The 59210-nt window shown below is 47.6% G+C and overlaps 1 protein-coding gene across 1 annotated transcript; it reads right to left on the bottom strand.

The window, feature by feature from the left end:
* Positions 1-3069: 3069 nt before the first annotated feature.
* Positions 3070-51875, bottom strand: INSR (insulin receptor). Its single transcript, XM_041414816.1, has 20 exons — positions 51326-51875; positions 27654-27969; positions 25667-25812; positions 24706-24850; positions 24251-24465; positions 21894-22020; positions 21019-21269; positions 20469-20636; positions 19596-19797; positions 14517-14785; positions 14182-14324; positions 12943-13102; positions 12538-12637; positions 12217-12284; positions 11793-12022; positions 11433-11543; positions 10979-11138; positions 10043-10172; positions 9678-9812; positions 3070-8632 (listed from the first exon to the last, which is right to left on the bottom strand). The coding sequence occupies exons 1-20, from the start codon at positions 51864-51866 to the stop codon at positions 8278-8280; spliced, it is 3972 nt and encodes a 1323-aa protein (XP_041270750.1). The 5' UTR covers positions 51867-51875; the 3' UTR covers positions 3070-8277.
* Positions 51876-59210: the final 7335 nt, after the last annotated feature.

Raw genomic sequence — 59210 nt, 5'->3', positions numbered from 1 at the left:
CGGAGCCTCACGGGGGAAGCAGCGGCCATGAGGGCGGTTTGCTCACGGGGGCCGCTGGCTCAGCCCTCTCACCGCTTCCCCTTTCCGACAGCACAAACAAACCCACCTCTCCCATGCTGCAGTCCCCACCGCCGTGCCCCAGTGCCGCTCGCTCCCACCCTCGCTGGAGTCTGGGCTCTGGAAGGGTCCAGCAAAGCCACCAGGAGGGCTGTGGACCCTGAGGCAGCCAGTGCAGGGGCCCTGGCAGCCCTGAAGTCACGATGACTGCAAAGAGCAGCTACTGAGGCAATAGCTTCCTGTTCCCTTCGGGGAAAAACCGCTGTGTGTGCCCTGAGAACCCCGCACACCCAGCCCAGCCCAGCCCAGCCCGTGGGCTCCTTTCACCATGGCTCATTAGCCTCTTACACATGGCTCCTCTTAACGAGTCCCTGGTCTTCGCTCTAATGGTTTGACCTTGTGGAACAACAGGGACCACAAAGCCCAGCAGGTCTGTCTTATGCAGGGTGAAGTGATAGCACAGCACAGAAATGCCTGTACTGACCATATTCACCTGTACAGGAGAGAGACAAAAGCTTCAGCTCCAAGGCAGTGCCCCTGCCCTGCTCTTGGCCAGCAGACAGAGCCCTGGCATGTCCAGGCTCGGGTTTATTGGCACAGCCATTCCCTCCTTCCCTACAAGCCCCGTGGGCTGAGGCACACACGCTCCTCATCCCAGAGCCCCGAGCACTCATCAGCCCCAGCCAAACCCTAATCAGAACAAGAACCACTCACACTCCAATTACTCAGAGACCGCAGCTTTGGCAGCATTTAGAATAGCAATTACCCTGTGCTCCAGGAAACCACAAGAGCAAAGAGGAATTAAGGTTTAATTTCTCTGAAGTCCACAAGAGCTCGATGAGCATCAGAGATCAGGGCAGCTCCTAAACACCACCAGGCAGCTGCTCCGGCTGATGGGATGGTGAGTTGTCCTTGGCTCAAACAAGAACGAGCTCTTTCCCTCCTGCCACGTGTCTGACACAGCTTGGGGGGTGCTGAAGCTGAGCTGTGCAGGCAGCCTGGAAGAGTGACAAGGGATAATGGCACAAGGACAGCCCGAGCTTCAGCTGCCTCCCCACAGCATCCCAGAGAACCCAGTGGGAAGCAAATCTCCTGGGACAGTAAGTTCAAGTTTTATGGCTTTGTTTATTTTTTCATTTTAGGATCCCCAGAGAACAAGCCTTTGCCAGAAGAAACAACTCTGAAAGATCTTAAAATACCAGTTTGTTTATGATCATTCTCACAGTGAGAGAATTCTGGATAGGCTTAGGGAAAAAATGGCACTGGTGGGGCCTTGAGTGCTGTGTCCAGTTCTGGGCCTCTCACTAGAGAAAGACATGGAGGGGCTGGAGGGTGTCCAGAGAAGGGAGCGGAGCTGGGGAAGGGGCTGGAGAGTCAGTCCTGTGAAGGAGCTGGGAAGGGGGCTCAGCCTGGAGAAAAAGAGGCTCAGGGGGATCTTCGGCCTCTGCCCAACTCCCTGACAGGAGGGGGCAGCCCTCACCTCGCTGGTGCAGCCCATCAGGAGGGAAATCTTGGCTCTGGTGAAACAAAACCAGGCTTAAGTTAGAAACACCTCCAGAGGAGCCTGGGCGGGACAGGAGGCTCCTGGGGCACACCCAGTTACAGCAGCTCCACCACAGGACAGGGGAGGGGCTGATCCTCTGCCTTTGATGTTTTTAAAACCGGCACTGAGGAGTCTGTCCCCTCCGAGGAGAAACACCTGCTCCATGCACAGGAAATAACAAATTACATCGCAGAGCCACAGCTCCCCATGCTCCAGAAGGATCAAGATCACCCGATGGCATCAGTGACATCAACCAGAGCCCCGAGGTGAGGACAGAGATCACCTCAGCCATCAGGCAGAGGAGTTCCACTGGCTTCACACTACAAGCCTAAAGTTGGTTGAGCTGTGGGTTTTGGTTTTTTCCTTAACACCATTTATTTTGCAACTTATTCCAAGGTGCGAATTTACTGCTTTCTCCACGGCAAAGCAGCCTTCAGTGCTGCACAGACAGCAGACACAAAATGAACAGTTATTCTTGGATAATTTATTCAGAATTTTAATATAAACAGTTAATTGTTCAATATTCCGACACACAGCAAGGATTTTTTTTTTACTATTCAAAGATTTTCTGTACATGTCACTGCTTGGCTCTTAGATATGAAAACACTGAAAAAATAAATCAAGGGGAAAGGTTTTTCTCTTTTTTCTTCCTTTTTAAAAAAAAATCATGGCACATTTGATCCTTTATTTCAAACAAGAGGTATCTGCAGTACTATTTGTATTCTGGAACCTTATATGCACAGAGGGAAAGGTGGGAGCAGCAAGAATGAACTAGGAAAAAAAAATAAAAACCCCAAGACTTCACAGAACATCACCTAACATGTAACTGAAACTATCTGTAGTTTATCTAAGTGAAGCAGAGAGCATTTGCTTTGGGATGTGTTGGATGAAGCTGATGTCCAGTTCCCCCATCCATGAGAGTCCTCAAATACAAACCAGTTTTGATACTCCAAGAATAAAACCATTCCCCTAACTAAAGCAAAAGGTAATGCTTTTCTTGCTCAAGTAACACTCTACCTCTCCAGATTTAGAAGTGGCCTTTCCAAAATTCTCCATCAGTTTTCATGGGACTCGGTTACAGGAAAAGACTTGGAAGTGGGGGATGGTGGAAGCGTTGGAATGCTGCTGGGAGAGTCTGGAGTACAGAGCTTTGGTGTGGAGTCCAGCTCAGAGCTCTCAGGTAAAGAGCCCTCAGCTCAGGATTTACTGGTGCTGCTGGGACTGAGCAGGGGCTGGGGCTCAGCTAACTAAGAGCCCACATTTAACCTCCACTGATGGCTCCTCTTTACCTGCCAGGACTATTCCAGGTCCTCCCAGCCACCAGACCCTGCTCCCAAGGGATCCTTCTGGACTGAGAAAGGAGACTATTTAACACCACCAGCTGGAACACTGGAGTGGGAACAAAACCACTACCAGGAACAGAATTTCTGGCTGATTACAAATCTGTTGGCAAAAAAGTAACAACACCATAGGAGTTAATACTAACTTTATTATACAATATTTAAAAAGTCATTTCTCTACCTGTCCCCTTACAGCTTGCATTGTGCTGCAGTGAATTTGCCCAAACTGCAAGAATAAGTGCTTCCTTCCGAGAAGGACAAGCAAATTCATTTTAAAAAGAAATACACATTTAATGACAGCAGATTTGCTAAAAATGGTTAACTTTAGAGTTGCTTTTCAACAGTCAGGTTCCTCCAAAAGTCAGCTGGATGACTGGCTTCACTCTTGTGATGCTCCTAACAAGGCTGAACACGTCAAGGCTTTACACTGACACTCACAGACAGAATCCAAGCAGAGGGAACACAGAGCCAAGCAGAAGGTAATAAAAAGGCCAAATTCCATTAAGTTCATACAAATACCAAACTAATCTTACGTTGAATTTCACAAAGTAACTATTTCTTGATTCCAACCCATTCAGCAGTTCCTTTCCCTGGACCACAGGACACTCCGAGGGCGGCGGCTCTTTGGGCAGGGCCGGGGTTCCTGCGAGCCCCCGGCTCCGAGAGGATCACAGGGTTCATCTGCAGTTCTGAGCTCCCTCCAGGCTCTGAGCCCATCCCACACGGATCACGGGAGCACCTGGCACAGCCTTGACAGTAAGGTTTTATGGCACAAAGATATTTCACGTTCTGGCTTGTAAAACAAGGTTCCAGTCTTGGTAGCAGGAAGGGCCCGAGACACCTCAGGGTCCGTCTTCGTGTCACAGTGGCTTTGAGAGGGAATTCTGCCTCCCTCCCTCCCTCCTCTAAAGCAGAGGCTCAGCACCCTTCTCACTTGTGTAATTTCCTATTTGCCTTCAGCACAGTCAGCTCAGTAACACAAGAAGCGACTTTTGAGATTTTTTTTTTTCCAAAGAGATACCAACACTATAACCAACAGACTAAAATTAAGCAAAGTGTCCCATCGCTATAATACAAATTTAGGAGGAAAGAGATAAACTACCCATAAATTAAGAGTACCCTTTAGCAACCTAAAAGCAGCCTCTTCATACCCACACAGCTGCTTTACCATCATCGCTGCAGCATGGTCTAGTTCCCGTCACCTTTCCCAACCCAGTGCTGGCACAGAGTTTATGTCCGAGCTCTTCTATTTTACAACACAATAGAGTATTTACAAGCAGCCAAGACAGACACGTTCCTAACCCAGCAGCCAAGCTTTGCAGTGCTGTGCTGGCCTGCCAGAGAAGTTCCAGATTGGCAAGAGCCATTCAGGAAGTGGCAATTGAGTTTAATGTGGAAACCTTTCTGAGAAACCTCTCCAGCCTTGCACTTCAGACATTTTCTCAGTGAAAGCTCAGCAGAGCTCAACTTCTTGCTCCTCCTGATTCACCAGAGTGAATTTCTGGCTACGTGGTGGTGCCAGACTGTGCCCAGGAGGCTCCAGCTACTCCCGGACAGGCTGAGGGGTCTGTCCTGCTGCCCCATGCTGCGAGCAGGGCATTCTCTGCCCACAAAGGGCAGGAGCCAACCCAGCAAGTATTAATGCAAGGAAAGAGCGAGCTTCCCACTGCTGGCTGCCCTCCTCCAGCCATCTGACCTGCTCTCCTGCACCAGTGTTTGGTTCCTCCTAAGCAGCAGCAGGAGCAGCAAGTGTGGTGCTTCCACTGCAGCGGGGCCATTCTGCCCCACAGGGATGTGGCCGGAGCAAAGAGCAGCAGCTCCCCCAAGGCAGGGTCAGCACAGCAGCCCTGCCCAGGCTGGGGTCCCTGGCACCACCCCAGAGGTCTCAATAGCACTTGAATCTCCACTTGCAGGAATTCTCTGAGCAGGAATCAGCGAGATCCGAGTGAGGCATGTGGGCATCCCTGGGGCGAGGATCTTCCAGCAGCAGAGACCAAGTGTCGGCTGTGAGCCAAGGAAGGATTTTCCAGCAGTGAGAGCTGGGCTTTGCGGGTGATGTTCATTTATTCTTCCTAATTCTACAGCTGAATGTGATCTGTAACAGCCACGAGCAGCAACCACTAGTGTTATTTGTTTTACAGAGGAGAAACACAATACCCTCCCCACTGGTACCACACGCCTTCCCTCGCCCTGGGCAAAAGGTAGGAAGGATGAGTAACCTTCACACAGTGCTGGGTACAAACAACTGCTCTGTTTGGTGCAGGGTGAAGGTGACACTGAGCCATGGGAGGGGACTGCCTGTCCATGGAGCAGCACACACTCCCTGGCTCAGCCATCCAAGTGTTCAAACCATGTGTACTCACAGGGCCAACCAGTATCAACCACGGGGAAAAGCCAGACCCAATACAAGGTTCCAATGTTCCTTCAGTAGAAGTTCTTCTATTCCCACAGCTATGATCACTGCCTTTGGAAATGGTATCAAAGCAAGGGTGTGCTGGAAAGGTTTGTTTCAGGAGGTCACTGGCAGGACCTTGGGTCACCTGTGCACAGTGAGAAGAGCAGTGACCAAACCACCCCAATGCAACCCCAACAGCAAGGATTGGTCCCAGTCCCTGCTCCACACTGGCACATGCTGATCCAGGAGGAAGCAGCCTGCTCCTTTTAGGTCATGAGTTCAGTAAAGTCCAAACATTTAAATGGATCTTTTGGGTTTTTTTTTTTTTGTTTTTTTTTTTTTAATCACAGCAGAACTAAGGGATGAGATCAGATCCAAATTTGTAAATGGGTTCATTGGCCACTACTGTTCAGATTAGGGATCAACAGTGATGGGCCATTCTCCTTCCCATTCCCTTCATGAATGGTCCCTGGTATTGGAATCAGCTGATACTGATTTTCCCTGATCCACAATAGGTCCAGACCAGAATATTTAAACAGGTTTAGAGGTGTGTAGTATTAAAAAATATCCTTAAGAAACACTGAGGTAGACTGCACCAGAACAGGACAAAAATAATCCCACCACATCCACCTGCCAAGATTTTGTGGATACAAATTTACATGTTCCGTGTGTTTAAGAAAACTAATTGTTTGTTGCTTTTTTTTACAGTGTTTTATATATTAAAATAAATAAAAAATTCTAATAAGAAAAACTTCTCTTCCTTAGAAAAGTGTGAGAATATGTCTTCTTTCCTGCAGTGTAGTATAGAGCTGCTAAACAGTTACAACTTTGTAAAGCAGAAGAAATGTAAACGAGGCCTTTTGAAATCCAAAGGTTCTCACCCATGTCTGGACTGTGTTTTCCACCCAAATTTGTGGAGCAACCTGTACCCTCCACCTGGGCCAAACCCATCAGCCTCCAGCAGCAAAGGGCCCAACGGTTCCTGGTGCTGCCCAGAGTCTGTTGTCCCCCCTTTTATGACTCTGAAGTGCTGTTTTGGCCAGAAGCAGCTGGGGGCAGAGGTTCCCAGCACCAGCTGCATCCCCGGTGTGGGCTCAGAGAGCTCCTCCCTACAGACTGCAGCCCCTCTGCCTCGCTCACAGCAGCAGCACTGCCTGGGGCACAGCCCAGCCCAGCACTCTGCCCTCCCCAGCCAGGGCACCTCGCTTTGTCCTGGCAGAGAGCACAAAACACATCCTGGACTTCTCCAGGAGGAGAAGTGAAGGACTGAGGATCTCTCCCTGCTGTTCAAGTACTTCCTGCATGCCACGGGCCTGTGACATCCATCATCGTCCTTCCCTGCTCCCACCAGCTCCGTGCTACCAGCCCTGGTTGAGTTTCACCATTATTCTTCAACACCAGCTCCGTCTTTGCAAACAGCAGCACGACAAAGCACAGTCCCGACGGCGAGTGCTGACATCCCAGGAGTTCTGCAGTGGGAGTCTTGGGGAACACAAGGCTGGAGGCCTGGGAGCAGCAGAGAGGCAGCAAACCACGGTCACCTCCGGCGTGCAGAGCCCAGAGCTTTGTGCTTCTCCCTTTCAGTGTCCCTTCCTCAGCTCCAGCTTGTGCTCATCCTCTCTCACTGGCTGCATCTGCGGCACGGAAGGCAAAGCGAGGGACACGAGGGCAGAGGAGGAGCAGGACTCAAGGCCAGGATGTTCTGTGTCCTTCAGCTCCCAACACCCAAGATGGGGCTTCGACTGGAGCCAGCTGACTGTGTTGTATAAATCATGAAACTATTACAAAGCCTTGTCAAGTATGAACTGAACATGTGCTTCATCGCTCCTGCAAGGCTAAAATTAGTTCATTCTGAAATCTTTGGACCACTTTAAGACCAAACAATCCCCCAAAACTCTCCCCGCCCCAAAACGATCATAAACAGTCAATAATTTATATGAAGTTAAAATTTAAACTAAAGACATCTTTAAATATGTTACAACAAACAATATATATACTCAATGCTGTAAGGACAGAAAACTCCGTGTCTCAGGTCAGGGGACTCCTACGTCGTTTGGTCTTGAAAGTACCCACAAATCTCAGAGTTCTGCTCATTTAGCTCCCAGCACGTTTTCCTCATTTGTTAATGAGAGAAAACCTGCTCTCAAGAGTCCTCAGTATAAAAATAATCTGTTTAGGATTCAGTCCCTCCGGGGAAATGGGGAAAAAAGATAAGTACACACTTCCAAGAAGAGGAAAGCTCCTGTGAGAACAGAGAATCATAGAGTATGCTGAGTTGGAAAGGACCCACCAGGATCACCTAATCCAACTCCTGGCCCTGTGCAGGACACCCCGAGAATCCCACCATGTGCCTGAAAGCGTTGTAAGTTGTGTACAAAACCAGAAGTGTCTCTTTTGCTATAGGGTACACCCCACATGTTGATATTGCACACACGCACACACACGCCCACACACGCACCCCGGGGTTTCACCCCTTGAAAACAAAGTATGAAAGCAGCAGCTATTGGTCAATCTGAGGATCTGACTGATGTGCTGAATCCTTCAGCTGTAGTGGAGAGGCTGCCTGAAAGCCTGGAATTCTACTGGAAATCTCTTGTTCCGCGTTGCTGGGCTGGAGCTCAGGCACCAGAGAACTTCACGTCTTCTGCTGGCAAACGCGGATGCTTCTCCTTCAGTTGAACTCACACGGTCGCTTCCTGTTGTGAAACCATGGTTACAGAAGGGACAGCAGCCATGGAAACCTCTTCCATTTATGTTCACAGATAAGTCCACTGACAACCAGTCAACTTGGCAAAAAAAAAAAAAAAAATTAATCGTAAGATGATTAAAAATCTGAAGAGTTTGTAGATGTGTGTCATACACTGTGGCAGCAATAACAAGAGTCCTGAGATTTGTGGAGGGGGGAAAAAAGCAGACACAACCCTTGGGCCAAACAGGAAGTGTTAGGAAGGACTTGACCTGGGCATGGAGAGAATCCGCCCGTTTTTCTTGCCACCGTTCATGTGAGTGTAAGGGATGTGCTCCTCGTAGTTGCCCTTGAGGGCCATGGAGGGTCCATTGTCCCTCCCCAGTGCTTTGTCCCTCTGGGAGTACGAGGAGGGGTCGAGGGGAATGCTCTCCATGTTCTCGAAGTCCATCTCGTACTCCTCTGTCTCCAGAGGTTTGTTCTCCTCGCTGTAGAAGAAGGAGACCTCGTGGAAGCTGGGGTGCAAGTCCTCCTTCAGCATCTCGATGATCTCAATGAAGGTGGGGCGCATCTTCGGGTTGTACTGCCAGCACATCTGCATCAGGCTGTGCCTGCAGCAGCACAGAGCACAGTCAGGGGCAGCAGAAACAATCCCAGGTGCAGAGCAAGGCTGGCACCCATGGCACACCCCCCACCACCCACACTACACCACTGCCACCCCAGGTTGTTTGTTCTCTTTCCAGCCTCCCCATCTGCCTCTAGATCCTGACACTCCTTTTTCTCTGTCTAGATTAAAAATTCCTTCCGATTCCTTCAATTGTTCTTAACTTGGCTGCTGAAGGAAACAGGGCTGTGGTTCACAGACTCTGTGTGTGTGCACACACACTTACAGCCAGGTCATCCTTTTTTAATTAATTCCCTTTTAATTTTAACTGAGCCTGAAAGATAACAAAGCTCCCAAAACTTCAAGGAAAATGGGAGGCTGGGCAGAGGACAGAGGTCCTGTAAACATCCCACCCAAAAGAAAGGCTGCAGCAAGAGGTCACGTTAGCAGACACCATGGAGAAAGAACTTCCAAATACAAATAGAGTCTCAAACTGGAGTTTGTAACTGGCCATCAGACAAATGTCCAGCACAGCAGGCTTTTTTCATATGGATACTCACAAAACATGTTTATTTTATGACTCTGGAAGTGCTGTTTTGGCCAGAAGCAGCTGGGGGAAGAGGCTACCAGAACCAGAGAGTTACCATCTGTGCTCCCTTTTCCAGCCAGAGCTGCTTTCCCTCACAATTGCTCCAGTGTGACTCCTCACACAGAATCCCAGGAACATTGAGGTTGGAAAAGACCTCCCAAGATCATCAAGTCCAACCCTTGACCCACTCCCACCTTGTCCCCAGCCCAGAGCACTGAGTGCCACGTCCAGGCCTTCCTTGGACACCTCCAGGGATGGGGCCTCCAAACCTCCCTGGGCAGCCCCTTCCTTGGATCACTAAGGATACTCTGGTGGAATTTCTGTGGGAGGTACCTCACTAAACTCTGTTTTTGTCCTCCCCAGTTGAGGAGGGTGAAGAGGTGCCCCAGGTCAGGCCATCTTTGTGGGCCACACTTCAGGCAAAGAGTGCAGCTGGGCTGGTTGTCCCTGCTTGCCCACTTACAGCCTCTCCGGGCAGTTGTCCGGCTGATCCAGGTATCCTCCATCCATGACAAACTTTAGCACCTGCTCGTTGGAGAGTCCCTGGTAAGGCTGCTCTGCCAAGCTGCTTATTTCCCAAAGGACAACACCAAATGACCTAAGGGAGAGAGAAAGCTCCTGGTGAGAACAAAACATCCTGGAGCCCTCCCAGTGACAGAGTTGTTTTGGAAAATGAACTTCTAAAGAGCACAACTATATTTTTATGGAAGTGTTTCAAAACAACGGCTTTGTTTTGTCTGTGCTCTGAGCAAGTCAGTTTAAACTATGCGTGCTAAAACAAGGAGCTCCTGAGCTGGAATCCATCTGGGATTGCAGAGGACAACTTACCACACGTCGGAGTAGGTGGTGAACACCCCATCCTTCAGCGACTCCGGGGCCATCCAGCGCACGGGCAGCAGCCCTTTGCCCCCCTTGCGGTAATAATCCGTCTCGTAGATGTCCCTGGTCATCCCAAAGTCTGAGGGAAGCAATTGGGATGTGTTAAATGCCTCTCCCTCCATCCTGCTTTTCCTGTGCAACATCTCCAGATGGATGTTGCCTTCTCCCCACTGCCAAAGCCCAGCCTGCAGTCATCTGTCACCTCGTGATTAATGTTCAAAACATTTCCCTTTTCCTGCATTTTTTTCTACAGAGTCACAACAGAGACTCCAGAGTTAAATTTTTTGGTGACAGCTTCTATTCTAAACATTATTTTATTCATCCTCTGTAAGTAAAACAGAGCTCCCTTTGTCTGAAATCCCACTGCCTTGGCTTGAATTCCAGAGGGCACTGAAAAATCACCACACTGTGGGGTTCCAGGTTATTTTTAAATGTTGTATTTACTTATTACTAAAAGGGTTTGGGTTAAAAACGGGGTTAAATTACTTTTAAAAGCCACCTGACCCAATGACAGGATTATCAGTATGGGTTTGTTGTACCCAACTCCTTTTTTGTCTTAATTCTCATGGAAGCAAAGACCAGTGAAACAAACCCAGGTAGTTTAGGTTGAAAAGGTAATGAACTTTCAGGACAGAGGTTTGGGAATAGAGAAGGTGAGAAAAGCTACTCTGGCTCTACAGGAGATGTTGTTCTTACTGAAGTCCACACAATTCTGTCACAGAGAAGAAACAGAGGGAAGTGCTGCAATTTCCCAAAGGCAGACAGCGAGAATCACCCATGTCTGACATGTTGGTTTCATCAACTTGCTTTTACAACAAACACGATGCACAGAACCATCTCCTGATCACAGAATGGCCAGGGCTGGAAGGGACCAGCAGCACCTACCCCCGATTTTCACAGTGAAGTCCTCTGCCACCATGCAGTTGCGAGCTGCCAGGTCCCTGTGCACGAACTTCTTGGCGTTCAGGTAGGCCATGCCGTCGGCGATCTCCGCGGCCATCTGGATCATCTCCCTCAGCGTCGGGGGCGGTCGGCCGGGGTTATTCTGCCGGGAAAAATCAGAGTCACAGAAAGGTTTGGGTTAGGTGTGACCTTAAACATCATCCAGTTCCCTGCCATGAGCAGGGAACCCTGCTCCAACCTTCCAACCCGGCCTTGGACACTTCCAGCTTCTCTGTGCAACCTGTGCCAGGCCCTGCCCGCCCTCACAGCCAAGAATGTCTTCCCAAAACCACATCAGATCTACCCTTTTTCAGCTTAAAGCCATTAAATAAAGAAGTATTAAACCCCAAATCAAGTCATTCTGTTCCACAAGAGACTCACTCTCTCCTGTCTTTACCTCAGCTTCAGGTCTCAAAGAGCGGAGGTAACTTTTCAGATCCCCATGTGCCATCAGCTCCATGACCACCAGAGTAGGTTGTCCCTTGGAGACCACTCCGAGGAGGCGAACCTGGAAAACGAGTGAGAAATTCCCTCAAGGCTGTGTCCAAACAGAGCTGAGAACAGCCTCACAAGGCCTTGTCAGGCTGAGAGGTTTAAAAAGAGCAACAGTGAAACAACTTGGGCAGAAGGGGTTCTGTGGAATCCAGCAGGCAGAGATCCCAGCTCTGATGGATCAGCTGCCTCTGCTGCTTTGGCCAGCTGAGGCTCGGGCTCTGAAGGCACTGGAGAGCTGTGTGCTGAGGCACCCAGCACTTACCACATGATGGCAGCTGAAGCCTTTCATCACAGAGGCCTCGTTGAGGAACTCGATGCGCTCGCGCAGGCTGGCCGACTCGTTCACCGTCTTCACGGCCACGCGCGTCTCGGGCTCTCCCTTCACGATGTCCTTGGCGATGCCCTCGTACACCATCCCGAAGGAGCCCTGGCCCAGCTCCCTCAGGAGGGTGATCTTGTCCCGTGGCACCTCCCACTCGTCAGGGACATAAACTGTGGGGCACAGGGGAACACTCTGAGCTGAGCATTCCTGAAAGACGCTCCGGCAGCAGCCTTGGGTAGCGCTGCCACACTGCAGGGGGGTGAATGCTACAAAAGGAGCAGAAAACCCCACAAAGACAACTCCAAGCCCACCCTGCTGCACTGACTGCACGATCAGACAAGAAAGAAACCCTGGTTGCTCTCACCATCACTGGCACTGATGTACTCAGGGTTGGAGGATGCATACAGGGGTCCTGTTGGTCCTTCGGTTTGTCTGGAAGAGACAAAAATTCCTCAGCACTCTGCAGCCTCTGACACCCTCGAGGTGAGGGCACTTTGATCAATCCCCAAAGCATGCAGCAAATAAACTGTCCCCATATGGCACAAACTATTTCCTGCACTTAAATTAATGCTGCAATCGCTATGGAAATTAGAAACTAAACAAAAACTGACTCCCAACAAAGCAGCAAAACTTTTGGATGTAAGTTTTGGTGTTTCTGGTGAAAACAAGAGAAAATTGCACTCACCTCTTTTTCACGAGCACATAAGCAGCTCCAATAATTCCAGCAATTATTATGGCAAAAATAATAGGAACAATGATAACAGCAATATTTGGCTGAGCATTCACTAGGAGAGAAAGAGAGAGTTGGAGGCATTATACAAGTCCAACATACAAATTTTTTCCTCAATAAAATGTCCCCCTTCAATAAATTGAAACAAATACAAAACTAGAAGCTATTTCAGATCAAAATGTGGGGCTGGTCAGAATGAGGACTAATAAACAAAAGCCATGTTTTTCCAAGTAATTTCAGGTTCTTGACAACCGATGTATTTGATAAATATTTAGTGACTCCTTGCTTGCTACACCCCATCCTCCAGAAATAACCCGAGTTTCTATCTGGGATTAAAAGTCAAAAATAAAATGAACTCACAATAATCAGCCACGTAGAAGTAGGTGGGCTCTGTCCAGGAGCCGTTCCCAGCCAGGGAGGTGGCCCGGATCCGCACGCTGTAGTTGCCAGGCTGCAGCCCCCGGAGCCTGCAGCCGCCCTCGCTGGCAAAGTGCTTACGGGACACGCAGAAATGGGCTTCCTGTGGGGACAGGGCTGTGCCAGGGTCACCCTGCAGCACCAGGGCTCCCTGACAGCTCCTGGGGGCTCCCTGACAGCTCCTGGGGGCTCCCTGACAGCTCCTGGGGGCTCCTGTAACACCCAGAGTTCCCTGACAGCTCCTCAGGATTCCTGCAGCACCCAGTGCTCCCTTTGAGTTCCTTGAGCCTCCTGCAGCACCCAGGGCTTCCTGACATCTCCTGGGGGCTTCCTGCAGCACCCTGGGCTTCCTGAGAGCTCCTGGGGGCTCCTGTAACATCCAGAGCTCCCTGAGAGCTCCCCACGACTCCTGCAGCAGCCAGGGCTCCCTGAGAGCTCCCTGATGGCTCCCTGGGGTCCTGCAGCACCTCCCCAGCTGGCAAACACACACCCAAGGGCTCTCAGTCTGCTCCAGGTTAGGAGTTTGTGCTGCATTTGTGTTTTGCAGGGCAGTAGGTCAGGTTACAGAGAGCAAGTGCCATCTGCTCCTCTGGCTCTCAGCACTGACACTGGGTCTGCACTGGGGAGTGCCACTGCTCCTGTGGCACTGGCACCAGCCCTGTCCCCGTGGCACTGACACCAGCCCTGTCCCCAAGAGCTCATGGGCTGCTCAACACCTTCCTCACTCCCCTAAGCAACTTAAATTTCACAGAATCACAGAAACATCAAGGCTGGAAGAGACCTTCAAGGTCAAGTCCCAGCAACAACCCAGCACCACCATTATCAGCTGAGAACGTGTCCCCAAGCGCCACATTCAGACACCTCTTGAACACTTCCAGAGATGGTGACTCCACCCTCTCCTTGGTCGACTTATTCCACTGCCTGAGCCCTCCTGCAGGGATTTTTTTTTTTCTGGTATCTAATCTGAACCTCCCCAGTGCAACTTAAGGCCTTTTGTCTGAGACACAGCAATGCGGGGTTTCTGTCCCTCTGTGAAATAACATTTCTACAAAGGCTCCCTGCAGAAAGCTGGCAAATCAGCTAAACTTGCTGAGCAAACGGGCAGCAGAACCTGTCACCAAAGGTTCTGTGACAGCAGAACCTCCCACCAAAGGTGCTGTGAATGACAGCAGAACCTCTCACCTCGGTCTCCCCAAGCCGCCCGTAGTTCACCTCGTAGAGCACGATGAGGCCGTTGGGCTCCTTTGGCTCCTGCCACTTCAGATGCACAGTGTTCTTTTCCACCAGCTCATGGGACACTGGGCCAACGATGTCATCAGCCTTAGCTAGAACCAAGTTCAAGATCAGGTTTAGTTTCATGTCTTTGGACAAAATTCACACCTGCCAATACCTCATCCATCCTTTCCCACCAGGACATAAGGACAGCCCCTGTCTTACATATTGCAGCTGCCTCCCATGGGAAAAGCAGCATTTTGGGAACAGCACCAAGCCACAGCAGGGCTCAGGGACAGAATCACCTTCTGGCATGGTCCTGGCACTGACATAAGCTGCCACGCTGCAGCGGGACTCCTGGGCATCGTGGTTGCAGGCGTGCAGCTCGATGCGGTACCCGGTGAAGTGGCGCAGCCCCGAGATCACCAGGGACTCCTTGGACAGCACCTTCTCAAAAGGTTTCTGCTCCTCTGCACCCTCAGCTGCTGCTGAATTGTTGGGGGAGGATGGGATGGTGGGTAACACCACGGTGGCGTTTGCCACGGAGCCCAGGTCTCTTCGTTTTCTTGATGGCCTGTCAGACAACACCATCACCGAGTTAGAGTTACAGTCAGTGTCAGCACATCCAGCTGGAAAGGAAGGGTCAAAATGGGAGAGCTCAGAGTGCCACTGAAAACGAAAACTTTGAGTGCCACTGGAAACCCAAAACTCAAATCTTTGCTGCTGAACTGAACTTTCCACTGCCACCTCTGACCAGCAGGCCATGGCCAGCCCCAGCCCCAACAGGGATTTGCTCTGACAGGTCTCTGCCACCTTCCCTGCTTCCTCTGCCCTCCCTGGTGCAATTCTCCTCCTCCAGCAAAAGGCACCAGACACAAAGCAGAGTTTGAGATGTCCTGACACTTGCAAAGCAACCAAGAAATTCAGCATTTTTTTTTTAAACCAAGACACGCATTTTTACAAAATTCTGTATCCCCCAGACTCTTCTCCCTACACAACTGCACACAGGGAGACAAAATAAAAATAAGCCAATCCAAGCTTCAAGTATTTGCTTGAGAATTTAAGTTCCCCTGGGTCTCTCAGCTGTCTAACTTTACCAGGTTGCCTCGGATGCCTCAGGCAGGGTTGCAATGCTTTGGAGTTCAGCCCCCACCCTGGAGCTGCAGCCCCGAGCACACCAGGTCACACCACGGCCCCACTCGGTGACCTCAGATGTGCCACATGTCCCAAGTGTCACTAACTTATATTTATAAAGCAAAAGGCCACTCTCCCAGCTCTCTGGAATACATTTGCCACTCTCACCCCTAAGGCTGAACCTCGATGGATACACAAAGAATTTTAACCTTTTCCCAAGAGATCAAATCTATGAAGTCTTTTCAAGGCATGCATTTAGAACTCATGATTCTGATTACATATTCACTGTGTGGTTTTGTTAACCAAATGTTGCTCCTCAGGTTATTGCATTTCAGTCTGAAAATGTGATTTTTTCACTTGTAAAACCAGCACCTGCAGCTGACCATGTCACCTTCCCTGTCTGCACCTCAGTGCCACCAGACAGCTTTAGTATCAGGTTTTGTCAGCAAATAAACAGAATTAAGAAGCATTCGAAAATTTCAATTTCTTGGCAAAAAAAAAAAAAAAAAAAAAAGAAAGAAAGAAAGAAGGGATAAGTACCAAACCAAAAGTGCCAGAAGTGCTCAATCTAACACTCTTATGTGCTGCCACATATTTGCCATGGGGAATTCCAGGTCAGGAACTAACCAAGGTGGTGAATCAGTAACTGGATTCAGTTACACAAAAGGAATTAATGCCAGTTGAAATCCAGACCATGTATTTTAAGGGGTGATGATCTTTTTGTGTGTGTGTGCATGTGTGTGCTATTAAAGGGTACAAAGAGTGACCTGATCTGAACCCACACTTGAAGCATCTCCAGGCTCTAAAAATGTAACAAGCTGTTGAAGCAAATCTTTGCTGCTGAACTGAACTTTCCACTGCCACCTCTGACCAGCAGGCCATGGCCAGCCCCAGCCCCAACAGGGATTTGCTCTGACAGGTCTCTGCCACCTTCCCTGCTTCCTCTGCCCTCCCTGGTGCAATTCTCCTCCTCCAGCAAAAGGCACCAGACAGAAAGCAGAGTTTGAGATGTCCTCAACCTAAACACTGGGCTGCACACCACACAACACAAATATTCATGGAGTTGTCATCATCACAGAATGGTTCGGGTGGGAAGGACCTCAAAGCCCATCCAGTGCCAGCCCTGCCATGGCAGGGACACCTCCCACTGTCCCAGGCTGCTCCCAGCCCTGCCCAGCCTGGCCTTGGGCACTGCCAGGGATCCAGGGGCAGCCACAGCTGCTCTGGGCCCCCTGTGCCAGGGCCTGCCCACCCTGCCAGCCAGAATTCCTTCCTGCAGAATATTCATCCACCTGATGACAAATAAGGATGGCAAACAGCAGGTTCAGCAAGCACATTCCAGTTTTAAGATTTCTCTTTCTTAATTACTAATTAACTCCTTTTGGAGCTGCTGTTCCCTCAGCCTGTGTGGTGCTGTGAGCAGTGTCCCCTCAGGATGGGGCAGAGTTCAGGGACCCAGCTCTGGGTCATGCCACCTCCCTCCTTGGGAAGGATTCCTTATGGTCAAACAGGACCTGGTTTGCATAAAAGCAAAGCTACACCCTCTGTTTATCCAGTGTGAATGCAGCTGATCCTCGTGTTCAAGGGAATTTTGTTTTTCACAAGTAAAACAGTAATTTGACCACTGATGCAACACAGAGTAAAATGCAGGAATTCCTTCCTTCTCAAGTCACAGAAAGTTAAGAAAAGCTTTTGAAGCTGTAAATCCCCAATCTTCCCATATTTATTATCCTGGATTTGCAGCAATTTTCTTGCCAAATTCTCTGTATTTTCTCAGAGTTGTTCCAGTGTAATTTTCATTGAGGCCATCTCAGCAGCTCCAGGGAGCTCCCTGTGAAACCCTCAGGTCCCTCCTGTCCTCACGGTGACATGGGGGGCCTGGAAGTGACCCCTCAGCACACACAGTATGGCCTGTGCTGGGGGATTCCAAAAATCCTTTTGGTACCTGAAGCCAAGGTTTTCCACACCCCTGAAACCACCCCAGGTCAGCTGGCCTGGCAAAAGCATTTTAGATTTGTCTGTACAATTAACTAAATTGGGAAACAGTAACTTTTAAAGAGAGTCATTCCTCAGATCTTGCCCCCGAGAAATATTGGGAATGGCACAAGTGCGTGTGACAGAGGACAGAGACAGAGACCTGGGGCTGCTCCTGCTCTTGCTGCAGTGGTGATGGAGGGAATACCTGGAATGACACCCTGAGCAGCAGCCACTGAGCTCCCCTCTGCCTCTCAGGACTTCTTCTGAACCTTTCCCTGCTTCCCACAGAATCGAGGAGGGGTGAGGCTGGAGGGCACCTCTGGGGATTGTCTGGTCCCAGCCCCTGGCCCAAAGCAGGGGCAGCTGGAGCAGGTGGCTCAGGACCATGCCGGACTCTCCAGGGATGGAGACTCCACACACCCATCCCTGGGCAGCCTGTGCCAGGGTGTGACCAGTCCTGAGCTCCAACCCATGCAGAACTCCTCCAAAATGAGAGCAGATAAGCCAGGAAAGAAGAAACAAAGCATCAAAGAAACAAAGATGGCCACTTTGTTCAGCCCCAAAGGGGACCTGGAGTGAGCCACTGCCAGCTCTGCCTGTGCAGAGGAACATTCCTGAACTTCTGGCTTGGCTTTTTGTCACTGCCAGAGAAAACTGAGCCCCAGGAGGTGTGACAGTGGCTCCTGGAGTGGGTAATCAACGTGCCCAATGGGAAGGAACTGTGATTTCCAGAGGGTGAGATCAGCCCTGCACTAAGGCTGGATCCTGCCCAGGGATCAGATCGCTGGGAACAGGGCAGAACGGGAGAAATGGCACATGGAAAACAAGAAGATATCAGGGAGAAACTGCTGGGATTCTGCTCCACTGGCATCTCATGTTCCCTGCTGGCCTCACCCCTGAGATTCCTCCCATGACTGGCAAGCTCCTTCTCTCCAGGAGAGGCCACACAGCACCTCAGGAGAGGTCACTGAACTCTCAGGAGCCACCAAAAAAGCACCTGAAGTAAACCACACTCCTTGCTCCCTGCCAGGCTCTGTGAGCAGGTGATAGCACAGTATTCACAGGAGAAAGAATTCTGATTTATGTGCTGACAGCCTGGAGCCTGCCAGGGAAGACAAGCAGGGCACGTGGCAGCAGGGAGGCCTCTTCACCACTGGCTTGTTTTAGAGGATTAGTTGGCCATGGGATGTGGGGATTTTTCCCTCAGGAGGCTGACAAGGTGGCACATCCTGGTGACTGGTTTCTTCCTAAAATACATACCCCAGAAACTGGCCTGAGAAGCATCCTGGGCTGGCTGCACAATAAAATTGGGGGTGGGGAAAAGAAATAAGAAATCAGACTGTCAGAATTGTCTGCCTGCATCAGGAGGAGTTTGGCTTTTGCATATGGCTTGGCTCTCCACTGCTTTGGAATATGTCATGTCCTGGCATCCTGTGGCACACTGGAGCTCATCCTGATGGGCACCAACAGCCAGGGAACAGCAAAAGGAGGGATTCCGCTCAAGCTTCCAGGTGAGGACTGCAGGCACCAGGGCAGGGAACCCCAGGGATGCCTTAACAGGGAAAATGCTCAGTGCAGTGACCCAGCTTTTGTCAGGCAGCTGTAAATGCAGGTTTGCTGGCTGAGGGCAGCAAGCAGAGAATAAATTTAGAGCACAAAAGGCATGAGAGGGAAGAGGGTAAATCACCACAGATTCTACCCTGCTCCCCAGCATTTCCTCCCCAGGCTGCAGATGAAGTGTGAAGACATTCAACACCGCTTAATGTGACACCAAGTGTGCCACTGCAAACAGGACATTCACCACCCACAGCACTCACATTCCTCATGGTATTGGAGGTATTTCCCACACTAAGTGAAGGGAGACCACAAATACCACGCTGAAGGACGAGGCTGTGGCCTGGTAAACTGCCCTTCTCCTTTCTTTTCAACTCAATGAAAAACTTGACCACAAAATTTCAAGACAGGAAAAGAAAATCGCTATTTTTGGCATCATCTGATGCCAGACGAGCTGCAGGCTGTTTGTTAGGGATTCTCACTTTATTCTTGAGCTGAGGAGAATTCAGGGACAGGAAATGAAAGCAGGAGCTTCCCAATCTGCAGGAACATCTATGGTAGGTGCTCTGCTCTCCCTATTCCAACACCCATATCCAGCTGGGCTAGACAGGCTCATGGAAGCCTGGCAATGTGGCTGTGTCCAACCTGGTATTTTTATTTAATCCTCAATTACATTTCCCTGCCCCTGACCCCCACACAGTCCTGTTTGTTGCTCTCACCTGGGCACAAAAACCTCGTTGTGGAGATAATTCTCAAAGGTCTTGCGGAAAGCAGACTCCTCCAGCTCCTTCTGGATCTGGGAGTCTGTTTTAGGACAGGAGCAACATTCCCCACTGACATCCTCAGCTTCACTCTGATTATACTTCTGGGGGTCTTCAGATTCAAAAGGAGGAGACCACGTCCTTGAGGGCAGCTTTAATCCTGGGGACAAAACAGTTTTAGTGTCACTTGTGCCTGTCTTGGCAGAAGATGTTTATCCTACAAAAAGATCCCAAACCAGTGTACACAGGATTCATGGCACATTTGGGCATCTCATATTTCACATCCAGGGCTGAGCAGTTCCCTCTTTTCTACAGGCCTTTAATTCAAAAATGCTATTTTTGAAATGGTGTTTGGATGCTGCTTTATCCCAGTTCAGGTAACACAGGGCAGTAGATGAGATTTTGGAAGTCCTCAGTGAAATTCTGTGGTCTCAAGGAATTCCAAACCAGGCACCAGCTGCCTTCAAAAGTTAACTTGGCCCTGAGCTCCAGCAGCACCCAAATTTTTAACTTTACTATCTCCATTGGTGCTACTAAATTTATAATTCAGTTTAAAAGGAGAGAGGGCAGAAGGGAAATTCCCCAAAGGAAAAAGCATGTGATTACTTTGTAAAGAACTTTTTTTATACCTTTTGCACATACCTTGGCAGTAGCACCTAACGTAACAGAACAGGGAGGGACAGAGCTGATTCCAGAAAAACAGTCCTGAATCCAGCAGGATTGGGCCCACAGAGCAGCCCCAAGACAAGAACCCCAGAGCACCCCCAAGACAAAAACTCCAGTTCTGGGAAAGACTGAGGGAAAGGCCTGGAGGGAGAAGCACCCGCTCACCTTTCAGGCAGTAATCGAGCTCATAGAGCTCACTGTCCTCTGCCTGCTGCTGCCAGTACACCAGGTAGTGTGTGATGTTCCCGTTGGGCTCCGAGGGCGGCTTCCACTTGAGGATGATTTGGGATGAGGAGTTGGACACAGAGATGGGATCTAACGGGACCGACGGAACTGCAGGGGTGGGGGAGAGACAGAGGTCACTGCACTGCCTCAGAGCCTGGCAAAGCAGGCACCAGCACAGGCAAATTTCCACTCCTATGGCAATCAAGCATTCCCTGGCACCCAGCAGGCTCCTCCAGGCTGGGCTGGACCATTCTGGAGGTCTCTTCCAGCCTTATCTTAACAAGGCCACACAAACTGGATGGAAGAGGTGCCCATCAGCACCATCTGCAATCACACCCCTGGTTTAGGAATTCCCTCCTACACAGCAGGGCAGTGGGAAGTTTCCTGGATAATTCCTCCCTACCAAAGCAGGGCAGTGGGAAGTTTCCTGGATAACCCCCAGGCAGACTTAGTTAGGGCTGGTTTTAGCCCAGGAGGGTGCTGCACTGACCCGTGGCGTTGGTCTGCACGTAGATGATCTCGCTCTTGGCGCCGTACGTCCGCCGCTCGTCGGAGAAGGTGACCAGGGTTTTCACAAACACTGCGTACTGTGTCCAGGGCTTCAGGCCCCTCAGGAGCCACCCTGGCTGGGCCTGGGCTTTGGGCTCATTGGAGCGTGGTGGGGGATCAACATCCACAACTGTCCAACTGTTGGAGCCACAGGCGTCCTGGCCATCGAACTCCGTCACGTTCTGGTAGGGACTTGAGGAAAGAGAAGCCTCTAATTAACAGAATCCTCAATCAGGCTCTTAAAAACAATTCTAAAGACACACTGGAAGTTATCACCTTTTACCCTTCAGAGAAAGTAAAATTATCTCACGGTATTTATTCTGAAAGGGAGGCATTGGGAGCTTTGTTACCTGGGTCTCCAACAGCATCACAGAGCAGAATCTGTGCCACACATGACCCCAGCAAATAAATCCAGACTGATTATTGTCAGCTTTATGAAAACCAGCTTGGGTACCTTGATTCTAAAATAATATTTCCCACCACAAAGTGGATAAACCCTCAGCATCTCCACAGAGATAGTGGGGAGATGAGAAACTCCATGGTTCAAGTATGTGTGTCTAGAACAGCAGGAATAACTAAAGTTTGGATTGTTCTTAAATGAGGAACTGTGACTGTGCACAAGTCAGGGATCTTAAAGAACACTGCTATTGAAGGGTATCACTGGAAACTTTAATGTGAGAGCCACAAAATCAGAGACGAAACAGCTTTGCCTACAGCAAAAACATCCAGCAGGTTTAACATCCACCTCTGAATGCCAGCTGCTGCTGCTGGCAGCCCAGCAAGGCCACTGCTGTGTGACCTCAGGGGATCACTTACGCCTCCTTGTAGAACAGCATAAACCCCAGGAGGTCACGGAAATCAGGGGGCCAGTAGGGCTCCCACTTCAGCAGGATCTTGTCATGAGAAGTCCTAATGGAAGAAAATTTCAGCAGTTCATTTTCACCTGTAAAGAGTGAGAAGTGACAATAGTTTTATTGATGCTGAAAAATTAAGCATGTTGTTTTTCATTTTCTTAGATGTTTAAAATAAATGTGAGGATGTTGGCACTGAGAAACCTTATCTTACTTGGCAGCCATTCCTACCTCAAATCAGTGAATGGTATCAATGCCCTCCTAAGGTTAAATTTTTCTATGATTTCATGAAAATGACTCTGTAGAAGAGCTGAACTAAATTCTAAGAAGTGGGAAATCTAAAGGTAACACATTCCGCAACTGATGATGAACTGCACAGCTGAACCCAGCAATACGGTTTGCACAGAAGGCAAGAGGCCACAGAAATGAAGCAGAAGAATTTCCAGCCCTGCCCAGGACTAGTGAGGTCCCTCTGCAAACAGGAGGGTGTTTGCAGGAGGAAGGAGCTCAAGGGACATGGTACTACATGGTTTTGCCCCCAGCCCAAGTGGCTCTGACTGAATTTGCTATTCCTGCAGTAGCTGCAACAGGAGGAAGAACATTTATTTCACTGGCACCACATCAGAACAAACAGGGGTGCTTTTTTTTCCCCTTTATATTTTTTCTTTTTTAGTAAACAGGATGCTGCCAATGTGAAAGCTGAGCTTGAAATGTAAAAGCAAACAAAAAGCCAAACAACCTGGCAAGCTGTGGTTTGAGGTGGGGGTGGCACAGACACCAGCTCAGCAGGGTGAGGGTAAAGCTGGCAAGGAGAAATGCAACTGTCTCCTCCAGCTGCCTTCACACCAAACATCAGCTCAGGAGCCACAGGCAGAGCTGGATCTACCCAAATTCAGGTTCATCCCCAATGTGGGAAGAGTTTTTCAGTGTCCCACGGGAGGAGATGAACTTTACAGACAGCTGATTCCTTGTGCTCCTTCCCTCTGCCCAGGCTGGAGCTGTGGTGCCCCAGAGGCTCCGTGTGTGTTTTTCACTGTCCCTGCCAGTTTTCAGGTCACAGCATTGCATTCCCCTCTCCCACTGTGCTGGCCTGGCTGCCTGTGTTGATATGTGGGAAACCAGACCAGGAAACTGAGTCAACTGAAAGATCTTCACTTTTTAGGTCTGTTCACAAACAGCTACATCAACGAGGGGCAACGAGGACAGGATCAGGGATCACAAAATCCTGGAATGTTTCAGGTGGGAAAGGACCTTGAGCTCTTCTGGCAGTGCTGTCCCCAAAAGCAGAGGGACAATGAAGCCACAGGACGTCCCAAGCTGTCCTGCAGGTTGTGAGCCAGGACCTGAAACCCCGGTTCAGTCAATGGTGGGGTTTTTTGGTGGAAACCATAACACAGCTGCTGGAATACTGCATGGAAGGGTCACTGCCTCTGTCCCCATGTCCTGCACAGAATACCCTGAGCTGCAAGGGGCCCATGACCACCTGCACATGCTCCTGTTCCTGTGTGCAGGTGAACCTCTGAGCAATGAATCAGAGCAGAGAGACACCACCAGCTCAGAACAAAGCTGGGATTTTCCTGCCCCTGATTACTTCCACAACCTGGTTCAGCACAGAGCCCTGGTACAAACAGGGAAAGGGGATTGTTGGTGGCACAGAAAGGGAGCAAACAGCAGGACTGGGGGTGCAGAAGGACTGCATTTCTTGCAGTATTGCTGCCAAAATAAGTGTCTGCAGAACCCCATCTTCAGCAGCACGACTTCAAAGCCCACCCTGTGCTGTTTGCTGACACAGGAGCTGCTGATCATTGCTCCTGAAGAAAGCTGCTGGGTGAAAAACCTCAGAGAGGCATTGCAAAAATTGTTGGAAAATTTTTCTCTGCCTGTTGTCATGGCAATTGCCTCACATGGCCACAGGGATGGGTGGAAGTCCTGCTTCTCCCGTGTTTATTCCATGTTGCCTCATGACATGGGAAAAGCAGATTATGACTATTAATCAGGTACTCAGCAGTAACACCAAGTCTCAGCCTGGGCAGAGGTTACACTGTGCTAAACTCTTCAAAAAGACACAATAAATACACTCCCAGCCCCAAAAACCTCCCAGGATTTTGTGGGACCGAGGGTGCCAGAGGGAGATCCCGTGGGGACTTTTACTCGTGGCACAGTGAGTGCACAGGCAAGGGGCACATCTGCTGCTTTACCAAAGGGATGAAAAGGGATGAAAAGGCCATGGAAAAACATCATGGGATGGGCTGGGAGAAAGAGGAGCATGAGGAGAGCAAGGCAGAGGGAAAGGGAAGCAAGGCTGTGTTCTGAGACTCTTACAGGAGGCCTGATCCCCGTTGGTCTTCAGGGCTATGTCATTCCTCTCCTGACGCCCCTTAGTCCCAGAGATCTCTTCCATCTTGTGGATTTCTGACAAGCACAGCTTGGGGTTGTAATGGAAGAAGAGTTTGCCCCGTGCAATAGTGAGGTTGTGTTTGCTCCAGTCCCAGAGCTGGCGAAGATTCTGGTTGTCCAAGGCATAGAAGGAATAATTCCTGAAAGCAAGAGAATGAAAACATGGGTTGGGAAGGGATGTATGGAAAACTCTTTTTGCACTAATCCAGACATCAAAGAAAAATGAATGTGAATTGTCTGCCCTGGGAGGGCACAAGCCATGGGCAGAGGAACATTTAAAAATAACTTGGGAATTGTTTCCCAATACAAATCACCCTGATAGAACTGGCACTCCTTGTACTTCAAAGCATTCAAATAAAGCATCTTTTGAGAGAACTCACCCAGCTTCAAGTGTCTCTCCTCTGATCAGATGGAGTTTCCGAAAAAAGGAAAGAGAAACCAAGGCGTAGGAGCGGCGGATTTTGAGGTAACCTGAGATTTCTTCTATCAAGCCAAGGTTTGCTTCCAGCTCAGCTGCTATGTTATCTACAGAGAGAAAAACATCGGGAAGAGTTTGCAGGTATCACAGAGAAAAAGACCCACACATTACATGAATATTAAACAATTAACATTAATATTAAACAATTAACATTAATATGAAACAATTAAAGCCAAAACATTAATATTTAACAATATTAATTATTGTATTTGCTGAGACCCTCGTGGCAGGGAGGAATGATGAATCTGACTCCATGTTCTCAGAAGGCTAATTTATTCTTTTATGATACTATCTTATATTAAAGAATACTATACTATACTAATCTACACTGAAGAATACAGAAAGGATACTTACACAATAAGTATTTTTAAAAAATAGAAAATATAATAAAATATAATAAATTATAATAAATAAAATAAATAAAACAGTAATAAAATATGATAATGAAAAACTCATGACTCTATCCAGAGTCTCAACACAGCTTGGCACTGATTGGCCAAAAATAACTCACACCAGAACCCAATGAAACAATCACCTGTGGGTAAACAATCCCCAACCACATTCCGTATGAGCAAAACAGAGGAGAAGCAAATGAGATAATAATGTTTTCCTTTTTCTGAGGCTTCTCAGCTTCCCAGGGGAAAAATCCTGGGCGAAGGGATTTTTCCAGAGAATGTGAACGCGACAATTAATAAACATTAATTTCTTTCTGTTAATTCAGGAGAACTCGCATAACAAAAAACGTCAAATGAAAGCCTTTGCTTTGTGCTGGTTTCTCCGGGTCCCTCTGAGGCTGAGGGTGCCCAGAGCCAAGGGGGTGGGTGTCCCTGGCTGCCAGCCCCTGCCCAGCCGTGCCCACTCACTTCCCCCGCGGATGTTGATGACCAGGCTGCCGTTGAGCACCGTGCAGCCCCGCAGCTCCTGCGCCGACGTCACCGAGTCGATGGTCTTCTCCTTGCCGAAGTCGCACACCTTGGGGCAGGGCCCAGCGCAGGGCGTGCAGTGCAGGCTGCAAAACAGCACAGGAGGGGAGCCAGGTCAGGCAGGGTGGCCCCAGCAGTGCCCCAAAGCTGAGTGATCAATCTGAAGTGATGATACGTCGTGGGTTTGCTTTTTAGGAACTCCAAAGAGAGGCACAGAATCATGGAATTGGAGCGGATATTAAAGCTCATCCAATTCCAACCCTTTCCACACCTTGCACTGGACCAGGTTGCTCCAAGCCCCATCCAACCTGGCCTTGAAAATAACTGCTGATAAATTTAAATGGTCTTAAATTGTCACTTCCACACTTCAAACGTGAATCACTCCATCCCTTCCTACAAAACAAAATGAAGTGACCTGAATTATTGTGAAGAGGGAATTTGCCACGATGCTGGCCAGTGCTCTCCATCCCAGGGCTTTCAAGATAACAACTCCCAGCCCAATATTCATCTCAAAATCATTAACCAAACGTGTAATTGATGAGTGCAGAGCTGGCCCTGCATCTGTGAATCCTCTGATTGAGGACTGCACAACACAATGTTGCTTTAAAAAAAGGCAAGAATGTGCTTTGTGCTCTGGGGAAAAACTGCTTAAAAAGCACGAGCTGATGGCTTGCCCTGGTCACACCACCACAAGAATGTGTTCCCAACTAGTTCAGAGAAAGAAATGCTCTAGGAAGAGCAGGGAGCAGAGCTGTGAGGTCCCACTGGCAGCAGCCTGGAACAGCACAGGGGAGGCCACGGGGCTGTTGCACAAGCAGCACAGCTACTTTGGGGGCTGTTTGTTGGTTCTTTGGAAAAGCAAAACAGGAAATGGCAGAAAAAGTCCTGTTAAGAGTGAATGCCCTGAAATTATTACGGCAGGAGCAAATACATGCAAGCACAAAGTGACCAATATTCATAGGAAATCTGACTCACCACAATACAGAATGGTAATGCGGGACAAACAACCAAGTTTTCAGTGATAAACAGCTCAGCACCATAAATTATTTAATTCCTTTGTCAAAACCCCCTGGGAATAGACAGAATGGCTGTTCCCTGCTTTGATTCGTGCTACACTTGTTTGTTACATTGTGCGTTTATGTCTGGCACAGCTTGAACCTGCTCAATGAAAGTAATTACAGGGATGGGGGACAGATATTCCGAGAACGAGCACTCCGAGGACGCTGTGCTCTCTTCATTAGCCACGGCCTCTCCCTGCTGTGCTTTGCCAGCCTGGTTCCCTGGCCTGAGGCTGCTCCAGAGGGGAGGGAAGCAGGGCTGCTAAAGCCTCTCCACTGCCCACGCCGTTCCAGCTTGTGGATGCTCTTCCTCGTCATCTCCCCATCTCCCTTTCCCACTTTTTCCAAACTTGACAGGAAGCAAGGGAAGAATAAACTACCAGCCCATGGCAGGGAGAGCTTTTAATGGCTTGAATTAGCAAGGTATTAGTTTGTAAATCATATTAAAGCAGACCAGGTGATTGCTCCAACACTGGAAACTCCTCCTGTTTGGATGCCATGGGACAGAGAGAAACAGCAAGCGTTTCTCACAGCGGCTTGTGAGAATTTTTAGGGAGTTGTAAGGATGTTATAACTTGTTAAGTATAAACAATCTGCAGGTGGTGTTTTTCTACTTTGTCTGCCTGCTCTTCTCAAGGATGGCGTATGAGGAAGATGTTTTTGTTAGTTAGCCAATCAAACAGAATAATAAACCGCGTGGTTCTCTTGAACAAAGCCTTCTTTGCTCTTCCTACAATCCTGCCTGTCGCCCGTTCCCGCGCCATTCTCAGCACAAGAGTGACACTCCTGGTCTTGACGCAGCACTCAAACCCCACACCCAAGGAGGAAGAAAGCCCAGTTTTATGCCTGCAGCCCAGGCAGGTACTCACTTGCTGGAGTTCATGATGTATCCCGAGGGGCACTCGTGCACGCACTCGTTGTTGTGGATGACATGGCAGCCCGCCTCGCGGGCGCTCCTGCACTTGTTGTGCAGCTCCTGGCAGAAGGCGAAGGTGACGCAGCGCCAGCCCTCGAAGCGGTAGTGCCCAGCGGGGCAGCTCTCCACACACCTCCCGTCCAGGTAGAAGTTGCGACAGGCCACGCACTTGCCGGGGTCGTTGGGCTCCGTGCAGTCCCCCAGGCACTCGCTGTGGCAGCACTGCCCGTCCGCCGTGCAGCCCTGCGACTTGCAGGCAGGGGGACAGACTGGGGAAACACCAGAGGCAAACAGCTGAGTGTCACAGAGAGCCTGCCCACGTGTGACCTGAGAGATTACAGAGGTGACACCTGCTTCTGCTTGTCCTGGGAGCTTCCTGCGCGAAGGGGCAGCCATGGAGTGTCTGCCTCTTCTCCACTTGGTAGAGCAAATTCTGCCTCATCTCCTCCTTTCACTTGTCAGTGCAAATTCTGCCTCATCTCCACTTGGTAGAGCAAATTCTGCCTCATCTCCTCCAGCTTTCAGTGTAAATTTCAGTGTAAATCTGCCTCATCTCCACCCTTCAGCGCAAATTCTGCTTCATCTCCTCTACCACCTTTCAGTGTAAATTCTGCCTCATCTCCCCCTTTCACCTATCAGTGCAAAATCTGCCTCATCTCCAGCTTTCTGTGCTAATTGTGCCTCATCTCCACTTTGTAAAATCTGCCCCCTCTGCACTTGTCAGTGTAAATTCTGCCTCATCTCCTCCAGCTTTCAGTGTAAATTCTGCCTCATCTCCACCTACCAGTGCAAATTCTGCCTCATCTCCACTTAGCAGTGTAAATTCTGCTTCATTTCCACCATTCAGTGCAAATTCTGCCTCGTGTCCACTTAGCAGTGTAAATTCTACCTCATCTCCAGCTTTCAATGTGAATTCTGCCTCATCTCCTCCTTTCAGTGCAAATTCTGCCTCATCTCCACCTTTCAGTGCAAATTCCACATTTTAAGAACGTTTTTGAGGAGTCTTACCATTCATCCTCACAACTCATCAATGCTCATCTTCAAAAGAAGAAAACTGAGTTTTCCTGCTCCCTCAGTCCAGCACTGTGAGGCTCCAGGAGAGCCTTGGTGACTCTGGTGTCATTTCTGAAGCTCAGGAGTGATGAGACTCCACACTAAGATCTTCCCAACCTGGCACAGCCACTTTCAGCCAGAAAATTCTTGCTCCTCAGTTTAAAAAAATGAAGTCTCCTACAGCAGTACTGCAAATAGCACGTGTCCAACAGCACTTTTACACAACCCTCCATCTTTACCAGGATTTGCTTCCCATCTGTCTATCACCCTGTCCCTGGTTTCCTGGAGGAAGCCCTGGCACCAACACGAGCTCTTCAGTGGCTCTCCCAGCAAGTCCACAAAGAAGGGCACCCACAAGTGTTATTGCTTGAGGGTTTTATGGTTTTCTTTTTAATTACTCATTACTTAGCACCCCACAACAGCTTTAACAAGCAGTTTGGGCTCTGAACTCCAAACCAAGCAGAGCAAACACCGTGAGTAGCTCGGGGAGGAGCAGGAGGGCAGGATGAACAAACCCAGGGAAGCTCCAGGGGAAGGTCAGTCCTGCCCCTCAGCATCTCCACGCTCAGTGTGAGAGGTTCAAAGGAGGCTGAAATGATCAAAAACAACTCTGTAACCCAGAACACACCAAGAACTCTATGTCAGGAAAGAGAACACAGCTGAAATCAGCAGCCCAAGGGCCAACACCAGTGCCAAGCAGGGCTTCAGAAGCAGGAAGAAGGGCTTTAGATGGGGGACAGGGACCTGGATTTATCCTCACAGCCTTTGAGATGCAGCTGTGAATTGCCAAGATGCAGATCAAGACACCTCTTGTCCTCACCAAACCACAGTGTCCTGTCAGAGGGAACACCTGAGCAGCTCCTGATGCCCTGCCTGAGCCCCCTCGGTGCAGGGAGCCAGCAATAAATCCTGAATTAACACCACCTGCCTCAACATCTCCCCAGCTTTATGTCCAACACCCAGTGTCCAGGCAGGAGGCGCTTTATTAATTTATTTATTATTTATTTTATCCTGACCCAGCGATGTCCAGAGATTAAATATTATCTCTATTCTGAAATATTATCTCTAAATTCTGATTAAGGCACCTGAGCAGAACAGCAGCGGAATGTGGTCAAGTTTTATCCAGCCAAAGGAGCAGCATGTGGGAGCCACAGCACAACATGTTTGGATGATCCAACCCCCAGCTGTGTTAGGAAGAAAATCCCCCTCCGCCCCATGTTAGGAGATTGCAGAATTAAGTGTGCTAAAGCTGTTAATGCCATTCTTGGAATAAGCAGGACTAGATGAGGTAGTAAAGATGAGCAACCTCTGGTCTGCTCCAGCCTGATAAATCCCTTGAAGAAATATGAAATGGATAAAGCTGAAATTCCACCACAAGGACAATTTAATCTCAAATATCTTACTGCTTCCATGTTAGTCCTTCAGTACAGGTGTTTTCTCTGCATCACTCATCCATTACAACAAGCACAGGAATGTGTTTCAAATTAATTTCCTTTCCAACTTTTTGCCCTTTTCTAGCAACGGTTCTTATTTTGTGAACTTGTCACAAGCAGCACTTGATTACATGCAATAGCCAAATAGCAACCTGCAGGTAACACCTTGCATTAGACTCAATATAAAATGGGAAGCTTGCTTTAAAAGCCAGGTTATACATGGATGTTTTAAATGGTTATACACAGATGAACACAGTCTAGCAACAGGTGTCCTGGCTGCAGTTTATTAGAAATATTTGCAACAGAAAATTCCAGGATTTAGTCCAAAGCACTATCCAACTTACTAATTCTAGCCTGGAATATCAAGGTTTGTGAGCAGGGGGAAAGCCTGGGCTGTTTCTCCCACACCTGTCCTGAGACAGAGATGTCCTGCAAGGAATCCTGCTCTGGTTGGGTCCTCCCTGGAGCAGGGTCAGCTTGAAAAGCTGAAAGCACTGAAGCAAATGCAGGAATGGTTTGTGGGAGCTGGAGTGCGAGTGCTGCCAGCACAATTCCCTCTGTTCCTCACCAGTTTCCTCACAAAGGGAGTTTTCCCCTGCCTCTTTCATGCACAGGAACTACAAAGTTTAAAGTATCCAAAAGACAGCATTTGTTTTCCAAGGAGCAGCCAGGTAATTGGGAAAAGCCAGCCCTCATGCAAAGCACCCGGTGACACATGGCACCTACTTAACATTCTGTCACACAATATTTTTATTTAATTTGTTATGGAAACTAATCTTCAAAGCCCTCTGCTTATTTACACATTTTGAACTCAGCTGCAAGTATTCACAGGGCAGAAACCGCCTAAAGTCCCCACTCCAAAGGTTTTCAGAAGATACAATTAAACTATTTTTAAACCGTTCTTAACGTTTCTCTTTTTCCTGTTCCGCCAGCTTTTGATGTCTCAAAGACAGTTCGAAAAAAGCAAAGCACCCAAGGCAACAGCTCTTTTTCCATTAAGCACTCAAGACCAGAAATTCAATCACCATTTTGTGCAAATCCTCATTACCCAAGATCCTGAACAGATGTCATGACATTATCAAAGTCTGCATGCTAGAGAGCACCTCAAGTCATGTAAAACCTCTCCAGAGTATCTTCACTATGGTTTCTTACAACTGTTACTCCAGGCTATGTCACTCAGATGGACCAGAAATACGGGTTTTGTTTGGGTTTTTGCTGCCACGTTGTGCTTTCACGGCAGGCCAACACTGAATAGGTTTGTGCACTTCATTGCCCTTCTCCACCGAGGCCTGCAGACCCCAATAGGTGCCATGGCACACAGAGATTTGCCTTTTTGTACAAAAAAAAATTGGCTCCCCAGGGAATGATCTTGGCCCCAGAGCTCCAGGAGCGTTTGGGCACCGCTCCCAGGGATGCCCAGGGTGGGGTTTTTGGGGTGTTTGTACTCAAGGATCTTTGTGGGTGCCTCCCAACTCAGGACATTCTGTGGTTCTAAGGTGGCCTTTGGGAGCTCTGGCATGCGGGGAGGCTCAGGGCAGGTTCAGCCACAGCCCCCAGCCTCTGGTTAAGGGCTTTGGACAATCAGCACAGGGAAAAAAAACAACTCCCCCCATTCCTCACAGAAAGTCCGAAGGGAACTCCACAAACCCACGCAAGGGCACAAAGGAACAGCTGCTCTGGGCAGGGGCAGAAGCCACCACTCTGCACCACAAAAACTGCTGTGGGGCCGTGGACCAGGACAAAGCTGCCCAGCACAGCCACCACACCTCCTCACCACATCTGGAGGAACTGGGTGTTCAAAACCCCTGTCCCAAAGCTGACCAAGACCACAACACCTCCTCACCACATCTGGAGGAACTGGGTGTTTAAACCCCCTGTCCCAAGGCTGCCCAAGATCCTGACATGAACAAACCCGTGGAGAAACGCGGTGACACGAGGGGCTCCGACCTGTCCTTCCAGGATCCAATAAATATTTAACTCGCTGCTAGCGTGGCTCCCAAGACTGAGGGAACAATGCCTTTCCCAAACCTCTCTGATTAGAGATTCAAACAGACATTTCTTGGTGCTGCTGGGGCCCAGCTCGGGGGGACAGGCGGCCGTGGAGTCAGCGCAAAGGAATTTCCACCTCCGGATCGCTCCGTGTTTCACCACTTCCCCGTGCTCCAGGTGGAAACAACACTCACCAGACTGTAAACACATTCCCGAGCCAGCACAGGTAACCAGGTATTTAACAGGCAAGTCAATTAAGCGTTAAACTGTTAAAAACTTTAGTGTTAGGTCTTTTTTCTTGTTTCCTGTTAATAAAATGGTGAATTGTCCGAAAAAGAGAAAAACATCATTCAGGATAAGTTTTGCTGTTCCTCTGGGATTCTCTGCCACTGGGTGGGTTTTAATAGCAACATCCTGGGTGAGCTGAACTGGGTGTTCACACAGGTTTGGGTTGGGCAGGAGGAACACGGTTCAGTAAGGACAAATTCTGAACCACACACACGAACATCAAGATGCTGCACGTGTGCTGTCCAGGCACCACATGGGTTTGGGACTGATTTGTTGTGAATATAGGTGATTTTTTTAGATTGAAATAATAAGCCCTGCGTGCGTGGATGGGGGTCAGTGGAGGCAACCTGGGCCACCATGGGTGTCCAGTGTCCAGCAGCCAAGCTGGCCGAACTCTCCTCACACCACCAGCTCCTCTCCTCTGGCTTACACAAACTCTATTTTGATTATAGACAAGGCAATTAGGAGGCTCCAGATCCAAGGGAGTCCAGGACACAAAACAACTGCGGCAGGAGAACCGCCCTCAACCTCAGCCAATGCATTTGCTGCCTGCGCAGGGGAGGCATCCAAGCCAACCGCCCGCTATCTGCACAAGGCAAACAGCCTTAACCCTGCCAGCTCCCCAGCCAGCCCTGGCCTCCCACCACCACCCAAAACATCACCAGCCCAATGCAATTTAATGCCATTTAATGCCGCTGCAGGGCTGCCGTGGCTTTTGTGGTGTTTAATTGGCACGGGGTGTTTATAAGCTGGAGGGGAAGGCAGGAGGGAGCCGGCACGAAGGCGGTGTTGCCACGGCTGAAAATGGCTTTTTTTGGCTGAAAACGGCTTTTTTTTGGCTGAAAAGGGCTTGTTTTGGCCGTGCCACGGCTGCCCTGGTGCCAGGGCTGGGTTGGTGTCATGTTAGATGACGGGCACATGCACAGAACCCAAGGCAGAGCCCCACAGAAACAGGATCACAGTGCCCTGCACGCCCCTGTGGCTTTTTTCCCCCTCTTACTGTAAATGGCTGCGAGATGTGACATATAAATTTATCCCTACACACACAGAGTCCTGCTTGAGTTACGGCTGCAGAGGGAACTGTAATTTCATTTCCTAACGGTACAGTCCCGGCAGTGACCTCCGCAGCAATGGGTTCTTGTGGTTCTAAACAAAAACAAAACCAACAAGGAAAGAAAAAAAAAAAAATAAAAAGGAAACCCAAGGACTAATCACCCCCGGCAGTAACTCCTCAGTGTGTTGCAAGCATGTGATCTTAATTTAGTACTACAGAGCCTGGGCTTGCTTCCTGCTGCAAGTGCTGAGCAGCATCGCTGCTATGGAAATCCATATGTGTCTTACTCCCCATAAAACCATGCATGAAATCCTGTTGTACTTACACAGTATTTTTTACTTGATGGCTTTTGTTCTTTCACTCATTCTCTTCCAGTCAAGAAGACCCCTAATTCAGGCAGTTGTTAAGTGCCATTTGTCCTGTAAACGTAATTTTTATCCCTAAACTTGTTTTTGATTCTTTCACTCGTGATCATGTACTTTCTTGTGAGCATTTATTTGACCTGAACACATCAAGACAACACCTAATCCCAGTGCACTAATGCATCACAAAGCTGAAAACAGCTATTAAATGAAGCAAAACTCTGTCTGGTGAAGACTAAGTAAAAAATAATTGCAAGACTCACAGCAGATTGCTGCAAGCAAACCAGTGTATTGCAAACTCCACTGCATTGTGGCTTATTCCTTCAATTATTTCTTCATGTCACAGAGGCCAAAGAGGCAGAAACCTAAACCCCAAACCCCACCAGCAGCAGAAACGTGCCTGGGAGGGACAGGGCTGGAGAGCTCCAGTGGACTGTAAAAAGCACAAGGACTTTTGATCGCCTTGGTGACAAACAACAGCAGCTCCCCCAGCCCTTCCTGAGCCTACAAAATAAATGAAGTAACTAGAAGTGCACAAAAAATAGGAAGCTAACACAGTGATACCAAAATCCTGCTGGCAACGCCCAGGGTTGGCCACAGTGGTCAAGCAAAATTCAGGAAATAATCATGAGATGCTCAAGCAAATTTGATGTCACTTCTTCCCAGAGCTCAGCTGCTCTGACAACACTCATCCCTCCCTTTTCCCCAAAGACAACCAGGGAACAAGCCTTCCAAAAGGCATTGACTCAAGGGCTGTAACCCACAACAAAGGGCTGCAGTTCTCAGCACCAGCTCGGGAAGGAGCAAGTGCCAAATAAATCTCAGATTTTACAATCAGCACTAAAATAAAGTGTTATTTATAAAATAAGATATTACAGTACATAATGCCATGACCCCTCTGAACTGCGAGCTGGGAACGTTAGGAGGTCTGTATTTACACAGGAACAGATAAAATTAACTGCAGGTGCCTCCCTTCCCATGGACAGTGACTTCCAAAAACAACACACTTACTACAACGTCAAGGAAGCTCTTCCCATTGACATTTCTCAGGACAACATTACACCTCTTATCTCTTCTATCAGTAAGGACAAGGGAAAAAAAACTGTTTCTCCTCCCAAGCCTTCCACAAATTACGTGCTCAAGCGGAGCTACATGGAATGTCTCAGATATTCCAACCCGGGGCTCGGCTGCTTCCCGCCAGGAACAGATGAAACCCGCGGGGATGCTGGACCTGTGAGGATCAGCAAACGTGAGTTTAGACAAGATAAAGGAGTTTGGAGCCATGTGCCACCTTGTCCTGCCATGATAGTGGAAGAAGTTGTTGAATGGAGATACGGGAAAGGTTGAGCTCAGTTGTTTACAGAGGAAAGGGGCAGATAACAGCAGATCCCTCCAGAAACAGCCTCCTCTGTGCCAACCTTCTGCTGTTTAAACTGAGGAGTAATTCATTATCTTCTGCACTACACCTGCTGGTGGGGCATTTCCCTAGAAATACATATTTACTCCTGTGTGAATTATGACAAACAATATGGGAAACGTGGTAAGAGGAGCTCGCACACACGTATAGGCACATATTTTGGTTATATAACATACAAAATATATAAAATATATGTAAGTTATCTCAATATGGTGAAGCCTGGAGGAGTCATTAACCTCAATGGACCCACGATGCCTTTGGTCACTTGTTCTTCATCTTCTCAGGAAGTGACAACCTTTGCAAATGAGACAAGACACGGCCCAAGCGTGCCAAGTCCTGCGCAAATTCAGATTTCATGGATGGAGTTTGACAGCCCAATATCATCTCTTATTTTTGGGGACAGGACATCTTGGGCTACAAACCTCAGCTATGGAAGGCCCTCATATTCTCCCACTGAACCCTCAGGACAGGCTCTCACTTAAATGGATTTTTTAGACCCTTCTGTTTCTCTCCCTTGAAGGTTTCCACTCCTGCTCTCCTCTGCCACCCCAACTATCTACACAGAAAACCGGATGTTTCCCACCCAAGTATCCCTAATATTGCCTAGACAGAACAAAGATCAAAGAAACATTTTACTTTTGTGCATTTCAAGCAGTGGTGTTCATGGCTGCAAACCCCTCGTGAACTGGACTTACAGAGCAAAGCACCTCACACTGAAAAAAAATGAATTAATAAAGAAATTAAAACTCAAGACTAGGTCTGTTTTCATTCTCCTGGCACCTTTGAACTGAGCTGATTCCCCATGCAGGTACAAACAACTTGCAGAAATCAAGAAAAGCTGTTGGCCATCGAGCCCAAACTACCAAAACACAGAGTCTGATTTGAAAACACAGCAGCAACTGTTAAAGGAGGGACAAGTGTCACAAAGTGCACACCAGGATAGCGACCAGAAGCTGTAAATACTTTACCCAGTGTCTACAACAGTGCTGTTGTGCCATTCTCTGGCAAGCAGGTCAAGCCTGCTCCTTGTACTTTGTGTTCAAAATTACATGGGAGCTTAGTGTAAGGGATCAGAAATAACCACCCACCTCTCCTTGGCAGCTGGGTTTTTTTAATATGCCAGCCCCAAAACTGACACCACATCTTCAGGCAAAATATTGTATTTCATTCTGTACAGCAGAAGAGATGACTTGTAATTTAGACCAAGACCAGAATCTTTAACGTTAATTGGGTATTTCCCTGTAAAGCTTTGATGGTAATTTTGCTCACAACAACAAGGTTGGTTTTTTTTTGTTGTTGTTATGGTTTGTTAAATTTCAATCTTTATTACAACCCAAGGATTTGGTGTTATCATCCAACGGTTGATGCCACCTGGGAGCCTCATGAAAACTTCCTGTTAATATTTAACTATTTATTACTCCCCAATGTACAGCATCTTGTAAACATCCCTGTTCACTTTAACCTGCTCCTGCCAAACCTGCTCACTCACTGCAACCCCAAATCACAGGAAAAGGGTCCAGGCATGTCCTGAAAGTAAGTGATGGTCCTTGTGAGTCCCTTCCAGCTCAGGATATTCCATTATTCTATGATTCTAGGAGCTAACATGAAACAGACACAAATGGAGATAGACACAAGGACTCGGTGATGGTTTAAGAGCAAGGTCCATCTGATTTTTCCAAACACAGGTTATTAATTTTACCTACAAAGCCCATCCTGAAAATGAGGAGCTATGATAGGATCAGGGCATGAGGCAAAACGTCCAAGCTCTGCTTTCTACAGAGATAAGGGAGGGACAAGATTCCTTCCCCCAAGGCCAGGGGGAAGGATGTTGTAGTAAACAAGGCATGAAAGAACGAAAGCTATGCTGCCACGTGGGGATGAGGAAAGATGGAATTTTAGATACGTTATATAAACGTAATCCCAACACAGAAAACAACAAACCTGCACCAAAACAGAGGCACAGCTTCCAACAAAAATGGAGCTGTCCATAACTGAGAAAGGCAATGGAATGGGCGGAAGTATAAGATTAACCACAAGGAGATTAGGCTGATAACTAATGATCTACACAGAAATGTCAGGCAGAGGTTAAGATTTTAATCTGAGCAGATTTCATGGCGCAGTCATGAATTGTAAACATCGATACTGAAACCAAATTTGTGTTTGTGGGTGATGAGACTGAAAACAGAGAGGGAAAAGGAAGAGGATCACTCCAGATCTTCCTTTCTTGCTCCAGATCCCCTGAAGGCCAGGTGTGCAAAGAAAGGTGGATTTTCCTGGGAAGCAGAGTTAACTGGCTCTACCAAACAGATTTTTTTTTTCCTGAAATGACCAGGGTGCACGAACTGTTCAGTGCACAGTCACTGAGCAAGCTGCCCAAACCCAGGCTCACCAGGAGCACTGACACATCCATCCTCCACTGATTTCCTCCACACTGTACTGTGCCTCCAGACACTTCACAGGTGTCACTTCAGCTTTCCCTGAGCCTACAGTCATTTTTTCCACAGCAATATCTGAACACTGGAAAGGAGAAACAGATGCAGTATCTTGCTAGCCAGTATCAAATCCGTCAGTTCTGTATAAAATTGTCTCAACTCCTCGAGTTGTGGCCTCCTCAGCTCCTGACCATTCCTCTGCACACCCTTCCCTGTTTGCCCAAAGCTCTACACACACTCACCATGGTTTATTTCCAGGCATAAGAATTTCCTTAGCAGGACTGAAATAGATACTGTTTGCCTGCAGAGCCAAGCAATGTGCAATGTATTTTTATTTACTACTCGCCCTCGTCATCCTTGGCATACCAGCAATGCCCATTTTCAAGTAATTCACTGTATACGAATGTGGCACTGCACAAATTATCCAGCTTGGCTCTTCCCAGATATCCACTGGCTTAACAGCTTCTCCTTACAAACACACTGATCCCTGGAGTTTTTTGTGACTGTGCCACATCCCTCTGCTGCTCTAACCCAGATGCCAAATGAGAAATTATAAAAATGACCAAAAGTCACACAAACACAACACTGAGGAAAACCAAACGACTGGAGATGAGTACAAAAACCATTAACTACATTGCACAAGCCACCCTTGGAGGCCATTAATCTATCTCTCCTTGTAAATTACGCAAGAGAAAGTTGTAATCTGAAGGCATTTAATGCCAAACTAGTTGTGCCATCTCAACAAGGCCAACAAGAGGAGAACTGAATCATCCAAAGTTACACTGAACTCGGGAGATCTTGGATTCTCAACCTTCCTTCTACAACAGTTGATGGCTCCAACTGTCAATGGTCAGAATTGTGAAAATTCTGCTTTATTTCACACCATGCTAAGCTCTTAAAATAAAACTGACTGTCACCGAGGTCACAGGGAAGTGCAGGAGTAGTGAAAATCCCATTATCCATCGGGAGGAACAGGATCTGCTGACATCCCCCACCCCTGCAGGCGTGTGCCACGGTGCTAAAAACCTTCACTTTATCAGCACAGGACTCAGATACGGTCTAATCACCAGCTGCCATCAGCATTGTCCACTGCAGAGCAATTAGGATTATTCAGAGCTCTCTAATTGATGCCACAGCCACACACCTGCAGATCCCTCATGGGGTAGTTACTGGGGAAATCACCTTACAATGGAGAGAGCCCTCTGGGGAAAAAAAAATTACACAAATCAGCATTACAAGCAAGAAAAAGAGATTGGATTCTCCTCTACAAGCAACCTGAAGCCATATCACTTTCTCCAGGGACAAAGAGCCTTTTTCTTCACCAAACTCCAGAGGTTTCAAGTCACAGCTCAGAGCTGCTTTCACTGGAATCTGCCGGTGGAAGGGAGCCCAAGGAGTTTTGGAGATGCCACCCAGTCCATTCACCTGTCCAAGGCCACTTTAAATACTTTACCTAAGACATATCTGATGGTTGTTTCTAGCTATGATATTTTATTAAAAATCCTTTCCTGAGATTTTTCCCTTCCTGAGAAGCTGAGGAGCCTCAGGAGAGAAATGTAAACAATAACTCTCTGCTGCTGTGGAATGCATCAGGTACATCTTCTATTAGTCTGTGTAGATTGTTTTCAATTGATGCCCAATCACAGCCACCTGTGCCAAGGCTGTGAGCAGTCACAAGATTTTTGTTATGCATTCTATTCGATTCTTGTTCTTTGTAGCCTGATTTCTCTGTTCTCTCTGTTCTTTTAGTATAGTTTTAATGTAGCATTTTAGTATAATATATAACATAATAAATCAGCCTTCTGAAATGGAGTCAAGCCTTGTGTCTCTACACACAGAGAGTTTATTATGTAAACAATAACTCTCTGCTGCTGTGGAATGCATCAGGTACATCTTCTATTAGTCTGTGTAGATTGTTTTCAATTGATGCCCAATCACAGCCACCTGTGCCAAGGCTGTGAGCAGTCACAAGATTTTTGTTATGCATTCTATTCGATTCTTGTTCTTTGTAGCCTGATTTCTCTGTTCTCTCTGTTCTTTTAGTATAGTTTTAATGTAGCATTTTAGTATAATATATAACATAATAAATCAGCCTTCTGAAATGGAGTCAAGCCTTGTGTCTCCACACACAGAGAGTTTATCGCAACAGTTGTTTGTCTAAATCTATACTAAAGTTAAATTTTGCCTCGAATCCCTTCCTGCATCGTCCCGCTGACTTTATGGAAGTCACAAAGTCAGACACAAAACCTGTCAGTGCCAGGGGAGACTGGCAGTGCCCCAGGGCACATCCAGCACTCAGCCCTCTGCAGAACACCAAGAACAGCACAAAGCAGAACCAGAACACCCAGAGCAAAGCAAAGCCCTCGGTTCCAGCTGATTGCTGGGTCCTGCTCAGCCTCCCCCAGCAGCAGAACGAGGTGTGGATTTGAACCAGAGCCACTCCAAATCAGGCTCCGGGTGGACAGACACACAGCAGAGAGAGTCACTGGCAAATCTGAGCACTGAGAGAGACCCGCAGAGCCTTTGAAAAACACAATCTGAAGTTCTTTTTGTTATCACAGATTAGAGCATGTGGAAAAACAACTCTTCCCTGGTGCAGATGAGCAAAGAGCATCACGAGGCTGCTCCTCCTTTGGCCGCCGGAGCCATGCAAAACACGGGGACGTTTTTCTTATCACACCCACCAAATTCACACACTGTACAGGCTCAGAGCAGAACATTTCATATTTCCCAGAACAAAAACTGACACTCGATGCAGATACCCAGTTCTAATGGACTGGTTTTGTGGACTAGAAACTCGATATCCAAGCAGTGAAAGAGCAGACAAACACTACACAAATTATTTAAGCAGCTCTGGAGATAAGGTAATTGGAGTGTGGAAGAGAAGCCTAAGGAAGATCTACACGTGGCATTTATTTTGCTAATTTGGTAATTGTAGAGATGCTAATGAGGTGAGAAGTTGTTTCAGATAAAGCACCAGTTCACACATAAATTGCTTTATCCTTAAGTCTCCAGGTAAGACTGTCCTGTGTGCTCTGCTCCCCTTGCCAGAAACAGTGTTCAGACACCCAGAGCCTAAAGTCCACAGAACTGAATGAACAGAGAAATAGTTTATTGAGCTTTAAAGGCTTCAAGTACTGTTTTAAAACAAAAGCCTTATTCCCCTAAGCCCTGTTAAGGCTCCACTGGGCGAGACTTTCAGACACTCAGACATCACACTAAGGAGCGCCATTTCCTCTCTGGCTTTTGGGAGCTTTTGAGGGGTTCTTAGAGGGAGCTCTTGGACTCCTCCATCCCAAACTGAAGCTGTGTAAACACATCAGCCTGACTTCAGAAAGATACATTCAGAAAAGACCAAAGACCAGAAAAAAACGGTCCTGTTCATTTCATTAAATCACTGCTCAATGTTTGCACTACCCAGAGAATAAAACTGGATTGTCTTTGCAGAAAAGACAAGAAGAACATTTGTCTGACACTCAAATTTTAATGAATCCTTTCATTGCTCATGAAGTATTAAAATCCTTGCAGTGCCGTAACACAACATGGATGTGCTTAATGAAGTTGAAAATGGAAACAGAAAAATGCTTTGTTATCCTGTGATGGCTGTGGAATTGCACATGCCTTACCCCTGGGAAACCAACACACAGGGATAAGGCTCCCTGCACAATTCCTGAGATTTTCTAATCAAGCCCACCTTCAAGTGCAAACATTCTTTATGTACTTTATCAATCACAAAACGCTGCTGATACGACAGAGTTTGTCTGCAGCCTCTGTGTGAGGGATTTCCCAGTGCCCAGGTCAGTGCAACAGCTGGAACTTGACTTTTTTGCTGCAGGTTGCTGAGTGAACTCTCAGTTCCTGCAGATATTTCAGAGCAAACAACTCAGGAGCTGATGTTGTCTCACTCACGTTATCGGAAGCGTCGCTGTCTAGTTCAGCAGCTCTGCCACACACCCCAAATAATCCATCCCTGCAACACCCAGTGTCACACTCGGGATCTTCGCATCCATGGGAGAAAATCAGGCAGCAAACAGCCCCATTTTGTGTCATCAAAGCGCTGTGTGAGAACATCCCATCCCAGCACCCAGCTCCTCCCTCTCCACAGGGAAGGAGTGTCTGCTCCTGCCCCTCTGGAACACCATGGAGAGCCCAAGCTCCTGCCCTGGAGCCCTGCTCATGGGCTTAGAGCCTTGCAGCGCAATAATGCTGTGTGCCCCCAGCATAATTCAACTCCCACAACTACAAAACCAGAGAAAAATATCAAAAAAATTGGGCTGGAAATTACGGCTACACAACTGCAAAGCTGCCTGCTCCCTTCCCTTCCTCACACCCCACAGTCCAACAGGCTTTGTTTGGATGAACACACTGGGACCAACCTCCTCCCTCCCTGCCCCAGACAATTCACATTTCAAAACCACTAAATGAGGAATCGTGCCCAGGGGTCAGAGCAGAGTGAGCAGAGGGAGCAGCAAGGCAGAGCCGCAGGTGTTCTCTCCGACCTCTGACAAACCTGCTCCCTAAGTTCCCTTAACTCTGACTTAAAACCATCAGTCTTGGGCTGTAAGCTGAGCTCAGGCTCAGCTCATCACATCAGGGCCCTGAAATTCCAGTGTGGCCACGCACCAGCACTGATCCTGGGGAGTGCTGAGTGACCAGAGCTCGATGTGTGCAGCTCCAGAAGCCTCCAAACTGCACTGAAAACAGACTAAAAAGACCTTGCAACTTATACACTCCTCATCAGACCAATCTTGCTAAATACCTGCCACCCTTTTATGTCCATGAACGAGGCATGATTCCTGAGAAGGGTCACAATTCCTGACAGTTCACCCGTCCAGCACCTGCCAGTGCATCAGCAACTGCAGAGTGGGAGCTGAGCCCTGCAAACGCTGAAACTGCCTGAGTTACAATTCCAATGGAGCAGCAGCTCTTGGCATCCTTGGAAAAGGGCACCTCTGACCTGATACACAAGATTAAAATCACATTTCTCTTTCTGGAGTGCACCAAAACCACGCACACCCTGAGTTCTTTAGAAACATGCTGAAGAGAATTAATCCCAACATTCTGCTGAATGCTACTCTAACTGGACTTTCTTTCCGACCTTTTGGTGGGATTTCCTTCAAAACACCATCTTCCTCAGAGCCTTCACCCCTCCAGGTGCCCAAGAAGCAGGGAAATAAACACCATCTCAAATGAAGGAATTCCTGCTGAGGAACAGAAGCTCATTCTTAGTACAGAGCATCCAATTCCAGCTACAAAACATTCTGGACAAGAACAGGTGCCGAGCGTCCTGACCTGTTTCGTCAGTTTAAACCCAGATTCACAAGGGATCCAGACTCTTCACACAAATCCATTAAAGCACTCAGCCAGCACTGAAGCACTGCAGGAGCCAAAGTTAATTCTCTGTTTGTTTTACATGTCACAAGCCAAAAGGAAAGCCAGGCCGACAACCTGCAGCGACGTCAGCCCGTGCCCCCCAGTACCCTCATCCAAAAAACTCAGATAAAGACAAGGCAATGGCTGGGATCCATATCTCCCTGCACACTTATGCAATGCCAGACAAAAACTGGGCTCAAAGCAGGAGCTGGGATAACTACAGGCTCATCCTAAGCAGGCAATCCCAGCCAGGACCCCCAAAACTGCTCCATACCCAACTTTTTTTTTCTTTCCCACCTACCAACAGCCTTCATTCAGCTGCATAAACATCCCAGCAAGTTCATTCACATCCCTCAATGGGAATTTGCAGACAATTATAGGATATAATTGGGAAGCCTAATCATTGAACTTGTACCCAGCTATTGTTAGAAGCTGAGAGGAGGGTGAGTGCTGCTTCCTCCGCTGGTTATTCCCCAGCTCTGTAATTAATCAAAAGGTCCTGAAATCCTCAGCCTTTCAGTTAGAAATAATCTTTGTGCTGGTCACACCTGGGGGGTTTTGACCTTTTTTTGCGTTTTCTTTTGGGGTCTTTATGTTTTGTTGGGATTTTTTTTAAGCACAGCAATTATTTACAGAGGCAATCCCTGTCAAATCCAATTCCTGATAGGAAAAGATGTTTCAGAGAGCTTTGCCAAGTGACATATTTCAGTTGGTTTGCTCACACACTCTGAATGCACTTCTTTGTACAGACCCAACAGTTCACAATCCCTTCACAGCCTTGAACAACAAAGACTTCCAGTCCCTTCCCTGTAAAATCAGACACTGCTGTCCCATCACACAGTTTACATTTATTCTCCTAATTTTGCCTAAATCCGGGAAGCAGCATCTGAACTGCACACAATTTAGGATACTTTTACAATTAATTAGAAGATTTTAAATGCAGAATTTCATTGCCTTGCCTACATGAAGGAGGTGTAAAGGAAAGAAAACACACAGAATACACAAGGCACCCTGAACATCCAGCAGGATTTGCTCTGAATGAAACACATCTCCTCCTCCCTGAGCAAACACATCACACCAGGTGAACCATTTCCTGCTCTCCCATTCATGCATTACCAACACATGGTAACTCTGTCACTCACTATTATTATTATTATTATTATTATTATTATTATTATTATTATTATTATTATTATTATTATTATTATTTACATTCTCTGACTTCCCCCTTGCACACCCAGAGAGCAGCATTTTCCAAAGAATGTGTCTGCCACATCTCGTTGTTTTTATCTAACAAGGGGTAGTGCAGGTTCCATTGTTTAAGCAAAAAAAGGTAAAACAGGAACTGCTGTTGAAGGGGGAAAAGTTCTACCTGAATCACCCTTGGAACTCCCAAGGAGCCAAAATCAGGATCAGAGATTTAAGAACACCTGGAGTATCCTCAGTGCTGAACCACTGCACTGAACTCCTCTCAGCCTCGAGGGCCCAGACACCAACCCAAATAACAAGTGTTTTTGGGAAAGGCTAAGGTGAAAGAATTAAAACAAGGTGAACACTCTCCCAGTTTTTACCATTTCAGCAGCAAGATACCCCGTTCTCCTCATCAGAAACCTTTGTCTTGGAAAAAATTTTGTACAGGAATTCAGGTCTCTCAACTGTGGGGAGGAATTCTCTGTGTATTTACATTTCTAAAGATGACATGGGTCAGACAGTTCCTTCTGAAGTGCTGCTTGGGAACTGGGGCAGGAGCAGGAAACCTTCACTTCCCACCCCAAATTTAAGTAAAGGTGCAGCAGTGAAGGACCTGATGAAACATCAGCTCAGCTGCACCCGTGGGGATTTCTCAGCAAGCTGAGACCCTTTGTATTGAAATCCTACAGCCTTGCATCACCCCAGCTCAGTGCAGAAAAGCTGCTCCAGTTTTTCCCCAGTTTTGTTTGGTGTTTCCAGAGCAGCACATCCTTAAACAGCCATTTATAGGAGGGATTGTTTCCACCCCTTCTCCCCCAACTCTGGGCTGTATCACAACCCCCAAGCACCATAAATCTCTTAACTACTCTTAATAAGCTCAAGTGAATTAGCTGGGGATGTCCCAGCGTTGGCAAAGTGTCACCACTGCCCCAGCCATGGGCCCTCAATAAAACTGGAGCTTGGCAGGGTCAGCACAGACACCCCAGCGAGATTATCCGGTGTCAGTTCCCATCTGGCATTTGTCAGAGCAAGGGAAAAGAAAAAAAGGCAGCCCTTATCAGATCTCCAAATAAAAGGAGCACTTCCACTTCATGTAATAGCAACTGGAAAAATTTCCTTTGTGTTTGAAGCTTTAAAAATATCTCTGCCCTTGAGGTTGGCTGAGTCTGCTCAGTGCCTCGAGACCCCTTTCCCATACAAAGGTAATAAAACCAAGCTCATGGTTACAGAAATTCCCAGCACATAAAAATTACAGGAAGCTGTTGCTAAGTAATATTTCTACCTAAGTAAACATCACAAAGCGTTTCCCACACACACCTCTGAACTTTGTTATTCAAACCTGCCTTGAAGAAGTTGAGAGTTGCAGAATTTCTGCTGGCACTGGTCTTGCTGAGAGTGCTCAGTGCTGTTTCACAGCAGCTGAAAGACATTTCAGGCTGAGCAGTGTTTTTCTCAGGGCTTTGTTGTGCTGCTTGTACTTGGGAACAAAGCAGCTCCTCAGTTCCTTACCTGTCCTTTATCTGTCCCAGAACTTTCCCCAGATAAATCACAGGGAAATTCAAGAGAGATCCTGTTGTATCCCTTTGTCTCTAGAGCTGTTTCCCAACATGACAGAAAAAAAATAAATCATAGAATATCCTGATTTGGAAGGGACTCACAAGGATCATCGAGTCCAGCTCCTGGCTCTGCACAGAACCACCCCAAAAATCTCACTGAAAACCAGGAAAAACATTATTATTTTCACATAGAACCTTTCTTTAGCAGCTCTTTGCATGTCAATTATTCCACACTGTCATCCTTTCCATCTGCTGCTTTATGTCTTCTTCAATGGACACAAACTGTTTCATCTACTTTCCACAAAGTCAATATTTTGCCACAAATTCTAAATTGCACTAATGGAGAAACAACTTTTGTTTTTATCATAAAAAAATGAGATAACAGATGGAAAAAAAGGGCCTATTGACAGACCTGAAATGGCCCACACTGATAATAACTCAAATTTACTGGTAGCAAGAAGCCCCAGGATGAAGCAGGTAACAGATTCCTACAAAGGTTTCATTCAGGATGAACAAGAGAACTTGAATTCTATCTTACTTTCTAATTAATGAGGCCTACAGCTCACAGAATTATAGAATTAATCCCAGAATGGGTTGAGTGGAAGGGACCTCAAAGCCCATCCAGTGCCACCCCTGCCATGGCAGGGACACCTTCCACTGTCCCAGGCTGCTCCCAGCCCTGTCCAGCCTGGCCTTGGGCACTGCCAGGGATCCAGGGGCAGCCACAGCTGCGCTGGGCACCCTGTGCCAGGGCCTGCCCACCCTCTGAGTAGAGAATTTCTCCCTAACATCTGGCCTAAATATTTCCTCTTCTAGTTTAAAGCCATTCCCCCTTTTCCTATCACTACTTGGCCCTGTAAAAACTATTTCAGATATCCATGCTTATATCCCAGGAATGTGGCCCTTCAGTGTTCACCAAGGGACTGTCTGATATTGCAGATAATTTTGTTGGTAACTTTTATTTGACCATTCCACTTTTCCTTCCTATTGCCTTACTCCACTTCCACATGACCCCACGTGCAATAAAAGGCTGAACCAGCCTTTATAATTAGACTGTCAAACCCATCAGCCTGCTCCAAGTTCTGTATGGACAGAGCAGCCTGGCTGCAGGGAGAATTGGCAGGAAATCCTATTTCAGAGGGAATTGTTCCTTCCGCAAGAGGAGTGACAGACATATAGGAAAAAAAAAAAAAAAAAAGACGTGGAAAAAATGCAAAATATGAAAATCATGTTTGGCAGATCCAGACCGAGGTCTAGGACGTGGCATTTCCAGCATTTTTGTTGTCTGCATTCTTCAGCAAAGACGCTCTCTGCAGTGCAGGACCAAGAAGTACATTTTGATGGCAATAAAATAACTGTGTATGTGAAAAAAAACCCTGTTAAAAATGTCAGCGAAGAGGTACAAAACCCCCAGAACAGGAACAGCACTTGGCTGCCATAAACAGCATCAGGCTAGACCCAAATTCCAAACAGACTACACATTTCCCTCCCTGCCTACCCAAAATATAACATGAGTTGGCCTTAATTGAACTGACTTGGTTTTCACACCAACATGAGTGATTTAGGAGAAAAAAAAAAGAAAACTCTGAGGAAGCACATCCCAACAGATCTCAATCCATGGTGCATCCACCTACACATCCTTGCACTCAGACACAGAATCCTCTATACTGCCACTGGTTTTCAAATGATTTCAGTTCCTCCCCACTGGTTTCATCCCCAACCTTTGCTCCAGTGTCTGTAAGAAGATCCTTTACTTTGTTGTCCTGAACACTGTTATCACCAACTGGAAAAAAAAAAAATTCCAGGCTGGAATTGTAGCCACGGGGATGATTCAGAGGCTTGGATATGTGCCTTGGAGATAATTCCATGCTATAACTGAAAAGTTAGTTTTGGAGGCAACTGGGATATTTGCACTGATTAAATAAAGGAATAATTAAATAAAGGAGGGATAATGTGGAGCAACCACAGAGAGCTGGCAGGGGAAGGGCAGGGATGGTGGGGAAGAGATGGGGGACTCCAGGACCCTCTCCAGCCCCAACTCTGCACTTCCCACACACACAAGACCTTTCTGAGAATGCCAGAGTCCTCGAGGCTGGGAAAGACCTTTAAGGTCAAGCCCAACCCCAGCACCACCACTGTGCCCATCCCCAACCCCTGTCCCAAGTGCCACATCCTCACTGCCTTTGAGCACCTCCAGGGATGGGGACTCCAAGCTTCCAGAGCTTCACAGCCTTTTCCATGAAGAAGTTTTCCCCGATTTCCCATCCAAACCTCCCCTGGAGCAAGTGGAGGCCATTTCCTCTCATCCTGTCCCTTATCCCTGGGAGAAGAGACCAATCCCCACCTGGCTGTCCCCTCCTGTCAGGGAGTTCATGTTCCAGCCTTCCCACAGGTGCACTCCCAAATTTCTTGCCCATTTCCTAATATTTTCCAGCGAGACTCCAAGCTTAGCTAGCTGGAAAAGCCGGTCAGCTTGGGACTTGGCTCTGTCAATTGACACCCACTCTGTAAAATCAAAACAATCAATATTTACATATCCTTGAAGGGTTTTTCCCAGTCCCAGGGCAGCAGTTTAGACAGCAACAACTTCCCATCCAGAGATGCAAAAAAATTAAAAATAAATAAAAAAAAAAAAAACAACAACAAAAAAAAAACAGAACCAGGAGATTCTACACCAAGTTTCATTAAACAAACCAGGGGTACAAATAACCTGGGTTAAAAACTCCACACAAAACCAAACTTCCCTCTGAAAATGATACTGAAATTGCTGCATTTCATTCTGGTTAGAAGACAAAGAGAAAAAATTAAAGAGAATACACTCAAATCCAGAGAGGCAGGAGACCTGAGCACAACACTGACTGTGAAGATTCCCAGATAAGCTGCAGAAACACAGAGGGAAAGATTTCAGGACATTAATACCGTGGGTACTGGGTATTGTGGAAAATGTAGGACTTTTGAACAACTAATATGATCAAGCAGAAGCTGTTTATTGCTTCTATTACACTTTTATAGATTTTATAAGCTACTAAATACACACTTTTTGATCGGTGTTTTTGTTTTGTTCACTTGGTTTTTGTTTGTATTTTTTGGAGTATATGATTTGTTACAGTTTAGGTGTTTTACAGTTTTCTGTTAGCTACTTTTTGCGGTCTTGGTATTCGGTTTCTCAGCCTCTTCTTCCTTAATTTAGCACAATTTTTGTCCTAATAGCTTTGACCAATTCTTGAGGCTTTGACAGCACACTTAGAGGCAGCCTGGCTGGTGCACACCATGCACCCTTGCAAATACACTGCAACAACTGGGAGCTGCTGCAAGGCTCTTCAGGCTAAGGAAAGCCAAAATACAATTCACACAAGCTTTTAATAATCTTGACAAAACAATTACACATGCTAAGGATACATTAGGGCTGGCAGGAGAACAGAGAGGCAGCGATTGCACCGGCAGGTTCGTTAAATAAATGTCACTTAATCTCCACCACTGGCGTGTGCTCAGAGTCTAAAGGCTACTCACAAACAGACAAAAAAGGGCTAAAAAACCTCTCAGGCTGTCAAAACAACTGCAGAAGCACAGGGGCAGGTGTCACAAGGCACGGGATCACACAGATCCCAGCCTGTGCAAAACAGCGGCCACCAAAAAACTAAAGTCCAAATCCCAGCGTTCAAACAAAGATAAGCCTGGCTTGTTAAGTGCTTTGGGAAGTGCATTCCAGTCACTGCCCAAATATTCAGGAGCATGGCTTTCCTACTGCTCCTTCTGCAAGGGACACACAAAACCAGAGCATCTGTGTATAGTGCCTTTTGAACCCATTTTCTGATTAACATCTCATTTTCTGGGTCAAACAGAGGCAGGTACTGGACAGGTGCCCTCCAACAAACTCTTGCATCAGAGGCTCAGGAGCTCAAATTTCTGTCCCAGTGGTAAAATATTTTCATTAAAATATTACATTTCTCCAGGTTTCATGGAAATAGGCAGTTTTTTTAAAGGAGAGAAAACCATCCATTCCAGTCTGCTGCAAGACAGCCCCAGAAAATTCACAGGAATTTTGGGGCATTATGTTCTAGGCACTAAAAAAGTGTCAATTAGACTCTACCCTTATGAAACAGCAGAAAACACAGCACATGAAATGCATAAGAAACCAGGTTTCAGTGCTGATGTAACTGCATACCTGAAAGTTTGTAAATAAAATGCTTTACAATATTATTTTTCATTTTAAAAAAGGAACACACGTACACACTTGCATCTTCTTGCTCATACCCTGTTATTCTGGCCACAAAAAATAACCACTTTCTTTAAAAGGAAGCTGGATGATTTTGGGGTGAGGAGTAGCAGAGGGGAAACCACATTAATTGCATTAGTTTGTGCATACTGGTAGGAATTCCTCCTCAAATTTGGCACTTAGCACTCAGAGCTGCCCTTTAAAGCTTGGCAAGAATTTCTCTCCAGCCCACAAGTTTCCTAATTTCGTCTCAGGCCACACTGGTTCGTTTGGATGCACGACCTCCAGAAAGGCAGACAACCCTAAATGTGTCACTCTCACCTCAATTCACTTTGCTCCCCGTCAAGTCAGATTTAACATAAATCAAAGCCAATATATAATTAAAGCTAAGCTTAAGGTCAGTTCCAAGTTTGGAAAAAAACAAAACTGTATGAAATTAAAAGCAACTCTAAAACATTTGAGGGAGGACTGGGGTGGCAGCAGCAGTGAGCTTTTTGAGCACAGCTTCTGCCCTGAACCAAAGCCCTGGGCTCAAAGCTCTGTTATTTCACCCTCTACCCCATCCAGGTCCTCTCTTCTCAGTCTGACTTCCAGCTTTTTCTCTGTGCAAATGCTGCTCACCCACCCACAGATCTTACACCTTTTTGTGGCAGGAAGGTTTGGAAGATGGAATTGCACCTTTCCAGAATGGGGTTTATTCCACTGAGACTTTTCCCCACTGTTGTGCTTCCACCTGCTGAAGCCTCTCAGTCTGGACTTTCATTCCCTCCTCAAACCCCAATAAAGACACTCAGAGTACCAACTGTTACCCAAGACACTCACAGTCTGTTAAGCTGGTGAGCTCTGGGCAGCTCCTGACTCTGCAGGAGAGCCAAACACAGAATTCTGGATGCCTTATAAACACAGGTGGAAGAACTGCTCAAACCCATCCCAAAGGTTTTCTCTTCCTCTTCTAAGGCAAATTTTCAGCCCTGCTTTTAGGAATCTGTGTTTACAGGCAGCAATCAGCAGGGACCTGTCAGGCCTCCAAGAATCCCAGAGTGGTTTTGGTGGGAAGGGACCCCAAAGCCCACCCAGTGCCACCCCTGCCATGGCAGGGACACCTTCCACCATCCCAGGCTGCTCCCAGCCCTGTCCAGCCTGGCCTTGGGCACTGCCAGGGATCCAGGGGCAGCCACAGCTGCTCTGGGCACTCTGTTCCAGGGTCTCACAGGTCCTGACAGGTCACAGCCCCAGCTGAGACCCCTCACCGTGCACTCACCTCTCTGGCAGCGATCGTGCGTCCAGCAGCGCTCGATGAAAATCCCGTTTATCACCGTGGGGGGACAGTTGCTCTTCCCTTTCACAGTGCCTGGGCACACATCTCCACACTCTTCTTTGTCATCCTTGTTGGCCACGATGTAATTGTCTTCTACAGAATCCAAAATCCTGGACCAGTCGATGGTGGACAGGTAGCAGAGCTCGTTGTTCTTCTCAATGCGCACGGCGCCCCGCGTGATGTTCATCAGGTTGTAGAGGCCAATTTCCTTCAGGTGAACCATCTCAAAGATCACCAGGGCGTAGTTGAAGAACAGGTGAGTCCCTCGGATCACAGTGAGGTTGGGGAAGAGGCCCTTCAAGCTCTCCAGGCCGTAGACACGGAACAGCAGCAGGTAGTCAGTGATCATGGTCAGCTTGGGGAAGCTGAGCTCGCGGAAATCTTCGGGCTTGGTTTTGAACATCAGCAGGATCTGCAAGTGGCCCTCGATCACAGTGCAGTTCTCCAGCATGTTCAGCCTGGTCAGGTTGTTGCGGATGTCCATGCTCCTGCAAACTGGGAGGCAAAGGAGAATTTATTTATTTAACAGAAGCTTAATTGCTGGAGTTTTCCAAAAACTCCGTTTTGTCCAACCACCCCGAGCTCCACTGGGGACTTGAGGCCCTCTCAGCGAGACAGGCTTCAAGTGTTAAGAAATACACTGTGGGGAACATTCCCTGGTATAAGGTTACAAAACAAGAGCATTTCATCATTTTTGCTGCCATCTTGAGTGCCTGCCTGTTGCCTCTATCACGACTGCAGTGGTAACACCAGTGCTGGGACATCACAAAGGCAAGAGATGTCTGGGCTGTTCTCTTCAGGGAGCTGCCAGCAACACACCTACCTCGCCTCAGATTGTGCAATTCATGCCAGGGGATTAGAGGGAGGCATTTAGAACGGTTGCAGGGAGGGGAAGATAGGAAAGAATAATGGCCAGAGATGGTAGTGCTTGGGAAGAGAGCAGAAAAACCTGGAAATGCACAGGAGCACAGCCCACGCTCCTGCCCAGACTCTGCTGACAGGAGTAATTTACTACATTAGTAATTTTTGCCCTGAGCATTCTTTTCAGATGAGGTGTTGGGGCTTTTTTTGTGATTCTTTTCTCAAGGGTGCAAATCTCCCTCTCTTGACTACCTGGGCCGTTTATTTCATAGAACCAGTAACCAAAGAACTGGCAAAGTAAACAAATACCTGAAGCATAAATTAGAAGGTAAACTGAATAATAGGAATCCAGGCACCAGCGAAAGGAAAAAGTTTGAATAGGGAAATATTTTTTCAACTCTAAGCACAGGTAAGAAATCAAGAAGGAAATTTGCAGCCCCACGCCTCTACAGCACAACAAAACAACCCTTTTGTGACAGCCCCTTTGAAACCGACTTCATAGGAACATCAGCCAGACCTTCATGTTCAAATACAGGTGGGTTCTTCCTGAATTTTTCCTTTTTGAAGACTGCATCCACTCAAAGGATTCTCTCTTTTGTCTACAGCTGGGCAAGTGTCTTCCCTCCCCACTTAAGAAAAAAAAAAAACACAGGCTCTTTCCTCTTTTTGTCACTATATGTAAAGTTCAGCAGCTCTAAAACCACCACATGACAGCTCCAAGGGATCACCCAGCCTTACAAAACTGACGTGGACACAAACATTTCACAGTAAGGATTGTCTGACTCCTCATGATTTAACACAGGGGTTAAAACCAAATTCTACGCAAATATCTTAATAATTATTCAAAAATTTGCTCCACTGACTGCAAGAAAAAAAAAAATTGGCAATACTAATATGGGATTTGCAGCAATGCTATTGCCCAATGGGATTTTTTGGCACTATAACCAAGTCATTTCATAAATTGCTTTCTGGAAGAAAAAAGCCAATGCACACGGTGCCTCAAGGATTAAGGATGTACTTGGAAAAAGTGGGAAAAGGAACCTGATGACCAGCCAGCAACAATTCTCTGCCCCAAACTGTACTGCTACACATCCCAGCCTGGCATAAAAGACCTGGGAGAGCAACAGATTCAGCTAAAACGCTCTGGATATTTATTTGCAGTAAATAACACTGGTATTTCCACAGAGCAAGTGCATGGCAGGTCAGGTCAGTGAAAGGAGAAGTAACAGAGGGACACGTAAGAAATTGAAAGACTGAATACAACTGAAGTCACCAGGGCAGCTAAAATTACCAGATAAATTCAAAATGCAACGTCTTGGTTCTTATTTATCCTTGTTCTCATTATTGTGGGGTGCACAGCAGTGCTGGGGTGGTCTCCACCACCAGCTGCTGCACACAGGATCTGTACTGCCTGCTGGAATGGACAGCTGACCTCAAGGAAAAGGAAAGGTCAAAAAATACAGAGCAGGAATTACTTGTGAGAGTCAGAGCTCCAGGCTATTGCTGTGGCTGAAGGCCACGAGATGCATGAATTCCCTGAGCACAACTGTCTGTGTCTTCCATCATTTTGGGCAGAATGAGGTGAGTGACCAGGGCTGGACACGAGCCCTGCAGCCACACTGCCCCTGCCCAGGGCACCTTGAGCAGGGCTGGGAAGATGTGCAGTGAGGAATGGCCAGGAAAAGCCCTCTTAGAGCTGTGGCTGCATTTTCAGGCTGTGGAAATCTTCCTTTTGTGCAGGACAGAGCTAAGGAGCTTGGTGTGCAGGAGCTATCCCGGGTGGGCAAACCAGTGCCCGAGGGTGGGAGCCCAGTACTGAGGAAATTCAGGGTCCTGGCTGGCAGAGGAACAGATCCACAGCCAGCAAGGATTCCAAAAGGATGATCTGAATCCCAGAATGGGTTGAGTGGAAGAGACCCCAAAGCCCACCCAGTGCCACCCCTGCCATGGCAGGGACACCTCCCACTGTCCCAGGCTGCTCCCAGCCCTGTCCAGCCTGGCCTTGGGCACTGCCAGGGATCCAGGCGCAGCCCCAGCTGCTCTGGGCACCCTGTGCCAGGGCCTGCCCACCCTGCCAGGGAACAATTCCTGCCCAAGATCCCATCCAGCCCTGCCCTCTGGCAGGGGCAGCCATTCCCTGTGTCCTGTCCCTCCTGGTCACTGCAGCCCTGGAGTTCACAGCTCTCACCCCTGCCTCAAACACCCCAAACCAATTAAATCACTCTGCTCCTGAACCTTCCAAGCTTCTGGAGATCACCACTAACATGAGCCGTGCTGCTCCTGCTCCAAACAGCCCAAAAGCTGCTCCAAGATCTTCCAACCTCCACAAAAACTCAACCATCTGAACACCCCCACAGGGTCCAAACCTCTCTCCCCATCCTCACACAGATTCCCCACCGGAGGCTGCACAGAAGGTGACCAAAGGCTAACAACTCCAAATATTTTGAAAAGATGTGTTCAGGAACAAAGGTTGGCTAAAGGTGAATCTAAAAAGAAATGAGTGAAGCTTTTGAAGAGTTAAAAATATAGATCTACCAGAGCTGAAGTACAACAGCCATGGTTCATCAGCTGCTTTTTCCCACATTTAAAGAAAAATCACACTTAATTATTTTTTCATTTATTTTTCTACTTCAGTTTAGTTTTTAAATGATAAATGGTATCTAAGCTCCTTCTTTTTAACACCTCAAAGATCAAAGAGAATAATAAGGAATTAAGAACATCTGAAACAAAATGGGCTTTTTAGTTGGAGGTTTCTCCATCTTTTCATGCCTTTGAATTTTCAGCAGTTTATATCTCCTGTTCATGCAGTAGCAGCTTAAGTCACCCCATAAATTTATTGTTACCAAGACAACAAGAAGCAGTTTTAAGCAAAGTAATAAGTGTTTTTCCACAGCTTCTCTCGATAGTATTTCTTCTGCAGGGACAGGGGAATTAATCAACCATTCAGTAGGAAGGCAAGGCAGGTTTGATCCCAGAAGAAGGAGAGCAAAGTTGAGCCATCAATTATAACACAGACAACCTGGTTTCAAAAAACACATAAATCAGCTTTCAGGGAAATAAAAAAAAAAAATCCCAAATTGATTCTCCAGTAGTAGGCCCAAAGCTGCTCCTGTGCAAACTACTGGCAAAACCCCCACCACACATAAATTCCTAAATTTCAGCAGAAACAACAGCACAGCTCTGAGCTGCCAGAGGAAGCACTGCTCCATCCCTGCTACCAAGCTGCTCACTCAAAAAATTACTAAATCATCCTACACATGTTCCACCAGCCCCCCCAAAAAACCAAGCTGAAGCCACGCTCTGTAAAAAACAAACAAACAAATCCCAAGATGCCAAAGCCTCTTGGACAAACTGGTTTGGTAACAACCTTCAAGTCCTGAATGAAGAAACCAGATCTGATGCCAGAGGTTAAGTTTTTAAGATAGAGTCTAACCAGGGGAATAGCTGGAACTTAAACCTTGTTTATAGTAAATCATGTGGATACCAAACCTTAATGATTCACTGCTTCAGAGCTCTGGCCTTTAACAATCAAGATCAGGGTAATCTGGCACAGAAGGATCACAAACCATTTGAGGTAACTATTAGTTATCTGAACACCCCCACAGGGTCCAAACCTCCCCATCCTCACACAGATTCCCCATTGGAGGCTGCACAAAAGGTGACCAAAGGCTAACAACTCCAAATATTTTGAAAAGATGTGTTCAGGAACAAAGGTTGGCTAAAGGTGAATCTAAAAAGAAATGAGTGAAGCATCTCACCACCCAAGCCGAGGGCAAACCCCTCAAAGTCTGCCCTTCAAAGCTGGTTTGGGCTGTCTTTATGCTCCCTCCATTTGACTCAAAACCCAAACTGCAACCAGGGCTTGTCCTGCCCCGTTTCCACGCGGAGCCAGCCCGTGCTGGGGACAGCACCCCAGGAGCCCTCGGGTGACAGCGGGGCCCGTGCTGTGCTGACACAGCTGAGGATCCTCCCTGCTCCAAAGGCAGCACAAACAGGTTCTACACCTTGCCTGTATCAGCATCACTGATATTCCACAAGGCACTCACCCCAAAACTGACCTCCAGAAAGCTCTGGGGTTTTACACTGTTCAGAGACAGCCACTGTGCTCTCTGCCCAAAAAAAAAGGGCAGGACACGCTGGGGCCTGGGTTTGGTACAGCTCTGCTCTTCTGCACTCACTTTTCCTACTTTATTCTCCTACTTTTCTCTCCTTTATTTCTCTTTTTATTCTCATAAAAAAGTTCATTATAGACTGAGCCTCTCAACATAAAAAATTAACACAGGCTTGAGGTGGGACAAGGGAACAGTTTCTTAATGAGTTTACGAGCACAAATATATCTGTATCAGCCAGATATGATACTAGCTAAGAAGCAACCTATTTTAGAAGTGTGTTACTACAGAAATACACAGGGAAATTTGTCCCACAGGGTGACTTAGGCAGAGATCCCTCAACTGCATTCCCAACTCTCACATCAGCAGCAGGTACTGGAGCACATGTGCAGCTCCCAAATTTAGGGCAAGAGTTCAGAAGGGGAGGAAGAGCATTCTAACCACCCATGACTGCATTGATCAGTTTTCTATTAACCAGAAAAGGAGCCCAAAGGAAGCTGCTCCATTAGCAGATGCCTAAAACTAGGTGAGGTAAATCCCACCCCAAATACCAGAGCTAATGAACTGACAGGCATGAGTCATGTGCGAGATTTATTTCAAGAAGTTGCATTATGTTTACACAGTCATTAAAAAAAAAAATACACAAAACTGTCTTTCTTCCCAAAACAAGATATATGGATCTTCGTTTTACGCACACGTCAGGCCTTCTTTCCTTAACCCTTTTTTCTTCTCCTCTCAGTAATTCCTGAACTCGGCAACTACTTTTAACCACATGTAAGAGAGGAAGAGTGCTCTCACATGAATATTGTGCTCTCAAATGAAGTATTCCTAAAATATTTAAGAAAACAGGATAGATTGAGGAGGAGGAACTCATAATCTGGATGTAAATGTGAACTTTACCATCTGCCCCATTTTTCTTCTGAATCACGTCCATCTACCTGCTGCTTGTCCCCAACTCTGCCTTAAGGCACCAAAGAGGAGAGGAATTCATGGGACACAAGGAAAACCATGGATGGGGGGAGTTCTGTCCCTGGAGAGCCTGTCTGTGGGAACACAGGGCACAAATCTCCAAGAAAGCTGCTTCCATCAGACCCGTTGCTCAGGGAACAACTTGTTTGCTCATGCAGCTCTCCTACGTGCTTTTCCCCCCTTGGTTTTTTGTTTCTGTTTTCCAGCCCCACCGCGGTGCTCCGTGACCTCACCATTCCCAGAAAACTGAGCCAAGCCCCCAGAAAATAGAGTCAAACACCACAGCAGCTGAAAACCTTCCAAATCAGGTTCAATCATCAGAACCCTGATGGCCCAAATTGTCTGTAGAACACTTCATCAAGTGTTTGCATGGTAAAAATGACACGGAAATGTTCCAGCCCACGCTTTGCTTTGCTGTCTTGTGCCCCTGCTCCTCCATCCATGAACTCGAGAGTACATTTTTGTACCATGCTGTAACACAGCAAAGATTAGGGAGTTTAGAACATAAACAGGCTTGAACCCCAAAAAGCAAATATGATTTAAATAAATAACCAAATCACGGGCTGCGCCGTGGCAATAATAATAGTGTTTTCAAATTAGGAACTGCTGGGCTCCAGTTGCACACGTATTTATTTATTATTAGTGCTATATGTCAACTGCCTTTTCCATCTCTGTTGGAGGCGGGCAGGTTTGCCCACAGCAGCTGGGACTGACCCTCCCAAGGTAACACAGTGTCACCGGCCTCTTGCGAGGTTTCAAACGTGTGAGGGAAGAAACTGGGTTATTTTTGAAATATGTGACTTGTCCTATTGCTGGAAAAAGAGGCTGTCTTACAGGAACATCCTGCTTTATTCCCTGGATCCCATACACATCCCAATAATGTCCATCACTGTGTTTGTACTTGAACTGATTCTCTTGCTCTTGCCTTTTCTGATGGGAAAGCCAACAGGCAGATTGTCTGTGGGAGACATGACCCACGGATCCAGTCAGCTGTCTTTAAATAAATATTTTCTCTTTGTCAAAAAAATTTGTAAGAATCGCCCAAAATTAAAGAACCTCTCATTAAAAGGATCTCCTGAGCAAGTTTATTTAATGTAACCCATCAAAACAGCTCATAAGGTTTAACCTCGAGCCAGCCGTGGGTTTAACAAGCTTGTGACCTCCAACACAACATCTTTATTCTGCTGTCTTGTATTTTACAAGCCCCTGTGTACACGCAGAGCCTCCCCCCGGAGCTCTCCCATCTTAATACCTGTGGATTTGGCACACTACCTAAAAAGTGGTTAAAGACAAAACCTCCGCGTCTGGCCACACTAAACCCTCCTGAAACCGGAGCCGATTCTGAGGCAGCCGAGGAGCGGCGGGGGCACAGGGCTGGGGAGGGCACCGGGGAAGGGATCGGAGAAGGGACCCGAGAAGGGACCGGGGAAGGGACAGGGGAGGGTAGCCGGGAAGAGACCCGGGAAAGGAACCTGGAAAGGGACACGGGAAAGGAACCCGAGAAAGGGACCCGGGAAAGGAACCTGGAAAGTGACATGGGAAAGGACCTGGGAAAGGGACCCGGGAAAGGAACCTGGAAAGTGACACGGGACAGGACCTGCGAAAGGGACACGGGAAAGAATCGGGGAAGGGACCGGGGAGTGGATCGGGGAAGGGACCCAGGGAAGGGGCCGGAGAGGGGTCCGAGAAAGGGACCGAGGAAGAGACCCTGACAGGGCCAGGGGAGGGGACTGGGTAGGGGAGCCGGGGAGGAATCGGGGAAGGGGCGCGGGAAGGAACAGGGCAAGTGCCCATGGAAGGACCCGGGGAGCGGCACCGGAGAGGGGCCCGTGCCCTTCCCCGCGCTGCCCCGGGCGCGGCCCCCGCTGACCCCGGCCCGGCGCCCGCCC

This window comes from Onychostruthus taczanowskii, unplaced genomic scaffold, assembly GCF_017590055.1.
Source record: "Onychostruthus taczanowskii isolate IOZ18803 unplaced genomic scaffold, ASM1759005v1 scaffold106, whole genome shotgun sequence".
NCBI lineage: Eukaryota > Metazoa > Chordata > Aves > Passeriformes > Passeridae > Onychostruthus > Onychostruthus taczanowskii.
The sequence above is the reverse complement of the archived record's forward strand: the minus strand, read 5'-3'. Positions and strand labels throughout refer to the sequence as shown.

Excerpts from the sequence above, each read along its gene's own strand:
- INSR (XM_041414816.1), bottom strand. The coding sequence starts at position 51,866 with ATGGACATCCGCAACAACCTGACCAGGCTGAACATGCTGGAGAACTGC. Across the intron at positions 25,813-27,653 it reads TACATCATGAACTCCAGCAA|CCTGCACTGCACGCCCTGCG; the intron begins GTGAGTACCTGC and ends GCTGTTTTGCAG. Across the intron at positions 12,023-12,216 it reads GTACATCAGTGCCAGTGATG|TTTATGTCCCTGACGAGTGG; the intron begins GTGAGAGCAACC and ends TGTGCCCCACAG.